The following is a 72,089-nucleotide window of genomic DNA, read 5'->3' as shown; positions in this document are numbered from 1 at the left end:
TTGGAGGAATCTGGCACTTACCTGGAAGTCTCCCTGAGGATAATTATAAGAATTATTGTTATTGCTATTATTATTACTATTATTATTATTAGCATCAAATGTTGCTATGACCTGCCAAGGGAAAAATAGTAATAAACAGTCTCACATGGCTATAACTCATATAATGACCAGCAAGATACCCTCAATGGTGCAGTAGTGGCACTTTCATCTTGCAGGTAACCAATAGCTGTCTAATTGGACTTAAAGCCCACTCATTAAGAGGGAATTCATGGCTGATACTGCAAACCTAGCCAACTACCCGTGGCTAAGGATATCCTAGACCACAGAGAGAAGCATACCATTACTGTGTTCCTAAGCCAAGATATTCTCTGACTATATTGTAAATACTTATTCTTGTACCCACAAATGTGCATATCTCTCATCCCTCATCATTATTGTCACACAAATTTGAAGAGCTGGTTAAACTATATGACAAACACTTAGCGTATTACAAGAGCATGCTGAGTGTGGAGGCTATTGCTCTCACTTGTCAATATTCTTTCTTTTTATTTATTTATTTATTATATGCAAGTATAGTGTAACTGTCCTCAGAAGCACCAGAAGAGGGCATCAGATCTCAGTACAGATGGTTGTGAGCCACCATGTAGTTGCTGGGATTTGAAATCAGGACCTCTGGAAGAGCAGTCAGTGATCCATCTCTCCAGACCTGTCTATATTCTTTCATTGTTAAAAATGGATTTTAGACATTTGCTACTCTCTTCCTGCCATGTGACTTCTGTAATCACTTAAGGATTCCCTTAGCTTCATGAATGCAAGCAACTGGTATACATGTATCTATGGCCACAATCTATTATTAACTGTCCTTAAGTATGTACATGTTCTGCTTCCAGAGCTTTCCACATTTCCAGACATTCATTCAGTCATCCCCTTTGTTTCCCCAAATCCAGTCACTTTATTCTTGCAAGTATTTCTATAATCAGAAGAAAATCTTATAGATCATCACCACCATCCTATAAACCCGTCGTGAGCTGGCTTTAAATCTCCAATAGCTCCTGCTAACTTCTTTAAAGAAAATCATCATCTTTAGTTTATCATGTGTAATGTAGAAACTTTCCTAAAGAAATTACCTAAACACTGGAAACTAGCATTCACAATATAGTCACTGAAACATGCCTTAGTCAGATTGTTTATATTGTGGCCACAGATGCACACTATTAGAAACACAGTACATTTACCTCACTAAAAACAACACAATATTTAACACGCTTAATTGTGAATCAGTATAGCAACATAGTTTTTAAAATACAACTTACACTGACTTTTAATAAGGAAGACTAAATTTATGCATGCATTGTTATTTCAATAGTGAAATACATCATTCAGTAAAAGACAAAGCAAGAAGAGATTATAAAGAATTTACTTGGTTTAACTCTTGCCTGTTGGATTATTGTTGATATCTTCCCCTGTTTGCGAAACTCTCTGTAATGTTATGATGTCATATTTACATCAAAAACCCTTCTTTTTAATAAAGCAGATATTAGTTTTATAAGCTGTAGTATCTCAGTGAGTCTGCCAATGTCTTACAGAATTTCTCACATTTAAAAGAGATGCTGACAGACTCGGTTTCTTTAGTCTCAAGATGGCCAGGGGGTAAATAAGCTCTTTATATTCCAGTTTTTACTGGATAGAGCATATGTTTATTGTGTTTGCAGAACTCACTATTAGTCTTCGGAGTATTCCGCAAGTGAATTAAATTGACTATATATATATATATATATATATATATATATATATATATATATATATATATATATATATTCATTCTTAGTTATGTATTCAGAAAGCAAGTATGTAGCCAAATTCCATTATTAACATATCTAACAAGGTTAATATGGTATCCAAGTTCAAAGTCTTGTATATTGAGATAAAATACAAAGAAACTTTCTGAGAGATCAGGACTTATTTATTCTGCTCTCATTGTCACATAGAGGTTATAACATGTTTATTCATTAATTAGTATCAGAGAAAATTTTAAATAAAAGTAAATTGAATTTATCATTGCAATTAGGTCTTTTTAAAGGTTTATATGTAAAGTTAGAGTTGCAATCTTCTGTTCAATCAAGGACTTAAGAAAGGTCATAACGATAGACCAAGTAGTGCATTGTGCTCATTAAAATTAGTACACACACACAATGCAGCCTCTTGTGACATATACCATTGCTTTGCACTACATAACTTTTCTATATGGTACTTTTTTATACTTTGCATTTTTTCCTCTTATTTAATAAAATTAATTTTCTTCCTGCCCTTTCTTTACTCCAAACCCTCCCATATACCTTTCCATGTTCTTTCTCAAATCCATGGCCTATTTTATTCAGTAATTGTTATATAACTGTTTATATATTATATAAGTATAAGCTGCTCAGTCTACAAAGTGTGATTTGGGTATATGTTCTTAGGAATGACCATCTTGTATGAAGAAACAATGGAAGTATTCTGCCCTGATGAAGAATCCCGCTCTCAGCATTCATTATTTGCCTGTTCCTCAATGTGCAGCATTGAGGTGTACTTTCTCCCTTTACATTGCCATGTCTATTGATGTGGTTCTTGATCAGATCATGTTTAGTCAGTCATGCTGTTGAGAGTTTATGGCTGTAGCTTCTGACATTGCCCTGAGACACGCTCTCACAGCAAACTCCTTGATATTCTGACTCTGACAATCTTCCTATCACTTCTTCTGAAATGTTTCCTGACCCTTAAGTGTGAGAGTACTTTGTAGTTGTGTCCATTGGGACTGGAATCCATAGCTGTGTATTTTGATTGGTTGTGGTTCTCTGTGGGATGTAAAATCATGCCAGGAAGTTTGGGAAGGTAGAGCAGTTTGAGACCCAGAGACTTGGTGGGCATACACATGAGGCTTAGGTTGATGCCCAGCTCTCTGCCAGACTCCTGATTTAGAACAGGTACCAGGCTTCTCACATAAAAGATATATGACATGTGGTCACATAGGCTCAAAACAGAATTCTCCATGAGGTGCATAGAAGCCTTGGGGGTGTAGCCAATAAGCTATCCTTCCTAGACATTCCTCCCTGTGAAAGGAAATGAGAAGTGAGATGTGGTTTTATGCATCTATTTTCCACCATGACAATAAACTGTTTAGAACCATGTACTGCCTCTTTTCATTGAGATCTGCTGTGGGGAGCAATGGTGAAGGCCTTCGCCTACAGAGCCACAGTCTAGTGTTCCATAGAAGGCCTCTCTATACTCCCAGCCACAACTGCCACTAAGCTTGTCCACATCCAGCCAAGGACTGTCACCCCTGCTGAGAGAAACCATAAACCTCCTTTTCCCCTGTCCCTAGCCCATGGGTCCCTGACTCCATTCTCTGCTCTTCTGTGACTCCCAACAGCATGTGGATGTCCAAAAGCCTGAGGAACCACCAGCCCCATCCTTGTCTCAGGCCTGAGGACCCCTTAACCAGCTCTGGCTTTCCCATGTCTCAGACTGAACATTCCCACCCCAGTAGCTGTGCCTCATTGCTTTTGTAAAGCCCAGCACCCATCTGAAGGCAGTGTAAGATAAGCACAGTCAAACTCCCTCAAGCAGCCATGCCCAGTGGCAGAGTGGACATGGGCCCACAACTCAACAGTTCTCTGCACTGTTCTACATCTGTTGCAAAGAGAGGTTTACTTGACAAGATGTAAGACAACACTTATCTGCATGTATAAGGACAACTGTTTAGATTGGTATTAGGGATTACGTTAGTTTAGTAAAATAATAGTTGTTAGTTCTCCAATATCCATCCTTAGCACTCAGCAGTTAGTTGGGTTTTCTGTACGATGCACACATGGTTTACTTCTTTTTTTTTAATTATTTTTTTATTTTTTTTATTACATATTTTCCTCAATTACATTTCCAATGCTATCCCAAAAGTCCCCCATACCCTCCCCCCCACTTCCATTCCCACTCATTCCCATTTTTTTGGCCCTGGCGTTCCCCTGTACTGGGGCATATACAGTTTGCGTGTCCAATGGGCCTCTCTTTCCAGTGATGGCCGCCTAGGCCATCTTTTGATACATACGCAGCTAGAGTCAAGAGCTCCGGGGTACTGGTTAGTTCATAATGTTGTTCCACCTATAGGGTTGCAGATCCCTTTAGCTCCTTGGGTACTTTCTCTAGCTCCTCCATTGGGGGCCCTGTGATCCATCCAATAGCTGACTGTGAGCATCCACTTCTGTGTTTGCTAGGCCCCGGCATAGTCTCACAAGAGACAGCTACATCTGGGTCCTTTCGATAAAATCTTGCTAGTGTATGCAATGGTGTCAGCGTTTGGAAGCTGATTACAGGGTGGATCCCTGGATATGGCAGTCTCTAGATGGTCCATCCTTTCGTCTCAGCTCCAAACTTTGTCTCTGTAACTCTTTCCATGGGTGTTTTGTTCCCAATTCTAAGGAGGGGAATAGTGTCCACACTTCAGTCTTCATTCTTCTTGAGTTTCATGTGTTTCGCAAATTGTATCTTATATCTTGGGTATCCTAGGTTTTGGGCTAATATCCGCTTATCAGTGAGTACATATTGTGTGAGTTCCTTTGTGAATGTGTTACCTCACTCAGGATGATGCCCTCCAGGTCCATCCGTTTGGCTAGGAATTTCATAAATTCATTCTTTTTAATAGCTGAGTAGTACTCCATTGTGTAAATGTACCACATTTTCAGTATCCATTCCTCTGTTGAGGGGCATCTGATTTACTTCTTATTGAATAGATCTTAAATCCAACTTGAGAACCATTGGTTACCACCAAGGTATGTGTGCTCACTATAGCACCATCGGGGTTATCATGCCATTCTGATCATTGATGTGGCCCATAGGCATCATAACATTGACTTATTTTTTTCCCCTCAGAATTTCATTTTATCTATTTTCTAAGAATGATTAGAGTATTGGACAAAGTTCCTTTTAGAGGTTCATGTTCATATAAATATTATTTACTTTTCTATATTTAAATATGAGAAGGAGGGAAGAAACAGAAAGTGCTTACTATTATCAAAATCCTGATACAACTGTAGAATGACTTCTATGGGGATGGGGCTAACCAACCACTCTCTGATTGCATTTGGGATTCATTCCACAGGCAGAAACCCATGGTAAAGTAAGCTCAGCCAAGAGCCTGTGTGTGTGTGTGTGAGGGGGTGTTGTGAGAAAGAGACAGAGACACAGAGAGATAGAGCCACAGAGACAGAGACACAGAGACAGAGACACAGAAAGAGTTTAGAAAAACCATCTACTGTGTATTGTCTCTAACAGGAAAGTAATACTGGGTGGAAAGAAAATAAAAATCTGTTGTAAGGGTGTAAGGGACTTACAAGGTGGAACCTGCTGGGTGTCAGGAAGCCTGTCTTGTCTCTTGAGTTGTATATCTCTATCACAGCAGACTAGATGAAAAAGTTCGAGTGTCCCAAAGGAGACAATTATGCTCTGATCAGCAGCACTCAGACCTCTTTTGTACAAGGATTTGAAGCTTCTGAGGAAACTTCCTGGTTCTTCTAAAACTTCAACCTAGAAACAGATTCTACTACACCCCTCCCAAGCCAACCCTTATATAAAGGCAAATGATATGCATAGGCCGAATAATGTGCCACACTCTGTGTTCTTTTCCAAGCCTTCAGGAATACAAGAAGAGAATCTACACCAATCACAAAAATGCTTAAACATTGCAAAATGCATATGAAATATCCCTGTGACATTTTACCTTCATTTCATTGTTTTTGTAAATTGCTAAATGAAAGACCTGTTTATTGAAAAAGATAAAGGTCCTAAGGAAAAAAAATGTTACAGCCCTTTAAACACATTTGCTTATAAATACACATTTCGTACATTGTATGGAAAGTATACGGAATGCTTTATCCTGATTGTCTGTAAGCCAACTGTAAGATGTGGGCATAGAAATTCTTCCCCTTACTGCCATCATATCAGTTGTTTACATATAAGGATCAGAAAATTGGTCATTTCCCTAATGTCACACACCAGGGCAGAAAATTTGATCCAAGGTGTGGCCAGGTAGATACTTGATATTTCATCACAACTAGTCCTCTCCCAAAGATTTCTGGGTTATCATAACCACGTGTAGAAGAACTTCCAGCCACAAGTTCCATACCGCAGCCACAATGAAAACTTGTTTGAACAGAATGAAGTTAATCAAAAGACAGAAAATCAGAAGAAAGGCAGACAGAAAGGATATCTCAGAGAAGCTGGAAACAGAATATACTGAGGTACTTTCTTTAATGTTATTGAGACAGACAGACAGAGAAATATGATCATATTTATCTCCCTTCTCCAACTCTTCCCAGATCTACCATCAGTTTCTCTAATCTAATTCAAAATCAAAAAGTTATTCCAAATTTCCTCACAGATCAATGATGTTGCTGGATGAGTCTTTTCAATCACTAGTGTCCCGGGTCTTCTACAAAAACATGCAGCATTCAATGGCATCTTTCACAAAAGGAAGTGATCCTGATACAAAAACAATACTGAAATATTTACTATAGTTTGAGACTCTGTGTACCAAGGGGAGCATTAGCATGGGGTGCCTTCACAGCACAGCTGCTGGGTCATTTCAGAAAATATGGGTCTGACAGATGGAGAGAAACTAGAATGAAACCTGCAGGTATTTCTTGTTCTTTCTCAAGTCATGTTTATTTTAATTAAATTAGGGAAAAAGAGAGTCTCATTTCTTAGAGGGGGACAATCTTAAAGGACTTTCATCTCCCTGCCATTTCCCCCTGGAGAATTCTGAATGGGAGCAGGGTGGGGAGAATGCCTCTGGCATTTTGAGATTGGAATGAATAGCTTTCAAAGGGAGTGATATGTTTCTCTTCATAGACATGTTTAATAGATGATGCTCCATAGGCTGTTAAGGTAAGGAGTCCTCAATTTGGATGTGAAACATATAGCCAAATTGGATATCAGACTAATTAGAGTCAGTCAGTTCTCACCAGGAAGGCTTGCATTTGTACCTGGCACATCATAACTGTTACTTTCTAAAGGAAATTTTTTTTTGTAGAAAGATATGCATTTGTAGGCACATTGACCCACTTGTAAAAATGAATATATAAGCACCCACTTCTTCCGATGTCACGAAACTTAATTTCAAGAATCCGAAGTTCATTTAGTGCCTTCTAGTTTTAGCTCCGTTGAAGCTAAGTAAATATGCTAATAATTCAATGTCTCCTTCCATTCTATCCAGGAAGAGTGACTGACAAAGAGTTGCCTGCATTCCCACAGTCTCACGTTTCTTCAACAGTCCTAGCTAATAATCATTTATACAACTGGGTATCAGGAACTACTCAAACTACTTTAAAACTTGTCCATTTTACAAGTTCTAAAAAACTACCAGAGCAGAGAGATTTAGGTAGTATTCCACACCTCACAACAAGGGACAACTTAAATCAGTGTATGGAGAAAAGCCTTTAATTTTCACCATAGCATCCTGTTATTCTCTTATTGTTGTGAGCATCTTCACTGGGTCATTGGTATCCAGACCTGGGACACTTGCACTGAAGCTTCAGCATCGCCCTCTGCTGGTTGGTTTAAATGTTATGGGTAGAGCATGTCAAGTTCCAATTTTCATTTCCTAGATTTCCCCTTCACTAAGCGTTCAAACCATAAGTGTGTCAGTAAATTTATATCTGTTTGGGACCATCATTATTCATTAGCCAATGAATCTGCTGTTGAGGAAAATATAGATTTCTGATTCTTGAGAAGTGGCAGGTAGAAGGATCACGTCTCACTGCATTTTCCTTAGAATATCTGCACCCGGAAGGACATAGAAAGTCTTAGACATAGAGGCAGCCAGTCCTGAAACAGCTTTTTCCAAAAGAGACTCCAAAAATAAAATTGTGTGTGACTATGGCAGTTGCAATTCATCCTAACTTCCATTATCTCCACTCTTGAATGTGAAAGCATGTTTATAAAAATTACACAATTTTAAAAGGGAATTGTGGAGATGTGTCACTTCTACAGGGTGGGAAATAATAAATAATATCACCCGCCCCCCGCCAAGTATTTCCAAGTACTAGCCAACTAGGAATGGATATTTAAGAAGTGCATTGACTTTTTATGTTATGTAGATACTGCTCATTAGTGAGAGTCATGGTTGGGCAAGCTTTGTCTGTGATATCTCCATTTTCCAGGGGAGAAATGCTTCACCAACCCGGAAGTGCTGTTTACACATCCCATCAACACTGGGAAGTTGTTTTGGATTTAGCAGAGTTGGTCTGTTTATCAACACATCTTTACAGTGTGAATTGTCCCCAGTGTGGAAGAGAGTAAAAGAAAAGTCAACTGACAAAAGCAGTATTTGGCCTGAAAGCACAGATGCTAGAATTCTGCTCTCCTGGCAGAGACAGGCAGCTAACTCTTGTAGGATGAGCCCTGTGTCTTTCTGTAGACAGGTGTCTCCGGAAAACTGACACGAAGAGTGTCAAAACAAAACTACAATAACAGGTTTAATCAGGCATACCAAAACACACAGAAAGCAACTTCAGCTTTAAAAAAAGAATAGAGGCTTCAATGCAAACACAAAGTGATGACTTCAGCAAAATGTTTTCAATATTGTCCTTCACGCATCACAGAAATGACAAAATATTTCATAACTCCTAACAGGATGATGCTTTCAACATCTGGGAGCCAAGGAAACATCTTTTGGGGAACAAAATAAGGTATGTAGCATTATTGATGAGAGTATTTCGGTTCTCAAGTATGGTACTGAGCCTGAAAGACCAAAAGAGTATTTTGAATGTGGACAGTGGCTAAAGACCAGTTGAAATTATCTTGAACACTTTGGATCTGAATAAGCAAATGATTTGTGTGGGGAAAAAGAAATTCAATGTAGTTACAATGAAACACTTGGATGGTCTAGGTTTTGCTATGAATGCACAGGTTGATTCAAGCTTGGGAAGAAGGGACAGATTGACCTTCAGGCAGGCAGCCATGCCTAGAACACCAAGAAAGATGAAAGGGACTAGAATTAGCACATTAAATGGGACAAGCTGGTGTGTAGAAGACATTAGATCTAGAGTGGAAGGAATTGAAGGATGCTCCTTTGAACAACACCTCCAGAAAAACAAGGCCAAGCATATGTAGAAGTTAGGTAAAATGTGACCTCAAAGCAACCTTCAGCTAAAACTTAGGAAGTTCTGTCAGAAGCAAGAGGACAGACCTTTGTGTATCCCTCCTTCTTGCCCCTACCTACATCCACACCTAGCACTGGTCCTCAACTTAGACAGATAGGTCAGCTTTCCTCAGTGGGACATGGAACTCTTCCAATCCAAGACATTATAATGGATCTCCCATAAACTGGGCATACAAGCATTCAAGCGTTCCTTGCTTGCTACTCAATATCATAAATAATTGGGGGTTTGGTTTGCCTTTGTAACCAGACCATATTTTTGTTTATAAAACAATATAGGCAAAACAATTCTAAGAATATAAATGAAACATATTATATCTTTGGGTTCTGATTTTTATTTTTGTAGTTTGCTTAAAAAACAATCTATGAAATTTTTTTCTTTATTACTTCCTTCCACAGATGAGAAAATACTAAAATATAGTTTGTGGTCAAACTTTCAGGGTTATACATAAAGTAAAACAAGAAATGTTTTATTTTATTAACCTTGCAGCTTTTTGATGACAACTAATATAAGAACGCTGGTCAGCTTTGACGTCTTGATGGGGAATCAGATAAATCTGAATTTTCCCTGTCTACTTCCAAGGCACATCAAATAAAATCTATGCATCAGCTAAATCTGAAAAATAAAAAATACAGTATTTAAAACAGGACTATTTCCTTTCAGTTCACTGCAGGAGCCTTCCGAAGTCCATTGTAAATATGTTAATCCATTTACATAACTGTTAGTAAAAAGAAAAAATAAATCAATAACATGAATTAACCCAATAATTTTCTTAGCTAATCCAGTACTGGACAGAGTATTGGGGAAACTCTTTGAAATCATGCTGGTTTTGAATTTAAAAAACAATCTCAACTTTCCTTCCCTTCTTTGGTCTCCAAGCTCTAAATATTATGAGACATTCGGCACATGTGGTGTGTACCAAGACGAAGGATTGCGCATTGATGCACCAGGCTGCAGCCAAAAAAGAACAGTGGGACCAGGCAGAGATGACATGTTTTGCTCCAATGGCTTCAATTAAAGTTAGACCATGTGCTCAGAGGCTCAGTGACTTTGCTCCTTGTTAAAATATGTCCTTCTTTTGACATCAGTATTTTATTTCTGTGCAGAAGTAGTGTACTGAGATTTGATGCATCTCATCGGCAACATTCCGTTCCACGGTAAACGTGATGTTAGAAAAGGTTTGCTGTGTGTGGAAGCTGGAAGGCCGCCGCATAGGCCACTCCAGCAGCTTTGCAATTGTGCTGGCACCTCGCCAGTTTCCCTGCTAAATACATAATTAAATCTCACGGTCGACATGGTGTGATTCATTCCCATAAAGTGTGAAAACAAACAACTGTGCATGCGCTGTCCCCAATTTCAAATTCAAAACAAAAATATCCTGGAATCTTCTATTTCCCTGAAGTTCCAAATGTAATTAGATTGGTTTTTAAAGACAAGTAGTCTTCCAGCTTCCATGTGTTAAATCCAATCTGTCAGTTAGGAATGGGGGAGGTGGGGCAAATGACTGTGAAATGTAACATCTTGATTTCCTCTCTTTATAATCAAGTGTTCAAATTGACTTTTTTCCCCTAGAATTATCAAAATGTCATTGCTCTCTCGTGCAGAGCCTTGTATATTTACCACTTTACAGCCAAGAGCAAATGTTCACAGGAAAGTAATCAGACACTCTGAGTGATGTTGACTAATGCAGAGCTACAGCCGGCAACCATGGGTGCAAGGGTGCAGCGGAACAGCCTGGGCTCAACTCCATGGCCTGAAGTCATATGGTGCTTAAACAAGATGCCCAGTGCCTCTGCATAAGCCACTACAGACCTCTTCTGTACGGTAATTCTTCCATCCTTTCAATCTAAAGAGCTTGGCATACAACAATATTCTTCCACCTGCATCCTGGAAGAAAGTCAATATTGAGGGGAAAAAATAACATTTTTCAATATGAAATGAATAAAATATATTTGCCATGTATTTCAACTGGTAAAGTTCAGAATAAAGCAGAAAATGATTCTGGAAGAAAGTCACAATTTTGCAAATTTCCTTTTAATAAATATCATATATCTTATAGTACAAGTCTAGTGCTAATACTCAAAGATACCAAAATATACAGTTTAGCTAATGTGTGAATGTAAACTTATGGAGGTTACATATAGTATGTGCACGGATGTCATAAATAAACGTATGACATATAAACAACTCTCCGTAGTGAGCAATTTTCTGTTGCATTATCTACTACTGTTTACTTACAATTTTATGCTACTGTGTATATTTTCTTGTACAAGTATACCTGTATTACACACCCTCTGCCTCCTCTACACATTAGCCATACTACAGGACATATTTCTCAAACATAGCTCTACATTCTGCCTCCATAATTCTAATTCTGCTCCTTCAGCTGTGAATTCTTTTCCCCAAACTGTCAAAACACCTCCCAGAAATTTCACAGCCCAACTCAAATACCACTGACACCTAAATATTTGTCTCCCCTTAACCTTGCATATTTTGTTTGTTCTACTCTAGTACCATTAATGTAAATTGTGATCTGGAACACTTCCTTATATTTTTTTCCTCTTTCAACCTATGAACTATAAAATTGATTAAAAAGAATAACGCCTTACCTGTTTTTAATAAAATTCAAAGCTAAGAACAGGAATTTTAAAGACAATCCCTGCTCTTACACAATATGTTGATTGGAAGAAGAAATAACTTTTAAAAAAGTTCAGAAGAGGTGCTAGACCTGGTGATGCACATGGGAGCACAAAGCAAGGCAGTTGTGGGTTTGAGATGGACCTGGGCTCCATGAGAGAGAGAGAGAGAGAGAGAGAGAGACAGAGACAGAGACAGAGACACAGACACAGACAGAGACACAGACAGAGAGAGACAGAGAGAGACAGAGACAGAGACAGACAGAGACAGACAGACAGAGAGAGACAGAGAAAGAGAGAGAGACAGAGAAAGAGAGAGAGACAGAGAGAGAAGGAAACAAGAATGTTAAAAACTATCTATGTATCTTCATTACACCTTGTGTAACCAAATAATGTACAGATAATTTGACATGGACAAAGTATACTCTACCATATAATACACTACATTTACACTTGTCTGCATACTGTATACATTACATGATGTCTCATTATGTAAACCTGGATAATTCTTTACTGTTAAATTCTGATTCTCATAAGTTCAACTTTTGGTCTATTCTCTGTTTTATTTATAATTAAATTTGTAGTTTGCTTAATGATCTAAAGTTATTTTCAACCTATTCTACCCTCACATTTATTTTTCTGGTTCAAGTTATTATATTTTCCTGCTCTTTCCATGTTCAGTCAATTAGTCTCTGGATTAATCCTCAAACTTGCTCCTCTTGCCTGTGGCAATGCAGCCACTAATGCCGTAGCTAGTCTGCCCATGACTATTGTTACCTAAATAATAATTGCCTCCCTTACCTTCTGTTGTAATTCACCTGAGTCAAAGCATGTTCCCACCTTATTATCTTTCACATCATCACTGAGCAAATTTCTCAGTAAGGTCTGAAAATCACTTTTCCTATGCTTACCCCACTTTTTTTTTTCTTTCCATTTTTTATTAGGTATTTAGCTCATTTACATTTCCAATGCTATACCAAAAGTCCCCCATACCTACCCACCCCCACTCCCCTACCCGCCCACTCCCCCTTTTTGGCCCTGGCGTTCCCCTGTTCTGGGGCATATAAAGTTTGTGTGTCCAATGGGCCTCTCTTTCCAGTGATGGCCGACTAGGCCATCTTTTGATACATATGCAGCTAGAGTCAAGAGCTCCGGGGTACTGGTTAGTTCATAATGTTGATCCACCTATAGGGTTGCAGATCCCTTTAGCTCCTTGGGTACTTTCTCTAGCTCCTACCCCACTTTTCAATGGATGTGTCACTATCTTGTTATTTAACTCTCCTTGTGTCTCTCTCCCTGAATTGTGCATTATAAATCTCATAAGGGTAAAGATTTGTGTCTGTTTCCTTATGTTGTTGTTTAGTCGATACATAACTGGCATATAACTGGTACTTTAATATATTTGTGGCATACAATGGATGCTGTAATGAATGTACTTTAACTAAATCTCCTACCTTCAAGGTTATTCAGAAGAAATTGCCTTTATTCCAATTTGACTATATGTAATTGTAAGTTACCATAACTGATCAGTTTGGGGTTAGCATTCTATCTCCAAAACAGATGCATCCTTCGCTACCTGGGCTGCTTACTCAGCTCTTGTATCACTAACTTGACCACAAAGACCCTTCTGCTTCTTCTATTCAGCCACATTTGCCCCACACCTATCTAAGTCCGTTGCACTTAAATAATTACCTACCTGCACAGACACTAGTAAGTCAGTACATCATGAATCTGAGAATAAGGTTTTTATCAATCTAAACACCACTGGATATTTTAATAAGACTCACTAAAAGCAAGTCAAGTAAAAAGACTTAAATTTTATAACAAGAAAATATTTAAAAATAAATACAACTTTATTTTCTATAAAATAAAAATGTAACGATTAGGCATATAATACTGATATAATCTTTGTAAAAAATAAGAACTTTTATGGTAAATATACACTAACTAAATTCCCTACATAAGGATGTATATGTATATTTTAAATTTATAAGAAAATATTCAAGTTCCATATGTGTACATAACTTAAATTTAAATTAACTTTATCATTAAATAGATTCATCAACAGAGGTGATATGAGAGATATAAACTTTAAGCTTCTCAATTTTCATATCAATAAAATGAAGAAAATACTAGTTGTGTTACCTACAGAAAATATCTTGTAAGAAGAAAGTAAAGTTTCATATCAGTAAGTTCCCTGAAAAGCTATTACACATGTAAGCTGGTGTCATAATTAAATGGATCTCAGAAGAAGCTGAAAGTAATAAAAGACACCTTTACTCCTTCATTCCCCTTAGACATGTTCTTTTCTGGAATTATCAGGGCATTTTCACGTAAGACTATTCTAAACTTGAAAATTCAAATGCATCAGGCATTCCAAGCAGGACTGGAGCAGATTCAAATGAACATCAGATTTCCATTTAAATCCAATTCTCTCCATATCTCCTTCCTCTCTTTCAAATCTCAGAACACTCATTCCTCTTAAAGCTGAGCTCCTGTCTCAAGAGTCAAGGAGCTCACTCAGGTCAAAGTCCTACCTGGGGCACAAGATATCACCAGAGAGCCCAGCTGTGCCTGCATACTAAGAAAACTCCACCCAGAACCTGAGTGTCTCCTGAGCAGGATCTTCCCGTGCTAGCAGAATGCCACAAAGCGACCTTCAATGACTATGAGAGTGCTGCTCTCAGGAGCCCCAGCGATCCAGCCTTTGCATTCCATCACCTCAGCCTGGGCAAATGGCACCCAGACCCTTGGTTGCTCTCCAGTGGTCAGGCTGTTGTTCTTTTATCCATTTTGTAAGAAGTGTGAAAAAGAGCTGCAAGAGGTGTCAGGTTTAGCTAGGTATGTGCAACTTTGAGATCATACTGGAGGATTCGGTGAGCAGGGCATGAGGTGTGTGTTTAAACTTTACTAATGACCATGTTGTGAATTTGTGCACAATTAAGAAAATTTTAGGGCTTCCGTTCCCTCATTCCAAAATTAAAAAAAATAAAAAATAATATAAAACATAGCTACTTCAGAGGGGAAAGTTCAAAGACTTTTTTTGATAATTAAAAGTAAATAACTTAAAGTACCAATTTGTCAGGACTTACAAAGTTGAAAGATGATGTTATCATTACTATAATTCACCTACATGTAAAAGAAGTCAACACATGCCCTTATTACTAACCCAGTAGCTATGCTCAATTAATGACCACTGAAAAAGGAAAATTTTGTTTTCTCTAGGGAAGTTGCACTTGTATAAACAAACTACTTTTAAGGGTAGGCTGCATGCTCAGCAGCAAATGGCCAACAGAAAACAACAGGTAAAGGTCGATGAACTTGGCATTGCACATTTAGTATGACTACGTTCCGTTTCTTTGTCTTTCAAGTCAGAAGAGCAAGCTGTTCACATCACTTGAGGAACGCCTCTGTGTTTTCCTTAGCCACACTGTCCTATGTTGTAATACATGGTCAGAGCCATTCTAGGCACTACAATGTAAGCACAGTGCAACTGCCATAAAGATGTGTCTATTCTTAATTATCTCCAAATGTCAATACCATGCTGGTAAAATACAGAAAAAAATCATTATTAATGATACTTAGCAGTTATAATAATTATATATACTATCTTTATATATTTTCTGTTTTTTATTATGTTTTTGTTTCACTTTTTAAATTGTAATTATTTTAAAATTTATTTTGATTATGATTTCGCTTCCTTTACTCCTCCCAACTCAGCTCCACATCCCCTCCTATCTGGATCTACCCCCTATTCTGTCTCCCATTAAAAAACAAACAGGAATCTAAGAGATAATAATGAAATAAAAACTAATAAGATTGGGAACAAATCTGAATGGGACAAAACAGACAGAGTTTAAGAGCCCAGCAAGTGGCAAAAGAAACAGATATAGATGTAGAGATCCATTTGTGCACACACGAAAGAATCCCATTAAAACACAAAATCAAAAGCAGTAACAGAGATGCAAAGAACTCATAGGGTAAAGAAAAACTTTTTAAAAAAATCAAAAAAGGTGAGATTTTAAAAAAAACAGGAGAGAGGAAGGGAGGGAAGGAGGAAGAGGAGAGGAGAGGAGAGGAGAGGAGAGAGAGAGAGAGAGAGAGAGAGAGAGAGAGAGAGAGAGAGAGAGAGCAGCTTACCCTTAGGAGAAGCTTGTTTCCACGGTGCAAATTCCTTAGAGAAAACTAAATTTTCATCTAAAAATGAAAACAATGAAGATGCATGAGCAAGTGTCCCTGGAAGGGTGAAAAGTCCTTTCAGTAGATGAGCAAGAGTGATGTAGATGGATCTTGAGGTAGTTCAGTTCCCACTTCCCTGAAAAAAAATCACCATAATTTCCACAGTGGCTACACAAGATTACAGTTACCCCATCAATTAACGAGTGTTCTCCATATATCACATCCTCAGCACCATGAACAGTCATTTGTTTTACTGATCTTAGCCATTCTGATGGTTAAAATATGGAATCTCAAAATATTTGAATTTGCATTTTCATAGTTGCTAAGGATATAGGACATTTCAAGTGTTTCTCAGACATTTGAGTTTCTTTGTTTTTTGAGAATTTTGTATTTATATCTATATCCCACTTTTGATTGGATTATTTGTTTTCTTGATATCCAGTTCTTGAGTTACTCATACATTTTGGATATTAGTCCTCTATCAGATGTGTGGCTGATGACAATCTTTTTCCATTCTGTAGCCTGCCACTTTGTCTGAATTATAGTGTCCTTTGACCTACAGAAGATTTTCAGTTTCATGAGGTACCATTTATTAATTATTGATCGTAGTGCCTGCACTATTGGTGCTCTATTCAGAAAGTAGTCTCCTATATCAATGAGTTCAATGGCATAGGCCACCTTCTGTTCTGTTTGATTCAGTATGTCTGGTTTGTTGGGATCTTTGATCCATTTGTAGTTGAGTTTTGTGCAAGATAAGAATGGATTCATTTGGATTCTTCCACATGCACACTGCTAGATTGACCAGAATCATATGTTAAAGATGATTTCTGTGGGTCTGTGCCTTTTAGTTAATTGATTAACATTAAATAACAAACTCTTTGTATCATTATTTCTTTGAATTTTTTTTTTCTTTTTCATTACTATATAACTAACTTCAGGCCTGAGTTTGATTACTTCTTGTCAACTACTCTTTTTTCATTTGATTTCTTCCTTTGTTCTAGTGCTCTAAAGGATACTGTTAAGTTACTAATAATCTTTTTTTTCTTTTTCTTAAGGTGGTAGTGCTATGAACTTACCTCTTAGAATTCCTTGTGTTCCACACACAATATGGGGGTCTGGTGTCTGCAGATGGGATGGATCCCTAGGTGGGGCGGTCTCTGGATGACCTTTTCTTCAGTCTCTTGTCCATTTTTTGTCCCTGTCTTCCCTTTGGACAGGAACATTTCTGGGCTAAAATTTTTGAGATGGGTGGGTGGCCTCATCCCTCAACTGGGGCCATGCCTATCTACTGGAATTGGTCTGTACAGATTGTATCTCCACTTAGTTGGGTATTTATAGCTAAAGTCATCGACATTGGTTCCTGGGAACCTCTTCCTTCCGTGGGTATGGCACTTTCTAGACACTACCCCCAGTTCCCCATACCCCAATGCTACATGTTTCTATTCAATTTTCCGACCCTCTATACTTTTCTCTTGTCCTTTCCAATACCTAATCCTGTCTCCCTTTCCCCTTCCCCATCCTCTCTCCCTTCCAAGTCACTCCTTCCCTCTACCTCCTGTATTATTTTATTCTCCATTCTATGTTGGATTGAAGCATCTATACTTTGGTCCTCCTTCTTCTTAAGCTCCATATGGTTTGTGGATTGTATTGGGGGTATTCTGAGCTTTTGAGTTATGTCCAATTATCAGTGAACAAATACCATGTATATTCTTTTGTGTCTGGGTTACCTCACTCAGGATGTTATTTTCTAGTTCCATCCATTTGCCTGCAAATTTTATGAAGTCATTGTTTTTACTAGCTGAGTGAGGTAGGGAGTGGATGAGTGGGGGGAGAAGCACCCTCAAAGAGGAAAGGGAGGGAGAATGGGAATGGGATGGGGGGTTGTGGAGGGGTAATCAGGAAGGGGGATATCATTTGAAATGTAAATGAATAAAGTGATTAATAAAAAATTTGTTCCATAGGAGAGATATGTTATGTTTTAATTTTTATTAAAAGTTTTAAAATTTTAAATTTATTTCTTAATTCCTGTATTGACCTAAAATGTAGTAGCGAATTTCTCAGTGTCCCTGAATTTGTAAGGTTTCTATTATTTGTGTTGTTGGTGATGGCCAGCTTTTTATTATTATTGCATTTTTTTCCCTAAAGTCCAGTCATTGCCCCACTCCTGGTCCACCCTTTTACAGTTCTTCCCATTCCTCCTCCTCCCTGTCTTCAAGAGGATGTCCCCTCCCTGCCCCTGCCACCAGACCTCCCCACTCCCTGGGATCTCAAGTCTTCTCCCACTGAAGCCAGACCAGGCAGTCCTCTGCTATATATGTGTCAGGGGCCTTGGACTGGCTCCTGTATGCTCCCTGGTTGATGGCTCAGTGTCTGAGAGATCTCAGGGGTCCAGGTTAGTTGAGATTGCTAGTCTTCCTATGAGGTCACCCTCCTCCTCTTCTAGCCTTTCCCTAATTCAACCACATGGGTCCCAGACTTCAGTCCAGTTGTTGTTGGGTGTAAGTATATGCAACTGTCTCAGTCAGCTGCTTGATGGGCCTCTCAGAGGATAGCCATGCAAAGCTCCTGACTGTAAGCACACTATAGCACCAGTAATAGTGTCAGGTCTCAGACACACTCCTTGAGCTGGATCCCAAGTTGGGCCAGTGACTGGACCATCTTTCTCTTGGTCTCTTCTCCATTTTTGTCCCTGCATTTCTTTTAGACAGGAACAATTCTGGATCTGAGTTTTTAATTGTAGGATTACAATCCAGGTTGCATATTTCTACTCATCTGCTGTCTTTCAGGGCTTTTCTCCTGTCTCCTCCCCCATACCCGATTATGTTTTCCTTTTCCTTCCCCTTTCCCACACAGGTCCCTCCCTCCCTCTGCCTCCTGTGATTGCTTTCTTCTCCCTCTTAAATAGGATTGAGGCATCCTCACTTGGGATCATTTGCTTACGATCCTTCTTTATTTTTGTGTATTGTATCCTGGGTATTATCTACTTATTAGTAAATACATACCATGCATGTCCTTTTGGATCTGAGTTACCTCACTCTAATTCCATCCATTTGTTAGTAAAACTTATAATGTCCTTTTTCTTAATAGCTGAGTAGTATTCCATTGTATAAATGAACCATATTTTCTGTATCCATTCTTCCCTTGTGGGACATCTGGGTTGTTTGCAGCTTTTGGCTATCACAGATAAGGCTTCTATGAACATAGTGGAGCATGTGCCCCTGTGGTATGGTGAGGGCATCTTTGGGGTATGTGCCCAAGATTGATATAGCTGGGTCTTCAGGTAGACCTATTTCCAATTTTCAGAGGAACCTCCACATTGATTTCCAGAATGGTTGTACCAGTTTGCAATCCCATCAGCAATGGAAGAGTGTTCCTCTGTTTCTACAACCTTGCCAACATTTGCTATTACCTAATTTTTTTATCTTAGCCATTGATGCTGTCCTGAAAGGATGCAGAAAGTTACATTAATTTTCTTGTATCTGTTGAGATTTGCTTTGTGTCTAAGCATGTAGACAATTTTTGGGAAAGTTCCATGAGATGCTAGAAGAAGATACATGCTTTTGTGTTTGAATGAAATGTTCTGTTAATATCCATTATGTCCATTTGGTTTATGATAACAGTTAGCTTCAACATTTCTCTGTCTTGTTTTTGTCTGGTTGGTATTTCTAATAGCATGAGTTGGGTACTGAAGTCACTATCAATGTATGAGAGTCAATGTGTGATTTGAACTATAGGAGTATTTCTTTTAGAAACTTGGTTGTCCTTGTGTTTTGTTCATAGACATTAAAAATTACACTGTCATGGTGGGTTTTTTTCTTTGATGAGTATGTAGTGTCCCTCTATCTTTTCTGATTAGTTTTGTTTTAAAGTTATAATGGCTCCACTGGCTTAAGTCTGTGTGGAATATATTTTCCATCCTTTACCCAAAGGCAACATTATCCCTGATGTTAAAATGTGTTTCTAGGAAGATGAATGATTCAGAAATAGGATGGATCTTTTCCCTTCATACATTCTGTCTGTCTGTTTTCTTTTTTCTTCAGGTTGAAGATTTTCTTCTAGTACCTTCTGTAGCATTTGTAGATAGATACTCCTTAAATTTGGTTTTATCATAGGACCACCTACTCTATTTGAGACAGTTATAATCACTGGGTGCTAAAAGCTTATAATCCACCATCATCCCATAATCTACATCATTACAGTGTCAACAGGAACCTTTTATGGGTATCTGTAAAATACAATACTTCTTTCTGAAATACTTGACTGAATTTTGTTATTATCCTCTTGTATGTACTTTATTTTCTCTTTGTATATGTGCATATCCTTACATGATAATTGTACTCTATAAATAAATTGTATATGCATTTTTCTACTTATATCCTTCTATCACCTATTTTTATTAATTTTGTTCTGGGATAATTTAATGTATGCATATAATCTAATCTGATTACTCTCTCTCCTCCCATCTCTGCCAATGCCTAATCTACCAATCCCTTACCAGTTCCTTCCAAAGAATAATGTTTTATGATTCTTTAAGCTTAACCAGGCCCATCTGTGTGACAATTAGAATGGTAATACCAATTAGAGACCAGGGAATCATCAGTGGACACACATGAAGTCAGTGACTCCCATCTCCATGCTGGAAACTACAGCTCTTTGTTTTATTCAGAAATTACATCGTCTCTCTTGTATTCATTTTCACTGCTAACTATTATTAGGTTACCTTAACCTGAATGCAATGATATAGTGACATGTTTCTGAGCACTTAAATGTTGACCTTTTATGTGACAAGCAATGGTTTACTAATCATTCTAACATAGGTGATTGAATCAAGATATTACAAAGATATTTATAAGATTGTCATTGCTAAGTCTCTAGCATGCACCTACTAAATATTTTTAGGATTAGACTTGGGGAAACCACCACGCTGGTCCATTAAATTCAGAAAATTCAAGCAAAACAGAACAGAAATGATATATAGACTTGAACAATATTAAAAAACAAAATAAAAATATGATGCATGGGTCAGACTTTAGCAAAAGCAAGGAGCCATTGTTGGGATGACCTTCAAGCAAAAGGAAAGAAAGCATTTCTGGGGGAACTGAGCAAACATTGATGAGAGAGCTATCTGGTGGCATCCATAGTTTAATGGGAAAAATACTATGAGTAAAAATATGAGGCCCAAGGAATTAATACCATGAATGAATTCTTCCTCCTATCAGACACACTCACAGGAACCCAAAGACAGAGGAGCCCTTTGTGTGAAGTCAGCAACACAGAGCTAGAAAAGTAAGACAAAGAATGAGAGAGTGCTTAAGACTCTTTCTTAAAGGGTAGCTGGAAAGTACTGTGCTCACTGGTAGAGAGAAATGGGTTCATGAGCTTATTCTATTATTTTATCTCATGCCAGTAAGAATATGAAAGCTCTACATCATCTTTGGTGCATAAGGTGCATACCCTTGGTTTTGGACAATCTGATTGCTTTGGCATGGCATTCTATTTAAACATAAGCAAGTCTTGTGATTGTTATAGGTGAACATACATTCTTATATTTTTAATAATATATAAAATTCTTATATAAAATTGGTGATTTTATCTTCTGTGACTTTTTTCCTTATCTTTCCACTATTATATTTTAAATCCGCTATCCTTAGATGTCTTCTTGTTCTCTATGCCAATCTGAATAAACAGTAGTACATTTCTTATTTTGATGCATGTATCTTCTTCACTGTGGTTGTTTCCCTGTGTGGTTTTACAATTTCCATTTATTGTCCTATATTGGTGATATCTATCACACAATGTAAGCACCACACATCAATTAAATTAAATATGATGGATGACACAAAGCATTTCACCCTATGTCCCAAGGCAAGTATAAAAATGTTAGATCCAGAATGTTCTTTTTATCATATCTATATTGCCATGACATGACTTTTTTCTACTAAGGAAATCTAGTCTAGTAAAAGTAAGAAGTGGAAAATGGGGATGGGAAGATGAAGAATATAAAAGGAGAAGCAAGGAACAGAGGGAGGGAAGGGGAGGAGGGATGGAGGGAGGAAGGAAAGAAGGAAAGAAGGAAGGAGGTATGGGTGGAGGGTGGGGAGAGAAGGAGGGATGGAGGGAGGGGCAGAGGAAGGGAAGGGAAGAGGAAGACGTTTATTGACGCAGAAGGCCTGTGTCCTTGACACCAACCTGCCCACCCTATTTACTTTCCTATAGTAAGTGAACAAATAATAAAACTAAAACCACTAATACATAGAAGAGTTAAAGAGTGAAGTGAAAAGGCACAAACAGTAGTACTGTAAATTATTTAGTTGCTTTAATCTTGATCCAGTTCGTCCACCAAATGAGCAATAATCTTAAGAATATTAAGAAACAGCTGTGAAATGTGTAAAGAAAACGTTTAAAGATAAGCTGTCTTACTTATCAATTTGAACCAACTGAAATAAATAACTAAACAGGCTTAAGAAGACATTGATCATAAAGCCTCTGATCCAATATTGACTGACATTAAAAGATAACTGTCCCTAAACTTGTTCTTCTTCAAATACTAAAAATTTTACTAATGGTGAATTAGTCAGTTCACTAAGAAAAATTATAATGGTCCATAAAGTTTATATGTAAGTCGATGACTTGTTATTTTCAAATATGCAGTACTTTTTAATTAGTCTAAAAAGCATGTTCATTTTCTCAAAGTGAAAGCTTTATAACCAGAAAAAAATGTGTCATGTTTCAGTTTTTAAAAGAGCTATTTGCCAAGTCCTTGAAAGTATTGCCACATTATGTATTTAAAATATCCGTGCTATAATTAAAAGTATGTAGTAATATTTCATCAGGAAATCCAGCAAGATAGCTGTGATAAAAACAAAAGACACAAAAATAATACAACAGATGCTGAAATATCCTTAGAAGAAAATTTCAATATTACTGGATTCAGAAAAATATAGAAAGTTAGTGACTTATTCCTATATGTTAATAAATGAGAAATATCAAATCAAATTAAAAATGGGAGAAAACCAAAATAAATATATGGGTCCTCGATAAAGTAAACAAAATGTAGAAATCACTCAACAAAAGTTACCATAAAAAATTTAACATCTATTACACCAAGAATATAAAATAAAGTTTTTAAAGCCAAAATTAAACACAGCGTTACTTCTAGAGAACATTGCAGGCTGTAAGATTGCAACAAGCTTTTCTCATGCTGTGCTCAGAGAGGTGAGAGGTGTAGCATCCTGAACAACGCTGCTCATCCATGCAGAAGCAAAGAGAGTTACATGAGCAGGATAGATCACTGTGGACCACATTCTGACCTAAAGATTTCAAGTAATCTAGGTGATCTCCCTTCGGAAGATGGGAGAGAAGGAAGCACATACCAACATGTTTCCTGAAAACAGAACCTTTCTGATACAAAAGTCAAAAAGATATTAGAAGAGAAAATGATCCCTAAAGAAGATAGGGATAGACCCTAAACTTCTTAAGTAAATACTAGAAAAATCACATTAAAAAGTATAATTTAAATGGAAACAAGAAGTTAATTTTTGGAGATTTGACTTTCTCAAAATTCTTGTTAGTCTTAAACTATAAGACTGGTTTTAAAAGGAGGAGTCGAAGTAATGGCACAGCAGTTAAGTGTGTTTACAGACATATAAGAGCCCAAGGTAGCTTCCCAGTACCCTTGTTGCATAGATCACAATGGCCTGTAACTGCATCTCCAGATGAATCTGACACATCTGTCCTTCACAGCCACACAGATAGATGTGCATACTCACACAAATATGCACACTTAGTTAAAAATAAGATAAAACTTTTCTTAAAATTGAAAACGCTATGCATGATATTTATACATGAAAAGAGGAAAACGTGTAATAAATGTAAAAAAAAATCAGTTGACAAAATTCACATTCCATTTATGATTTTTAAAAAGCAAACTAAAGCATTGGACTGAGGTAGAGGACCTCTATGGAAGAGTTAGGGGAATGACTAAAGGAGTTAAAGGCGATGGCAACCCCATAGGAAGACCAACAATGTCAACTAATCTGGACCCCTGGGAGCTCCCTGAGACTAAGCCACCAACCAGAAAGCATACTTGGACTGCTCTGAGGCCCAGGGCACATAGGTAGCAGAAGATGGCCTCTTGAGAGGATGCACTTAGTCCTGTCCCAGGGAGAAGGATATTCAGGGTGGGGGGAGGGGGAATCCTCTCAGGGGCAAAGGGAAGGGAGATGGGACATAGAACTCTGCAAGGGAGGACTGAGAGGAGGCAACATTTGAGATATAAATAAATAAAATAATTAATTAATAATAATAAATTAAATTTTAAAAAATTAAAAAGCAAACTAAGTAAAGCAAACTAAGCCTAGGAAAGTTCTTCAACTTCATAAAAGTCATCGCCTACATAAAATCTATAGTCAGAGTTGCATTTCCTCATTAAATGTAGGAAGTTTGTTCATGTGATTTGGGATAGCATGGAAGGGCTTTCTCACAACCTCTACTCAGTTATACATGAAGTTAATAGGAAGGAAATGAAATGTATGGTCTAAAAATATACAGAAAGAAGAAAAGTGTCTCTATTTAGAGATAGTGAAAATGTAAAATGTGATAAAGGACCTATTTCCAAACTTCAATAGCTATTAAGTAAACTTAGCAAATTATGATATAAAGTTTATGGTAAGAATTATTTCTACTTCTGTGTATTAGCAACAGTGAATTAGACAATAAGCTACAGTTATAATATTGATAATTGTAGAACAAATATATAATGTTCCAAAGCAAAAGACATGTGGGATTTATGCAATTAAAACTATAACATAGTACTGAGAGAAAACTTTAAAGTGTAACAACATAAAAATATATTCACAGATTGAGAAGGCTCAGTATGTTAGAATGTGAATTGTCACCAAATCTTTCTAAACATTCAGTGGAATCTCGTGCAAAATACCAGCAGAAAACCTTCTGTCGAATTGATCAGCTTACTCTGAAATTCACTGGGAAGTACAAGGATCTAGACCAATCTGTGTCTGACCAATCTTGGAGAGAAGTATGGTATTGGAGTTGTGCCTTCGAGACTTACCCAGTATAAATCAATGGAGTGTGATGTCAGCAAGGTAGCACACATATCCCAGTGAAATGTAAGAAGTCTGATAATAAGCACACATGGGTACTCAGGTGTCTATGAGAGTCCAAAGCATCGCAAAGGGAGTAAAAACATTGAAAAATAAATGTGCTTGACTACCCATTTATCTGTATAGCCACAGCGTCACCACATTATGCACAAAAGTTCACAGCACAACATAGATCTAAATATAAAGCCAAATCTACAGGGTTTCCAAAAAATATATACAGAACGTTTTATTTCTTAGGTATGTAAAGATATCATAACAATAAAAATAGAACACATCTCCCAAATGAAACATTTTTTTCTTTAAAATATTTCTTTTTTAATTTATTAAAAGTTTATGGTAAAGAATTTGAAAACATATAAAATAAAATCACACAATATATAGATTTTAACCAGACACACACACACACACACACACACACACACACACATATATATATATACATATATTATATATATATATAAGCTATTGTGGAACAGTGAAGCTTCATATTGAACTTTATAGTTTCACTATCAAATATATATTTACACACTTATTTACCACCAACACACACACAAATCCATGATAGAGTTTAAACTGAAAAAAAAAATCTTTCTGTCATCCATCAGGGCACAAATTATAAAAAGGTATAAATCATAATATTGAACTTATCAAACCTTGAAGCATTTCTCATTAAAATTAGATATGCTATATATTACTTATATAACATATATTAATTACATATCATATTAGTTTTTAAAATAAGAAATGTGCATTGCCAGCATCCATATAAAACTGTAGTCATTACTTTTCACCTAATCTTATTCGGTTTTCTTTCAATTGCGTTTTTCAAATATGTAAGTAATGCTAAGAAATAAGTTGAAAAATGTCAGAATAAATGACTTCAAAGAATCTTGAAATCAATGTTGAGATATGTCAGACACTGAGACATATAAAGTTATTATAGTTGAGTTACTGAATTGGCTCTGAAGCTCTGGTTGCCTAACTACAATGGAAGAAACAAAATGAATGCTATGATCCCTAATATCTACCTTTAAATCTTCAGGAGAACCACAGGTTTTCTAACATTGAATCTTGCCAGATGAAGGAAAAAAGACAAACACATCAAAGAAAGGAGACCCTTGTGGTTTATAAGCAACTTAGCAGTGAGCTAGTAGAGTCTTGCTCTTAACTTCCAAGACAAGTGAACTCACTAATTTCCCAATGTGGAAAGGACAAAAATCAAGCACAAACTGACTATAAAAAACAACAACAACAAAAACAACAACAACAACAACAAAAAACCAACCAAATAAAAAAAAACAAAACAAAAGAGGAAACAAAGAGTTCCAGGACCACACAGGGAATATGCCACCTCACCTCCTCAAGACTCGGCCCAAGAATACAGCAAAGGAACATATGCATATTCTGGCTCAAGGGCCAAAGTTAAGAGCAAAAGAAATTCTACTTTTGTAGGAACAATACTATAATATAACTATATAACACAAATATGATGTATATAATAATGAATATAAAATTAATGATAAGTTTATAAAATAGTAACTATGTTCAAGAACACAGTTCAGAGAGAAGAGAGTCTCTTTATTTAGACAGGAATCAAGAACATTTGAAAGAAAAATCTCTCAATGTTTGGTATACGTATGTCTGGCAAATAGCCAATGCATACAGGCTTATCTATGGTGCAAAGCAGCGACTGACTATCCACGGCAGGTAGACATCATCAATTATTTCTTTTAATCTTGTAAGAGTTGGCATATCCACATTCTCTAAAGTACTTGTTCTCGTTTAAATTCAGTAAAGATCCAGAATCTGCATTCTTAGCGAGTACTAGATGAATCTCGAATAATAGAAGGTAAGACCACACGTTAGATCAACTTAGGTCAAGGGTCACCTACCACCAATATACTGATGTCTGAATCCAGTCTTACAGCAAACTTAAACTGAACACTAGACTACAGAGGTATTGTAACTTCAGGAATTTATGATTTAAGTAGGTACATGTACTGGCTGGTTTTGTGTGTCAACTTGACAGAGGCTGGCGTTATCACAGAGAAAGGAGCTTCAGTTGAGGAAATGCTAAACTTGAAGAATAATCCAGTGACTTTTAAATTATGGTTTCATATTTTCCAATAAGTGCAAATTTTCTTTTTTTAATTTATTTTTTTACACTCCAGATTTTATGCTTCCTGTCCACCCTCCGACTGCTCCACATCCCTTGCCTCCTCCCCACTCCCACCCATCTTCATAGAGAATGAAGACCCCAAAATATTCACGTTTCTCTTGGAGCTTTCAAATATGTACTTTAAAAAAATCTTCGCTGTTAAAAAGAAAAGAGAAATGACACCTATTTATTTTTATCTCACAGCTTAAATATCCTAACATCTAATTTTAAACAAATGTATCAATGTAGCAATTATTTGGCATGAAATATGACTTATATGCTGGACTTGCATCTATTACTCAACTTGCAGTCATAAGTATTAGGTGATTTGATTAGCAAACATGAAAAATATACTGCAGAGACAGATGATTAAGTGCTCTGGTTTCCATCCTGAATGTATAAAATAATTTGACAATAATGAGCACAATGAGAATAAAACATTTATCAAAAGAAAGGAGTGTGTAATGTGTATTTCACCATTTATGAACATCAAATTATCATTGACAGAAGTTTGGTTATGTTATGTTTTTCTTCTACCACAGAGACTCTATATCTGTGTCCTCTGTCTTATAAATAATAACTGCCAATTTGAAGAAGCTGAGGTTGTTTGTGGTGGGCATTCCCTCAACAATTATAGATTTTTATCATTCCTCTGTTGCTGTTTAAGTCCTAAGTTAACAATCACTAGAAATTATACCTTAGGTAGAAGATAAACCATTTTATTACAAATTGATGTAATAAATTCTTTTTTGGTGTAATTTTTTAATCTGACAATAGATTTATATAAAATTCAAATAATAGATATGAATATTAATAAAAATGTGCTTTCTTTAGATACATTGTGCCAATGATTCATATGTATATCCAGTTATTCTAAAACTATGCTTTAAAGATGCAATTAATTCTAATGAAGACTTTCATCCTACATTGATGCCTAATCCCTATTCAGGGTGGATTAGTCAGTATTTAAATTTATCACAAGATCAAGAGTGATTAGTGGCCTGTCATAGAAAAGAATCTCATGAAATTCATGGATTTTTATCACAGACAATACTGAGGGTGAGTGCAAAGAACTGGGGATGTTATTCTGCAGTGAAAAGTCTCCCATATGATGACTGTTCCTAAGGTGTGCAATCTGGGGCAACTCCGAAGGACCACAACCTACTTGTGGGAAGAGTTCTTCCCTGAGACACATACAACAGCGTTAGAATGATTTGCCAATTTCTGGTTATTTGAATTCTTGTTTGAAGTTCAGCTTCACAAAGTGTGAAGTATGAATACAGCTCTGCCTTGTATACAAGATTTTCCAAAAGGGAAAAAAAAATCTTTTGAAAACAAAAGCTGAAAGACTTGGTGCTAAACTTCAAGTTTCACTGACATGAATACACCAGAGGTATAGTTTAATAAGGAAAATTGCCATTTTCCTATGATTGTGTTTGTGTGCTCTCAGGACAGATCTAAAAATGAATTAGCTTTGAGTGTACATATTGCAAAACTCAGAGATACCAGAATAATTAAAGTAATAATGATATCCTAATGCCTTGCTTGCCTGGAACTCAGCTCTGCTTCTGGGAATATAATTGATAGATGTATTGAAGTAGCTCAGATTTGCTTTGTCAGGCAATGTAATAGAAAGTCAAAGTGACCTCTAAAATATTTGTTTTCTCTTCAGAAACACAAATGGAAAAATCTCACATAGCCTGTCATTACAATATAGTTAAATGCTCAAGGAATTTAAGTTCAAGGAATTTAATTTTTAAGTGCATTTTTCTCTACAAGACACAAAATAACAATATAGCACTTGTATTGAACTATCCACTACTCTGACAAAGTGTTCATGTTCTTTACAAGACATTAACAGTGATGATTTCAAACATAAGAGCTTGCCTAGAAGGCCTCTCATTGGTTCTTTGGAAATAGTGAAGTTCTAAATTGTAGGTTGTCCAAATACCAATCTTCCTCTTTGCAAGTGAATCCTCTAATTTTAGCAGAAAATTATTCCCCTCTCCAGACTATGATTTTATATTTTAACTAATGTACTTGTTCAATATTTTTCTTTTCTCTTGTGCTATATATTTCTACATAAGGATTTTAACATAGCTTACCAGTTTAAAAATATGTATTAGTGATTTCTATTTATATGTTATATGTGCATGGATATGTGAATTAATGTGCACCATGTGTGTGAATGTGCACAGAGTGGTCAAAGGACATCAAGTCCCCTAGGACTGGATTAATAGGCAGTGTGGGCAGCCTGATATGGGTGATAGAAACAAAATTAAAATTCTCTGTAAGAGCAGTGACTGTTCTTGATACATGCTGGGCAGTCTCCCAGATTCTACCTTACCATATTTTTTATTTATTCATTCATTTTATATCCTGGTGACACATCCCCTACCCTCTTCTCCTCCCAGCCCAACTCTAATAAATCCCTTGCCTCATAAACCCCTTTACTTCTCCTCAGAGAAGAGGAACCCCCCTTGCATATTACCCTGTCCTGTTGGGGACATCAAGTCTCAGCAGGACTAAGCACATTCTCTCCCACTGGGGCCCAACTAGGCAGTCCAGAGAGGGAAAGGTTTTCCCATTGTGAGCAACAGAGTCAGAGATAGCCCCTGCTCCAATTGTTAGGAAACCCGTATGAAACCAAGCTTCAGATCTGCTACAAATGTGTAGTGGGCCTAGATCCAGCCTCTGAATGCTCTTTGGTTGGTGGTTCAGTCTCTGTGAGGTCCTGTGAGCCCTTGTTAGTTGACTCTATAGGTCTTGTGGTGTCTTTCACTCCCCCAGCTTGCTCAATTCTATCCCCAAATCTTGCATAGTTCTCCCAGAGCTTAGCCTGATTTTTGGCTGTGGGTCTCTTCATCTGTTTTCATCAATTGCTGGATGAAGCTTCTCGGGAACAGTTAGCCTAGGCTCCTGTCTGCAAGCATAGCAGAGGATCATTAATAGTGTCAGGGATTGGCTCTCTCTCATGGGATGGGTCTCAAGTTGAGCCAGTCAGTGGTTGGTCATTCCCAAGATCTCTGTTCCATCTTTATCTACACAATGCTATGTGTAGATATTGAGCATCTTGTAGGCAAGACAAATTTTGGATTGAAGACTTTGTGAGTGGGTTGATGTGCCCCTCCCTCCACTGGAAATCCTCCCTGGTTATAGGAAGTGACTACTTCAGTCTCCATATTCACAGCTACTAGAAGTCTCAGCTAGGGCCACCCTTGTAGACTCCAAGAAGCTTCCCCTGTCTCAGGTCTCCAGCTAGTCACAGAGATGCCACCTACTGGTTTCCATTCTCTCTCTCAGCCGTCTTCGAACCCTCTTCATATCTGATCCTCATCCCTGGTTCCTCCTCCTCCCATTTTTATGGGAAAGTGGGCAACCTTGAACTTCTACTTTGCAGCCATTTTGAAGCGTAATTACTTCTATGATGTAGAATAAGCCATATATTTTAGATGCGTTTTACATCTCAAACAAGGTGGTTCTTGTCATCTGCATTCATGATTTCAAATGAAGACTGTCCTCTTATGGGGGCTTTCCTTATCTGAGGACAATTACTTCTATTTTTCTTTAGTGTTAATTCTGTAGCAGATGATTCACCCATATAGAGCTTGGGTATTAGCACCATTTTGTACAAGATGATGCTATGTGTAGACATGTACTCTGTAACTTACAGGATATTTAATCACTTAGTTCCCACTGGATTCAAGTGGCATTGACCCAGCTGTGATAATCAAAAATATTTTCAGTCCTTGACAAATGCTGTGGGATAAAGTTATTGCTACCATGGCTTTATGAGGATGCTCCAAAATTTACTCATTTAAAGGAAGTTCTGAAGATCAGTAAGATTAAAAAGTATTAGTCCATATTTAAGATGAAAATATTAATGCTCAAGAGTTTCTGAGGATCTATTAACTAATTTTATAGGCAAAATTCAATAAGGGAATTACTGAGCTGGAACTATTGCAGACAAAAATAAATTAATAATTGGTAGTTTCTAATTCCAATTAAAGAACCAGACAGAAGAATGGGCCAGAACAAGAAAATAGACAAGATCATAGGCCTAGGAGAACTATGAGACATCATCCATGTCTTGCTCCACCATCCAACCGCATGTACTCCTCAAGAATACTTAGAACACTTGTTGAAATGAACCACAAGCTATACTTCAAAACAAATCTAGTGCATTTAAAAAAAGAATAATGAGAGATCATATGACCACAAGGTAGTTAAATTGATATAGAAAATGACAACAGAAAACAAAATTGAGAATGTAATAAATAAATGAAAATTGAATGCTGCACACAAACAGCTATTAAAAGATCATTAAGAGGCCAGGTGGTGGTGGCACACGCCTTTAATCCCAGCACTTGGGAGGCAGAGGCAGGAAGATTTTGAGTTTGAGTCTAGCCTGGTCTACAGAGTGAGTTCCAGGACAGCCAGGGCTATACAGAGAAACCCTCTCTCGAACCCCCTCCCCAAAAAAATGTAGTTGTAGTAGAGGTTAGAAAGAAATCTCTGGATGTGTCTATGTTGAAAAAGGAAACATTGTTCAATTTCTATACCTAAAATAACAGAAGAAACAGATAATAAAAACTGAGAAAAACAATAAGAAAGCTAAAAAAAAACCACACAGCAGGGCTTTTCATAAAATTAAAATTTATCAAACTTTTTGCTAGATTCACACGTATAAATACTTGACAGAAATACATGGAATTTAAATAACTAGAATGGCAGCTAAGTATCATCACAAAGCAAGATATCATTGCTTGTGATGATTTCTGTTGATTTGTTATTTGATTGTTGATGGTTATGTTATTCGCTTGGACTGGACATGTTGAGATCGGTGAGTGAGTCAGACCTCAGAGTGTACCTGTAAGGATGCTTCATGGACTCCAGTAAGTAGCTTCTCTCAGGAATCTGGGCAATGGGATGCAAAGGTTTGCTACCACATTACTCTGATCTTATAGAAATGAAGTGCATGATGAATGAATTACAAAAATATTTGTATGGGAATTAATTACAGAACTTAGACCACACAGAATAACTCTTAGAAAAGAGGAAATTATTAAAAATAATCTATAAAAAATTTGCCTCTGAAAAACTCATGATAAGTAAAGAGAACAGTTTTAATAAGCACAGCAAACACAGGTGATATATTTCAAAAAAACTACTTTGAAAATTAATATAAATTCTTCACAAACTTTCAGACTGCTCTTTTAGAGCACAATGGCACCAAAGGCAAAGTTATGATGAGAAAGTTGAATAGATGAAGAACTCTGAGTGTGCAGGTAAAAATCCTCCATGTAACGTTATCAAACTGAATCCAGAAAAATAGGAATGGAATTATAAATCAGGACAAGGTAATATTGGTCGTTTTTTCTTCAAAGTCATGCTAATATTCAAAAGTTAGTTAATGCTGTAAGTCACACCACTTATAGAAATACTTGACAGAAATACATGGAATTTAAATAACTAGAATGGCAGCTAAGTATCACAAAGCAAGATATCATTGCTTGTGATGATTTCTGTTGATTTGTTATTTGATTGTTGATGGTTATGTTATATCAGGTACTCATATTAGTAGCTGCAAACAGAGCGAAGAGAACCAGCAGATACCATCTCACGGTGAAAATGTTTGGCAAGCTAAGCACAGGAAGAATCACATGAAGAATGAACTTCTTCAAAAATGTGCACCGAGAGCTGTGCTTCATGGGGAAAGACTGTGTGTTTTCCCCTAGGGCTAGAAACAATTCAAAAAATACATTTGGCATTTGTCGAAAAAATGCCCTTAGGAAAGCAGTGCTGTGTGCAGCAAACATACACAAATAAACACACATAAGTACTGAACTTAACATATGAACGATGTGAAATGCTGTTTAAAAAATTAAGTAAGATCTACATGAGCAGGTTATTATCACATACCTTCACATTAGAAGGCAACAATGTTAAGATTTTGGTGTTTTCCAACTGATTTATAAACATACAAGAATCTGTGTCTGAATTCCATATGACAGCTTTATAAGAATCAGCAAGCTAATGTTCAAGGTCATGTAATGGTGATGGATCACATATACCAAAGAAATACTGAAACACTTCCAATTTTACAAAAATTCAGTAAAAAGCAATGATGGTCAAGGTGGTGTACTACTGGTAAACTATGGATGGATGGATGGATAGATAGATAGATAGATAGATAGATAGATAGATAGATAGATAGATAGATAGATAGATGATTTAGATAGATTAGATCGATTGCACATATAAATACACACACAAATATTACACTTTGTTCATCTTCATCAGGATTACATCACAGTGGCTAGGTTAAACATTTTAACCACCATTAATAAAGGTGTTATTTAAAACACACAAACTATTGTATGTAATCTTGGGTCTCTTTACTTCTTTGCCATCTTTCAACAGCCAGATTCTTTTCTGAAAAAAAAGTTTACAGAGAAAAAGAACATGTTGCATGAAATATATTCCTATGTTGAGATAATAGTTTTTTCCATTAATTTATGTATTTATTCATTTAAACATCTCAATTGCAGCCTTCCTCCTCGCTCTCCTCTCTCTTCTCCAGTCCCACCCTCCCATCTCCCTTTGCCCATTCTCCCTTCCCACCCCATCCAGTACCCACCCAACTCATCCTGACATAGTAAGTATCATTCCACTGAGGCTAGACAAGGCAGCCCAGCTAGGGGAATTTGGTCCAAAGGAAGGTAACAGAGCCCAAGTCACTCTGATGAGAGACAACCCCCACTCCATTGCTTAAGTGACTACTAACCATGCTTCTCTTGTGGTGGCTGTGGGAGGTGGTACCTTAGGCAGGGGCCGGAGTTCCAGGAGCATGAGGGAATGCCTACCATGTCATGTAGGTGAATTATGACCATCGGGGTTCAGACCTCAGCTCGACTGGAGACCAGCCTACAATTCCCCACAGACTACCTAGTTGTGAGATTTGCTTAGGCCTATGGTGACTGAAGGACCCATGGTAGAGCAGTACCCAATGGGGGCTTCCCCTTCTCCAAGGAGAAATGGAAGGGGGAATGTGTAGGAGGGACTTGTGGGGTGGAACTGGGAGGATTGGAGGGATGTGGGTAGGGACTATGATCAGGATGTAAAGTGAATTAATTAATTAAAAAAAAAAAAGTAAAAACAAAGTTTTTTTAAAAAAATAGCCTGGAGGATAACAGCATCCCTGGAATCCTTGTGCTCACATATAACATTTATGTAAGCAAGTGTTGTGTCAAGACAAATGAGATTTGTGCCCCATCCTCCAAGGTCCTCACTGCTGATCAAACCCTAGGGGAGAGACTTGTGAATCTTCTAAGTTTCAAGAACTTCTGAAAGCCTTTTAAGAGTTGTTTCTCTCCTTGTGCTGTCAGTTTCCTGAGACTTAAGGATGCCGCCTGAGGATGGAACATTTCAATGTGGAGGAAATATTTGGTTATAAGTGAATTAATTTTCTTTTTCTCAAAAGTGAAAGTTATTTGTCATTTTTGTCTCAATTATGCGAAGATTGTGTGAAGATGAACTGGTATATTTAAATCTTTAAAAAAAATGGATGGACAGACAGATGACAGGGATATAGTATATAGGAAGAAAGGCAGACTCTGTTAGATCTCTGCATCCCTATTCTGCATTTAAATACTTTTGATGACATTTAGACCAACTTTTTACCCAAAACTCTTTTTTTCAGTGCTTCATATTCTGTAATTATTATCTTTATACATTTGTACTTATAAATTAATGAATATGCCCCTCTGGTTTCATTTCATGTTGTATGTATGTATATGCTTAGTGCTGACCACTTAGGAATGAATCTCACCTACCAGAGGATTTTGTCTCTAGAAAACACTGATTCTTCCTCTCCCAGGACCCAAAGTTTGTAGCTCTTCATGAAGGGTGGGTCCTTTGAAGACGAACAGGTCAACTGGTAGTCTCATAATTTTATGGCTTGTTTAGAGAATCATATTGTTGAGAGCTCATGAGTGAAGCTGCTATATCATGCACAGAAGATACAATTTTTCATTAATGTACTAATCCTCAGGTTCATAGAATCTTTCTCCCTCTATCTCACAATGTTTCTGGAGAATTAGGTGTAGAAATTGTGCCACAGATGGATTAAGAAACCCTCATAAGGTCATCGAATTTGCAACCTTAATTCCATTGACAGCAACAATTACCTCTTCGCATGTGAAGTAAAGCCTGCACCGCACCAATTATGGGTAAGTAGAGAGACATTTTCAGAGAATATTTTGCATATCATAGCTGGCAAATGACAAAAGGTCTATATCTGATGGAGGCAAAGAGAATACAGAATAGTGGGAAAAGCATCTAAGAAGTCAATAGTAATCGACTTGTGTTAGTGCTGTAGGAGAGAAAGCAAGAATGAGCATCAATGAGCTTTCTCAGGTCGGTGAAATAGAGGACATTCAAACTGTGTGCAAGTGACAGATTCAGAAGAAATGTGTGTGTGTGTGTGTGTGTGTGTGTGTGTGTGTGTGTGTGTGTGTGTGTACAGATTTCTCAAAGCTTTTCTGTGGGAAAACTGGGGAAATCATCTGAAAAATAGGTAGGTATGATGTCTTTGGGTATTTAGGAAGAATTTTTTAAAAATGGGTAAACGGGACCCTGCATTTTAGACCCTGGAAAGATGATCTTATAATGTCTGTGGCTCACTTAAGCAAATGACAAAGGTGTACTGTCCACTCTCCATGTGCTTTTTGCAATTGTCACAGGCAAAAGGAGGAACCGCTGGAGTGAAGAACATGCACACTCAGTTTGACTGAGGGGTTCAAGCATACGTACTTGCCCAGAGGACGCATCATAATATGTTCATCTTTACATTTCAAAGCTTAACTACAAATTTGACTTAATGAAAATCTTGGTGAAGATACTTTCATGTAAAAATCTGAATCAAAGTCTGAGAACTGTTGGGGATCCTGAAGACAGAGAAGAGATGATGTATACCTGAATGTCAGGCATAGAGAAGCCAATTTCGTTAGGATTCTACAGAGGCTCAATCAGGCAGGCCAGGGTTAAAGCAATCATCTTGCTCCTGGTTTGAGCAAGCAGGCTCCCTTTGCAGAAGCATCCTGTTAGTTTGCATAAATTACTTCAGCCTGGTTATATAGTAACACCTTGGCTCCACAGCTGGCTTTGCTGCTGCTGGAAAATGTTATGGATTAAGCTGTCTTTGACCAGGTATTAATAAAGCTCTCCTCAGTACCCCACAAGTGATTAATGGGGTGAGAAGATAAAATGACCCACCTGCACCAGCAGCTCACAAATGGAATTAATGAGAGAGAGATAGAGACAGAGACAGAGAGACAGAGACTGAGTATTTCCTACAATCCTGCAGCTGCTTTGGTGTACACTTCAAGGCAGATCAGCTCCCTGTTTTGGCTTAGATCTTAATGATGCTATTTGCAAATAAGTTTGTGCCTTCTCATTACTATACCAGCAACAACCAATTTAAAAGAAATTATTTATCCTTGAAATAATTTTCACATACACCAAGAAAATTTACCTGACTGTGGAACTCCAATGTTTAGAGGGATAAAAGCCATATTCTCAGCTACTCCAGAGTTATGCAAAATAAATCCACATCATTGCTTCTTTAAAGGGAGACTCTGGATGCAGAACATAGACGGAGCATACTAGGAGTAGATATTAAGATTTTTGTTTGAATTTTTCATGGATTTTTATTTCCCAAGAAGAGAGTGAGTGCTCATGGCATGAGTCAGAACAGAAGTATAGCTCAAACAGAAATAATGTTCTCATGTTTCATGTTCCACATTATATGGATAAGAAGTCTGTGCACAAGGACAGCACGCATATTCCCTCATATTATATGTTGACTCAGACTGTCTCCCTTTCACTCTAATACACAGACTCCATTCTAATTTTGTTTCTGTTGTGATAAACATCATGACCAAAGTCAACTTGAGAAAAAAATGATATAGTTCATCCTAATAATTTACAGTCCATCACTGATGGACTGCAAGGCAAAGGAAGTCAAGACTGAAGCCATCAGAGAAACATTGATTACTGCTTATTGTGTATTATGGCCTACTTCTGTTCACCTAGCTTTCTTATACAATACAGAACCAGGGGAGGCACTGCCCATACGGGGTAGCTCCTCTTCCTTCAATCACTAATGAGGAAAACGTCCCCTAACACTTACCAACAAATATACATGTAACTATTTTTTCTATATGGTGTGTGTGTTTGTGTGTGTGTGTGTGTGTGTGTGAGAGAGAGAGAGAGAGAGAGAGAGAGAGAAAGTGAGAGAGTGAGAGAGAGAAAAAGAGAGAGAGAGAGAGAGAGAGGACTTTAGAAATATCATAAAATGTACAGATTTCCAAAAGAGAGCTTACTTTATCTGGGTCACCTTGATATACATATCTCCAGATAACCAAGATCTTATTTACATTATTAAAACTTGCATTTTACTATGATTGGGAAAGATTGAAGTCTGTGTTATATTATAATGTTGAAGGGTTAGGGAAAATATTTAGTATGAGCAAAGCATAAAAATTTATTTTGGCCCAATGTGGTTTTCTTCAGTCAATACAAACTTAATAATATTTAAGGTGATGTGACAGAACTCAAGTTAAGATAGATGAATTGTAAATATTTTCTTGAAACCCAACACCTTTGGCAAAGGTTCAACAGAGAACTTTCTCGTAATTGGTTACTTTAAACTTAATAACACAGCCAGCTCAATTTTTATGACTTTTGAAGGGATGTATAAGATTCAAGGAAGCTAAAGCACATATTTTGGATGGATCCTCAGTTATATTTCATTCTAATTTTGTCAGTATATCACATCTTTTCTTTTACTAAACATAGATGGTTCTCTTATACAATACATCTTGACCACAATTTCCCCTCCCTCCACTCTTCCCAGCTATTCCCACAACTGCCCTCTCCTCAGACCCACCCCTTCCGTTTCTTAGTCAGAATTCTGCCCTTTACTGAATGCACATTAGAGAAAACATTTTTTCAAAATACCATTCCTACAAAGTATATTAAATTGCTTCTATCCTAATCCCAAAACAATATTCAAAGTTTTCAATTTAGAAACTGTTATATGTGCTCATGCACATGAATGAGCATATGTATGTGTGTGTGTGTGTGTGTGTGTGTGTGTGTGTGTGTGTGTATGTGTGTGTGTGTGTGTGTGTTTATGTGTGTAAAATGTGGTATTTGACAGGTATTTATCTTTGTGTTAAAAATAACACCTGCAGAGATGTTACTACATGTTTGCTTATATAAACTGATAAACTAAATGTTAAAAAAAATAACTGATATTACCACTGCAAGTTTCCAAAGATCCATGGTGGACTTCTGAAACCATTAGTATTAGTACTACTTACAAACCTACAAGCACAAAGATTTATTTATGAGTCTGTATATGATAAAGATTGATTTCCTTAAGAGATGAATAACAACACCCTGGAGTAGAATAATTGTAACATATGCTATGAAGATGTTATCTAATATTGTATATATTAAAATAGTCAAAACAGATGTTAACATCCTCAAAGCACAGTGGGATTTGGGTAACTGAGTATCACCATGAAAATAAAAAAAAAAAAGAAAGAAAGAAAGAAAAAGAAAGAAGGAAGGAAGGAAGGAAGGAAGGAGAGAAAGAAAGAAAGAAAGAAAGAAAGAAAGAAAGAAAGAAAGAAAGAAAGAAAGAAAGAAAGGAAGGAAGGAAAAGAAAGAAAGAAAAACATGGAAAAGCTGAAAGAAAGAAAGAAAGAAAGAAAGAAAGAAAGAAAGAAAGAAAGAAAGAAAGAAAGAAAAGAAAGAAAGAAAAGAAAGAAAGAAAAACAGAAAACCTGTCTAGTTCCCCACACAAACAAAGAAAATAAAGACTGGTCTACTGTTGCCACTTAAAATGGTAAACATGTATCCCACTCACTTTTTTACCATCTTCTGAAAGAATGAAAGATAATTCTTAAACTTCTAGGGTGGTAGGACAGGATAAACAAGACACTTCATACCCCTGGATATTCAGGCAATCACTATTAGCTCAAGTTAAACTATTGTTTTATTTGTTGCTCTATGAATTTACCAGTGCTCAGGCATACCTTGATATAGCTCAGATGTATTGGAATATTGTACAAAAATGGGATACAAAACTCATGTTAATAGCACTGCTATTGCTATGGAAGAGGAATTACAGGTATATAATTCCCTGTTGTCTTACCTACTTTGTGTGGAAACCCAGAGAAATCACTGCTCATATGAAGAAAGATGTGCCACTAAGCAAATGATGCATATATATATGTGTGTGTGTGTGTGTGTGTCTTTTTTTTTAAAAAAACTGTCTTTTAATATAAAAACATCGTTGCTTTGAATTCAGAACACAGAACTGGATTCTGGACTTTGCAGTCTGTATTTGGTGTTATTTAACCTTTCTTCCACACAATAGTTTTAAAGGAAGAAAGGGAAACATTAGTAACTAAAACAAAAAGTGTTAGCTGAAGAGTGGTGGTGTACATCGTTAATTCCAGCACTAGAGAGGCAGAGGCAGGTGGATATCCGAGTTCAAGGCCATTTGTTCTACAGAGTGAGCTCCAGGACAGCCAGTGTTCCTCAGAGAAACCACTTCTTTAAAAAAAAAAGAAGAAGAAGAAGAAGAAAAAGAAGAAGAAGAAGAAGAAGAAGAAGAAGAAGAAGAAGAAGAAGAAGAAGAAGAAGAAGAAGAAGAAGAAGAGAAGAGAAGAAAAGAAAAGAAAAGAAAAGAAAAGAAAAGAAAAGAAAAGAAAAGAAAAGAAAAGAAAAGAAAAGAAAAGAAAAGGAGGAAAAAAGAAAAGAAGTGTTATATTTCAAATAATCAAACAATGGGGTTATTGAGTTACCTCTTGTGTAGTTGAAGTTACCATGTGCTTGAGGCACAGGAAGTAGAGAAATGAAGCTGGTACTCACTTGGAAGTTTCAGTTCTGTGGGTTACCTTTCATAATTCTGAAAGATTCTGTGCATGCTACAAAAGGAGAAAAAATAATAAGTAACCCTACCCAGCTGAGAAGACTGCGACCCTAATGACTGTGACCCTAATGACTGGCCTGACAAGAATGCCTACAGAAAACTACGGAGGCATGCATGTCATGGGACTGATCAGTGAATTTCTGATTGGATTCAATGCCTATTATACAAGATAAAACCTAATAAATTTATGAAGCCAATGACCTGGAACTAGGCATATCATAGGTTCTAGAGAAGACCCAACTCATGATAGTCTACTAAATAGACATAGTATTAAACTAATTATTAATGACTTGTTATCATGCCCATAGGTTAATGCATCATTTATTCCTCATCAGCTAAGTTTTTATGTGCAGTTTTTATGTTAGGTTTAATATCGCTATCATGAAATGTAACTAAAGTAACTTGAGGAAAAACAGTTTATTTGGTTTATGGTTCCCATATCACTGTTCAAGACAGATACTCAAGCAACATAGGCATCTGCTGAGAGGAGATGATGCAGAGGCCATGAGGGATGCTGCTTACTGACTTATTCAGTCTGCTTTCTTATAAAACCCAGGTCTACCAGCCCAGAGGTTGCTTCACACACGATAGGCTGAGCCCTCTCCCATTAATTACTAATTAGAAAAAGAATCTATACTCACATGAGCAAATACGGAAACAAAAGTGTGGAATGGAGACTGAAGGGAAGGCTATCCAGAGACTGCCACACCTCGGGATCCATCCCATATACAGTCACCAAACCCAGACACTATTGTGGATGCCAAGAAGTGCTTGCTGACAGGAGCCTGATATAGCTGTCTCCTGAGAGGCTCTGCAAGAGCTTGACAAATACAGAGGCAGATGCTTGCAGCCAACAGTTGGACTGAGCACAGGGTCCCCAATGGAGGAGTTAGAGAAAGGACTGAAGGAGCTGAAGGGGTTTGCAATGCCATAGAAAGAACAACAATATCAACCAACTAGACCACTGCCCTGCCTCCCTGCCCAGAGCTCCCAGGGACTAAACCACCAACCAAAGAGTACACATGGAGGGACCCATGGATCCAGACACATATGTAGCAGAGGATGGCCTTGTAGTTTATCAATAGGAGGAGAGTCCCTTTGTTCTGTGAAGGCTCAATGCCCAGTGTAGGGGAATATGAGGGCAGGGAGGCAGGAGGGGGTGGATGGCTGGGGAACACCCTCATAGAAGCAGGAGGAGGGGGATAACATTTGAAATGTAAATAAAGAAAATATTAAATTAAAATTATTCAAACTGAAAAAGAAAAAGTTCTACAACTGGATCTTACAGAGGCATTTTTTTTTCTCTCAATTGAAGTTCCCTACTTTGAGATAACTAATTTGTGTCCAATTGATATAAAATTAGCTAGAATACAAGAGACAATGAATATTACACAGACCCATAACTAGCCAAGGTAGAGAGAACAAGAGACTACGGAATGTTCAACCCTATATTGGAAACCTTTATTATACTCCATCTGGGATAGGGAGAGTCAGTTTACTTCAGAGATGTGGCCCTGAAAGGCAACCTATGTTCTGATCCATAGATAGTTCTACACCAGTGCACAACTGTGCCCAGTGGATTTAAATAAAGCAAAGAACACATAAGATTGAAAGGGAAGAGTGTTAGGGAAAATAAGAGAAACATTGGAAGAGAAGGAATGGCGGGGAGATTTGACCAAAGTGCATATTATGAATGTATAAAATTCTTCATATATATATATATATATATATATATATATATATATATATATATATATATGTGTGTGTGTGTGTGTGTGTGTGTGTGTGTGTGTGTGTGTGTGTGTGTGTGTGTGTACTCATGCAAGCATTTCTACTGGTTTTATTTAGTAATTTAAAAAACTATCAGTATATAAAATTATCTTTATCTCATCATGTCAATAATATTGATAGGTTATGAAAATAGGAGAAGCAATTAGTGAAACAAGTAAACTCTGCTAATACTCTGAAAAATAGAGCTATTATCATAACCCATCTTTGTTGCCCTCATCTCCCATTTTCTGAGTTATACATTTTAGAGGTTTCATGCTCACACTTTGAGAATCTTCTCAAGTGAAAACACCAAAGCTATGATGAGAAACTAAATTCAATAAATAAGAGAAAGCACACAGGGTGTTCTTGTGTTCATTCCTCCCATTCACCTCTTCGTCCTGATCCATGATGGGGTTGCTTTAGCAAGCTTAGCAGCACTAACTTCAGAGCTGACAATTATTCTACAAGCACTGCCTTTGCAATGGTTGCAGAAAGCAAACATTCGCATTCTAAGAGAAAGCTATCACTTCCCTAAAACTTAATCCAACCAATAATTTCTCTATCGAGGTTTCTCCTGAGAACTCAAGAGATGAAGGGAAAGTATGAGCTTTCTTCTATCAAGCCACCCCTGCAGTTCTACACAGCTAGAGATCCTCACACTTCCATTCACTTATCTGATGAGAGGAATAAACCAGAGGTAGACATTCACAATATGCCTTGAACTTTTCCTTATAAAGCCAAACATCTTGAAGAGTCAACGAGTTTGTCTTATAGAAGGCATTAACCTTGAAATATGATAATGAATGTTTCTTTCTTAAGGAAGGATATAAAAAAGAATAGTTGACACGAAGAAACATTGAAGGTTTCTTTCCAAAAGATTACAAAGCTTAGTGTTCTTTGTGTATCTCTCTACAGAATTGCAGAATGAATCTGAAGGACCAAGCAGAGATTTGAAATACTCATAGTATAGATGAGAGAGCAAGACTAACAAGTACATGATACAAAGTATCAAACTTTTCCAGCCCATGATTTTAATTTTTTCCAATGTAAGATTATAAATTTACATGATTGGAATTCTCTAGTACTACTGCAAAAGAATAACCACAACTAGCTGATTCAAGTTGATCTAGGATCAAGTTGTCAAGGAGAATAAAGAATGTGGCAAAGTGGGAAGATGTTGTATAGTTAACAGAACTGAGTCTCAGACTGTAAGGAATAAGTGCCCGCAAGGGATGCTTTTATAGGCATACACACAGTGGAAATTTTGCAATGTGAAACAATTTTACTAATGGTCCAACTGAGTGTCACTGTTTATAAAAATTATAGTTTATCTTGTGCAGCAGATTCAACAACTCTTATTCTAGTAGAAAGGCTCAAGGGTAAATCATAGGTGCTGAGGACCAAAAAAAAGGCTAGGCTTAAGAGGATTGGCTGTGTTTTCCTCCACTCTTGCTGCTCTACCATTTCCATTAAACCACACACCCAGAAGCCTGAGTGTAACCGCTCTAAGGCCCCATTGGCAGTCGAATTCCTGATGGATTTGGACAATGAAAAGTCAGAGGGGGAAACCTGAAGTTTAGTTAAAGAAAGAAAATACTTTTTAATTTTTAATCAATTTGTTTTATGTGTATGGGCATTTTGCCAGCGTGTATATCTCTGGGCTATACTACATGTATGCCTGGTACATGAGGAGGCCAGAAGAGGGTGTCAGGCTTCCTGGCATTGAAGTTATAGACAGTTGTGAGCTGTCATATGGGTGCTGAGCATTGAACTTCGGGAAGAACAGCCAGTTCTCGTAAGCACTGAGCCTTCTCATCAGCCCTGTTTTAGTCAGTGTTCATTGGTAGTAAATAAATGGTGACTAAAAACCAATAATTTTAACAATAATTTTGGCCTCAAACTACCAGTAGCCATCTCACTAGTTCTGGGGTCTAATCTCTGGCACCAGTCCAAGCTACTGTGGCAACATCCTAGGGAAATGGGAAGTTTCTAGATTTTAAAAAGAAAACAAAAATTGCTTTTTAGCGCTCCCCTGTTCCCTCTATACATTGCTTTTAAGATATTGTAAAAATCTTCAAATAATGCCAGAATTTAAAAGATGTATTTTTGAGAGTGAGTGTAGAGTGTTAGCCCCGATGGGACATCTGTATCATTTCCCTCTCCTTCTATGCTGAGATATAGGTGATGGCAAACAGACTGAAAGACTCTGAGGTTGGGAACAATTAGTGGGGAACAATGTCTTCTGGGTTCTCTTGAACCCATAGTTGCTCTGCTTACCTATATACTAGATCAAGTTTGTCAACATTATACAATGGATGAGGGAGAAACACTCAAGACCCTATTCCCAGCTGAAGAATTATTGGCATATGATGACAACTTAGTGAGGAAGAGTCATTTTCTTCAGGAGTATGCCTCTGTTAGGTTGTCCATGCTGCAGTGGGTGACCCCACACACATGTGCATATAGCCAGCACTAACTACATACAATAAATCATACACTTTTAAGAAGAGGAGGAGGAGAAGGTGAAGTTGAGAAGAAAATATGTTGGGGAGGGGAATTCAGAAAGAGTAGGGGGTGGCAAAATATGGGTCAGATGTCATCAAAATATTTATGTAGTTCTCAACAAAATACATAGAAAATAATATATCAAGAATTTTCTCTGCTTAAAATATTTTTAAACACTCTGATTTTCTAGTTACACACTTACTGAAAATAAAAATAAATGTTTACTCAGTAAAGTGCTTGATGTCTGAGTATAAAGAGCTGACTGAAGCCCCAGAACCCATATAAATGCTGAACATGATAGTGTACACTTGCAATCCCAGCACTGGGAAGCAGAGGCCAGAGGATTCTTGGATCCCAATGTACAGTTAAATCATCCCTCCAAGTCAGTGAGACACAGACCCAAGAAGCAAGGTAGATAGCATCTAAGAAATGACACCCAAGCTTGACCTCAGACTACTATATGCTTGGCCCCTTACACACTTCAGGGAATTATGGTGACCTGGAGGAAGGATGAATGGAAATTGTGACCTTTTCATGCAAATGCAAGATGTACATAGTATTCAGAGAAAGAAGAATTCATGTATAACATATTTGAGAACCAATAGGAATATATATGAATGTTTAAACCCTCTGATTTCTTAGTTACACACTTCCTGAAAATAAAAATAAATATGATATACATATAAGGTGTAGAACCCCAATATATATATTATATACACACACACATATATACATATATATGTTTTATATATATATATATATGTAACATGTATATATTATATTTGTGTGTCCATGAATTTACAAAGACAGGTATGCATTCTTCTGTAACTATTAGATAATTTTAAAATTTCCTGAGATCTTGCAAATTATAAATTTAATGAAAAAATGAGAGACATTCAAAATATTATACTTCTTGATTTTCAAATCACATCGATGAATCAAATCCTGAAATAATAAATCATGCAAAATGTGTAAGTAATAAAACTGTTTAACTTCACTCCATTCAAACATATCTTATTCTGTATTATATTAGTCTGTAAGTTTAGTTTTATCTAGTTCTTCTTCCGTCTTTGTTCCTGTTCTTATAACACCTAGTAGCATCCCGTTTAACACCCCTTGGAACAAGCATTCTGCAGAATGCACTTTGGGAAACTCTACTGGGAGGGAAGCTGCCCATCTGGTCCATCTATTCTGGACTTTCAAATCTCAACTGCAGTTGGCAGAGCAGCACACTTTGACCAGATAGCTATATATAAAAATGTTCTGGAAACTTTGACGGCAACAAAAAGATTAGTGGGACTGATTAAATCAACACCGAAACAAATGATCTCTATTTTAATAGTTAATTAACGTCTACAAATGCATGTGTGTGCATACATACGTTAGTTCACACTCTATTTCGTGTTCATTTACTGGTTTTCACCCCATAAATTTCTAAGTGTGCTCTTATTCTGTACCAACAAGGTCAAGATTGATGTTGGACATATAAAGACAAATATGACAGGTCCACTGCCATTAAAGAGTTCAGCTCAGGAAATGGAACACAAAACAGTAAGAGAGGGAGTGAAGGTACTTCAACAATTACAATGGCAACAGCAATACAGAACCAGATGTCTAACACAGCCTGGCATGTGTGTATCCAGGGGTGGAAAGTAAAGAGCAGCAGAAGAAAAGGAAATGAGAAATTTGAAGACTGTTTGGGGTCAGGCAAAAGATAAATCAAGATACAGGGGAAAAAATCACCTCGAGTAGCTGTTGTGTTAGTCATGTCAGGACAGGGATGCAACAAAGCAGTCAGAACACTATAGAGGAGAGACAGTGAGATGTGGGGAGGGGGCATTCTGTACTCATCCTGTACCTTTAATGGAGGAAACAGCCCAACTCAGATAAAAGCTCTATGCAAGAACTTCAGGTCTTAGAAACAGGTGCTCACAACCTGTAGACTCCTGGTGCAACATACACCAGGAGGGATCTGACATTCTTCTGGAGTTTTCAGCTGAACAAAACAGATAGACTCACTGTCTCCAACTCAAACGAATAAATAAATAAATAAATAAATAAATAAATAAATAAATAAATAAATAATCCTTCAAAAGCTGAGGGGTTTGTGAGAAAGAAGAAAGACCTTTAACAATAAATCTCTAGAGTGTGATTGTTCTCTTGTATTGGCTTCCTATCATTTTTATCACATAGGACCCAGGTGTTTTTGATGGCAGTCAAGGGCCCCTACCATGCCTTATACAAGCAAAGGGAAAACTTCCTATTATACTTAGAGAAGCAGTGGTGGAAATTTGAAGGTCATCAAAATTGAGTTTTGTGAAAATCTAATGATGATTTTCAGTTTAAATGTGGTGATACGTAGACACTAACACCACCTTCCTTTGCTGAATAGGCTTACTGAGTCCTAACTCTCTTTTAGAATTGAATCTTTATAAGCTAACTTGTTTCTCAAACACTAGGAATAAGCACCTAAAATATTTGCTTGGTATGCTCAATTTCTAATAGAGAAAATTATTCACTGGTATAATAAATAAATAGATCTTATAAAATCAACTTGACAAATTCTTTGTGATTTGCACTATTATAAGAGGAATACTCAAAGTTACAAAGACTACTCAAGTCTTAGGATTGAAGGAGCTAGAGAAAGTACCCAAGGAGCTGAAGGACCTTGCAGCCCCATAGGAGGAACAACAATATGAACTAACCAGTACTCCCAGAGCTCCCTGGGGCTAAACCACCAATCAAAGAAAACACATGGAGGGACTCATGGCTCTAGCTGCATATGTAGCAGAGAATGGCCTAGTCAGTCATCAAGGGAGGAGAGGCCCTTGGTCCTGTGAAGGCTCTATGCCCCAGTATAGGGGACTGTCAGGGCCAGGAAGAGGGAGTGGGTGGGTTGGTGAGCAGGGGGAGGGGGGAAGGGATAGGGGGTTTTCGGAGGGCATACTAGGAAAGGGGATAACATTTGAAATATAAATAAAGAAAATATCGAATAAAAAATTTTTTTAAATGAAAAGTGATTGGCTTTAATATGGTAGTAATTGAATCTGAGTATCAGCTGTAATTCATAGTGTGTGAACTACAAATGCAAAATACTGTGTGAATTCTGGAAGGAGCTCTAGAGACTACTGAAATCAAGGTTTTTATTAGTCATAAGCACTGCTGAATGCCGCAGAGCTGAGTCTTCTACTCAGGGTCATGGACAGTACACATTAAAACTGTTTCAGTTCCACTGTGGACTCTAACAGGCTGCCTTGTATGCTCTCCAGAGATGTCATACTGTTGAGCGACAGTTCATTTCTCAGTACAAAGCAATCAGACTTCCTAATCCCACTCCTCTTTTGCACAGATATTACCATTTCAATGTGTGGCTTTCCATTTTTCTGAGGGTTTTTTCCCCTCTTTTTCACCCACCCCCTTTCTTAAATCAGGCAAAGAGACAAGTAACTGACTTCAGTTTTCAAAAATGTAACCCGCAAGTGCATAATTCTTCCTGTCAGATTTCCTTTTCTGTAAGCTGGTGAGTTTATTGTGGTAGCGCTCAAAAGGCTGAGCCTGAAAAGTCCTACAACATATGGCATACATTTAACATGGCTTGTGAATTAAAAATAACAGCCTGCCATCTGCCTCTGCAAGTTGATTTTATCAAAGTCTAAATGAGAAGCTCAAAGACGTGAGTGTTGTCAATTAAAATAAGAAATACTCAAGTTCAATGCAGTGACCAATCCACGCATGTTTTTTTTTTTTGCATTGGACTACTTATCCACTCCCCTTCACTCCCACAAATTAAAAGAGATGCCCACATTTCGATCTACAGAGCCATTGTGTAATCCTTACTTCTCATCCTTCCCCATCTCCCGACAACAACAACAACCTCACAGTTAGCTCTCCAAGTTACCTTTCTTCAGGAACATATTGTACATATTTCTTTGTGAAACTATTGTAGATTCTGGAAGCACCGATTACAGCACACAGAACCTTCTCTCAGTGTCAATTTTTAAATTTATTTTCTTTTAATCTTAAGAATCAATCAACTAACTGATGTTGGGAGAAAAGGTTTGATGACTTGCTGGCACTACACATTTTATATCCTTTAAATGTTTTGAGAAACTTTCTAATATGCTACAGTCTGTCTCACATTTCCACATGTCAGTACAGTTGGATTAGCATGTATTGAGCAATTATATCACAACTATCCTCCCAGAGGTAATGGTCAGATGAAATATTTAGAAATATTTAAAATGAAACTTTTAGAAAATGTGTTTCACAGATAAGAAAATAAGATTTTATCTAAGAAATTATTTAATGTGATGCCTGTCTGTGTATATCTAACTAGTCACATCATCCTACTGACAATAGATGCATTAAGCATTATAAAAGACAGCATTCTCCTGTGAATTTTTGATAGCTAATGTCAAGAGGCTTCACTGATATATATTTCATATTTTAGTATTATATAATTGTAAGTATTTCAATTTTTCATATTTTGGTATTGTGTAAGTATTTCGGGTACATAATAGCCAAAACCATGATGATGTACTAAGTATAAAGAAAATAAACCAACACAGACCATATAAATTGAATACACAGTAATAGAAGTGAAATTCCCAAATTTTAACTCTAAATTGATTAAAATATAACATGGAGATATTTATATAGATTTTACAGCTTCTTAATTTAAATTTATAAAACAGGTAAATCAAAAGACAGTGAGGAGATTCCATTAGTCAGTTATATTGGATACTGATATTGGTGGGGAAATAAAAAGGTACAGTGGGTGTTTTCAAAACAAGAAGAGAAAGACTACCTGGCAGAGGCATCTCTAGGGCATAAGGCACAATTTTAGGGCCAAGTAGCTCTTCATGAGAACTCCAATATGAGCACTGTGTCACTTTCAGTTGCTACAATAAATTACCCCAAACCAGGTAGTTCACTACTTCAGAATGTATTTCTGGACTGTTCTGGATACTAGGAAGTAACCCCCCTGAATGTGCTGGTAGAACCACAGTTCTGGTGAAAGCTCTGAGACAATTCACACTGGCCAGTCTTTGCCAACCCTGCCATTCACACCAGACCTCCTGCAAGCATGAATAAAAGCTGGCCTCTATTGGTACAAGGATTATATACATTTTTATCAATTTCCTATTTCCCTTGAGAAACACTCTGAAATGCTGTATTGTGAGTCACCTGAAATCCAGAACTATTGTATTTCTAACTCTTTATTTTAATAAAATTTAATTTAATTTATTGGTGAGGAGAGCACACAACATAATTTTTCATAGGTACAAAGAATTGTCTGCTCTAGAATTATAAGTTCTAGAAATCTGTACTGCATAGTAGAAATTTTATTTTCCAAAAGATTTTTATCTAGAATTTTAAAGAAAAATACTAAACCGATACAAATTTCTTTCTGCATCAAACCACATATATATATATATATATATATATATATATATATATATATATATACACACATATATATATATATATATACATAAAACTATGATGATATGTATGTAACTATGTATGATACATGACATATGATATATTTGAGATACACAGATATATACATATATGCAGATATATGCATATATGTAAATCAGAATGTTGAGTATGAAAGGACTCATTACTTAAAAGACAGTCTAGACTGATGATTGAAAAGAAGCTTCAAAGTGCCACACAGACTATGGAAAATACCAGTGTGATCTTGCTCTATTTTTCTTAGTATTAAAACTTAAAGAGCCCTCTGATTATAAATCTGCTCCCAACATTAACAGTAGGGAAATCAAAATGAATTGATATTCACTGATACCAAGTAAAAGAGACATTTTAATGATAAGACTAGCAATGCACCTAACACACTGTACCCACACCCAGAAAAGCATTCAAAACTCATACCTTGTTTCAGGAAAGCTAATAGGTTCTATTATCCCTAATAAGGAAAAAGCCTTTGGAAAAATACTTGCTCCAAATCCCATTACTGCAATGCAAGAGAAGGGCCTAATCGATGAACCATGTACATTTTAAAAGTGAAAACTCACACCACAGGAATGCCCACATATCAAATAAAATCAATGAATGAAGTCAATCTTCTTAATGATAGCCTGTAGTTATCAAGTGTAAATGCTACTCTGAAATCTCCCAATTACAAGCTAACACCCTGATTCTGGACATAAACAATCCACTGGAGTTACACACAAATCAACCTTGATTGCAGAGCTAAATGGAAACATAATTGAAGTTGGTTAAACATTTAGGTTCCCCATTTATCTTTCAAAAACTGGAAGCAAGCTAAAGGGATTTTTCTACCCATATTTAGCTCCCTTTTCTCTAAAAACTATCAATAGCTGTTTTTAGCTATATACCACTTTCCATTCAAATGATTGCACCTAAGTGAAAACACAAAGTGGAATGTAAATAAATTAATAGTTTTGAGGTCATAGCAAGAGACCAAATTTGAGTCCAAATTGTAAGTCGTCCAAATCAGTTAAGAGGAAGCAAGATTGTCCTTAACATAACCTGTGTCTTCTGGGAGCTCAAATGGGACATATTTGCGACTCTGTAATAGACTTAGGGCAGGGTTCTCTATTTCTCGGAGCCACAAGTCACACTTGGGATCACTATGAAATAGATATCTGTACTGAATTTGGGTTGAGGTTTTGTCACCAGTGCATCCTCTTTCATGACTTTCTTTTCTTATTTTTTCTTGGCAATATTTCCTGTATAACGCAGTGACATCAATACTTTACTTCTTGTTGCAGAGTCATAGCTGAGATTTTTCTTTGTTGCCAATGTTCTCAACATAAAGAGATATGCTCATAGCATTCTTATAGGTTCAATATCTTAGACAGAAGACTAAACAAATTGGACAAAAAAAATTTAAATCCAGACAGCATAGTACTCTCTCTTCACAGCTTTATAGTGGATTATCTATCAGACCATGAGGCACTGCATGATGGTTTGACTGTGAAGATTCTCCCATAGGTTTATATGTTTGAGAAACTTGTCTCCAGCTGCTGCCACTGTTTGGGAAAGCTAAGTGACCTTAAGTATGTGAAAATTCAATCAAAGAAATCCTGCATCCTTATTCTCCTTGCCTGTGATGTCTTCCTCACCATAATGAACTGTATTAGTCTGAAACTATTAGTTATAATAACATTTATTCCATTAAGGTGATTTACCCCTATATTTTATAACTTTAATGAGAAAGTGACTAAGATATTGTGTTAATAAAAGGATTCGTTGATAAAACCATTGTATTTTAAGCCAGTTAATGTAGTGTTATTTTACCTAATAAAAACTTCCTTATTAAAAATATATTTCCTAATCCCATAATCAGCCTCCAAACGATGACACCATTGCATACACTAGCAAGAGTTTTCTGAAAGGACCCTGATATAGCTGTCTCTTGTGAGACTAGGCCGGGGCCTAGCAAACACATAAGTGGATACTCACAGTCAGCTATTGGATGGATCACAGGGCCCCCAATAGAGGAGCTAGAGAAAGTATCCAAGGAGCTAAAGAGATCTGCAACTCTGTAGGTGCAACAACATTATGAACTAACCATTACCCCGGAGCTCTTGACTCTAGCTGCATATGTATCAAAAGATGGCCTAGTCGGCCATCACTGGAAAGAGAGGCCCATTGGACATGCAAACTTTATATGCCCCAGTACAGGGGAATGCCAGGGCCAAAACGTGGGAATGAGTGGGTAGGGGAGTGGGGGAGGAGGGTATGGGGGACTTTTTGGATAGCTTTGGAAATGTAATTGAGGAAAATACCTAATAAAAATATTATATATATATATGTATATATATATATATATATATATAATATTTCTTTTTTCTAATGTTGAGTTGTGTATTTACACAGGTACTCCTGACTACCAATTGACAGCAGCCTTCATGACCTGAAGACAGCCTTACACATCACAAATAACCTTACCTACCCACCAAGACCAGCCATGTGAAAACTGTGCAGAGACACACACACCCAACACAGACAGTTCCACAATGCCAATGACACCCAGGCCATGTAATCTTAGTACATTTCTGAGCCATGAATTTCCCGCAGGTAGCACAGACATACATCAGGCCCCAGCCTGACAATCCAAGTATTATGAAACTCCAAAAACCCCCAGTCCCATGACTACAAAACAATGTCCCTGAGGTCCCCCATACCCAAACTTGGTGTAGAGTTTACTTAAGGCAGAAAAGAACTAACCTTCAAGTTAGTGCGTATGAGAATATTGTAGGGTAAAAGTAACTTTTATTTTCTAGATGTCATTTTCATCTCAGAAACTTACTGTGAAATAAGCTCACCCTTTCTGAACTCTGACTAGCTGCTTCAACTGAGCTGTTCTGACTCAAACACCTCTCCAAGCTGACTAACTCAATGTGGCTTCTCTCAGCTTCTTCCTGAATTGCTCTGCTTGGCCTCACTAACTTTGGCAATTTGTTCGAATCTTCTGGCTGTTTCTTATTCTCTAGCTTCAACTGCTTCTGCTGAACTACACTGAACTGCATGAAATAAAAAACAAACTCAACTCAACTGCTCTGCACTCACTGCACTGATTCTAAACTCACTGACTCAAGTCCCAACTGACTGATTTAACTTACTGTTCTGCTGTGCTCCCATTAAATAGCTGTTCTTCTGAGAGTTGGACATATTCTATCTCTGAGTCCTTCTGTCAAGTCTTTCTCGGATTTATCACTTTGTGTGTGCCTCAGTTAGACACCATTGTTTAGGGCTGTACTGAAGGAATCCAGACAGAGTGATTGGAATTAAAGATGTGTACTAAGAGAAAGTCTGCATTCCATGCAGCTCCCATAGAAGTAAAAGTTCTTTGGATGTGATCAGAGCAGCCATGTTGCATTTTCAATAAAATCTTCAAGGAAAATTTCTCAAACCAGAGAAAGAAATACCCATCTGCGTACTAGAGGATTAGAGAACACGAAACACAGAGGGCCATAAAATATACAACTATCAACTTACTATAGCTAATATATAAAAGCATTGAATCAATAAAGGCTATTAATAACTGCATGACATAAAGTTCAGTCATCTATAAAGCCAAGATCCTCAGAACAACACCTGGAGTGTTAGCAGAAACTTTTCAAGCCAGAAAGGTCTGGAAAGATATATTCTAAATTCTGAAAGACTGTAAATAGCAACCTCTATTATTATACCCAACAAAACTAGCCATTAAATTTGAGGAGAAATAAATCTTTCCTTGATAAAAATATATTAAGGGAACTCAGAAAATACAAAAGAATCTATTAGTGATAGGGTAAGGATAAAGATACCTAAGATGTTACAGGGACTAAACAAACAATGCCAGGACAGTTGATTCTAAAATATCTTTAAAACAAAACAAAACAAAACAAAACAAAGCAACAGAAGTTAGTGAATGGTTTTTAATAATAACTATTAATGTTTTAAATTACCAATGTCTTCCAAAAATACAAAGACTAGGAGATTAGATAAGAAAACAGTTTCCATCCTTCTTGGTACTACCAGTTGTGGATAGCCCTGGGCTAATTATATTTGATGTTAATTCCATTCTCCTGTGAGGAATTGTGAACACTCAGGTCATTTCCTGTAACCCTTCATCCCACCTTAATGTATAAAATAAAGGCGAGAGCCAGAGATTGGACAGAGAAAGAAGAGAAGTTGGAGCTGAAGGTTTGGGAAGAGAAAGGGAAAGAGGACAATGGAAGAAAGAGAAGGAGGTAAAAGGAAAGCAGAAGCACATGTCCTGGAGAAACCACAAATTATAAGGGGTCTCATAGATGGGGAAGATGGTAGTGTAGTGGTATATCTGCCCAATCAAGAATATGAATACAAGGTGCACAGCTTGTATTCATATTAAATGAATTGTGTTTTCATTGCCGGGCATATTTGAGTTGGAGATTTACTGCAACAACTATCTAGGGACACCCTTTTTTTTTTTTTTTTTTACTATTCAAGAAGAGAAGGATAATTTATTCAACTTGAATATTTGGTTTCTCATAAATTATAAATACATACCAAATAAATATCCTACAAGAGACATGGTTTGACCAAAATATAATAAAATTTAAAATCCATATTACGTACACTCATGCGCACATGCACACGCACGCACACACACATACAAACACACACAATCTGTACAAGTTCAAACCAGACAGAAACAGACACAAAGTCCTACACCTAACTAGAATTACTTAGAATTGACTGTGGAAAATCAGTTTTCTTCAGTGGAGAATCTCTGGATAGATATATCAACCACACTCCAGGGCAGGCCCCAGGACTCTGAGTAGTTGGTCAACACAAAGTGTATGTGTGTGTGTGCCTGTGTGCCTGTGTGTGTGTGTGTGTGTATGTGTGTGTGTGTGTGTGTGTGTGTGTGTGTGTTTTGGCCTTCATTTTATTAACTTATTTTGTTGCTTAGTTGGTTGGTTGGTTGGTTGGTTGGTTCATTTGTTTTACACTTTGAGTTTTTTTTTTTTTTGAGAGAAACAGATTGTGCATTGTATGGGTAGATAGGTGGGGAATATTTTAAAAGGGATTGGGGTAGAAAAATGAATATGATCAAAATAAATTGTATGAAAAAAAACAGTAACATGAATACCAATTTCAAAAGGGAAAGAATAGATAGATAGATAGATAGATAGATAGATAGATGATAGATTTTTTTCCTTTTCCATTTTTTATTAGGTATTTAGCTCATTTACATTTCCAATGCTATACCAAAAGTCCCCCATACCCACCCACTCCCACTCCCCTACCCACCCACTCCCCCTTTTTGGCCCTGGCCTTCCCCTGTACTGGGGCATATAAAGTTTGCGGAGACACACTTCTTTATCAATGATAGATACTACCTTAGGATAAGGAAATAGAAAAAGGTATTCCAAGAAAATGGAACTAAGAAACAGCAGGCATATAAACTGGCAAATACAATGTCTGAAAAAGTTGACTTCAAACAAGTTAAAAGAAGTAAAGAAGACCATCATGTACTCATTAATGGAATAATGTATAAAAAGGATACTAAAATTATAAACATAAATTCATCAAAAACAGATGCACCCATTATTATTAGATAGAAAACCATAGATAGACTCCATCACTTTAACAACCCAACTCATTCATGAAAAAAAAATCATCCAGATGAAAACAAAACCGAGAAATATTAGAGTTAAATTATGCCATTAATCTAACTGATCTCACAGACATCTCAAGTCTTAATACATATTACAAAGCTGCTGTAATAAAAACGACAAGATGCTGGGGAAAGTAAAACAAATTAAAAAAAAAAACAAGCAAATAAAAAACCAGACACATTGATGAATGGGAGAGAATTTAGGAATTTGTGGTCTTTAAAGTATAAGTTCAACTCCTAACTCCATTATTTTTCACAAATAGGCTAGATATGCATATATTGAAGATAAAACAGGAACTTAAACAAATAGTTTTAAGACAGGTAGGTACATGTAAAAGAATGAAGCTAGTCCTTCTTTCTCACTCTGCACAAAATAAGAAATGGATCAAGAATTTCAACTAAAGACCTAATACCTTTACGATACTTAAAACCAAAATTGAATAATGAGACCTGATGAAATTTTAAAGCTTCTATACAGAAAAAATACAGCATATATTAAAGGATAAGGCAGCCTACATAAACAGAAAAAAATCTTTACCAGTTATACATCTGACAAAGAATCTCTAGAAAAATAAAAACAAAAAATAATACTAATTACATAAACAACTTATTTTTTAATTGGAACATGAATCTTGATAGAAAGTTCTCAAAAGAAGAAAAACAAATGTCTAAAATTTTTTTTCAAGGATTAACATCTTTATCCATCAAGGAAAAACAAATTAAAACTACTTAGAAAATTTTTTCATGTGCCAGTCAGAATGGTCAAGATTAAAAATAAAATGACAATAAATGTTAGCATGTATAGAGTATGAGGTAAACACACATTCATTATTGGGGATGCTTACGATTTCAGTAGTTGAGTCCAGTATCATCTAAATGGGAGCATGGCAGTCTTCAGGAAGACTTGGCACAGGACGTGCTGAGAGTTCTACATCTTCATCCAAAGGAAGTCAGGAAGCAGACTGACTCACACATGGCTAGGAGGAGGATATCAAAGCCCACTCCCAGAGTGACATGTCCTCCAAGAGGGCCACACCTACTCCAACAAGGCTACACATCCTAATAGTGCCACTCCCTAGGCCAAGCATTTACAAACTATCACATTTCATTCTCTGGCCCCCATAGGCTGGTTCAAACACAAGGCTGTATAGGGGCCATACCTAGCCATAGCAAAAAAAAAAAAAAAAAAAAAAAAAAAAAAGTACATTTAATCCAAAGTCCCCATAGGCTTTAGCTGTCTCAACAGTGTTAAAAGTCCAAAGTTCAAAGTCCCTTCTGAGACTCATGCAATCACTTAATTGTAATCCCCAAAAGAAGTCAGGAAACCAGCTAGACAGACTTCGAATCCTGCATTTCCATGTCTAATGTTAAAACAGTCTTCAGACCTCCAACTCCATTTTCATTTTTGTTGACAACAAACTTCTTTCTTCTGGGCTGGTCCCATTCCCTGTTAGCAGCTTTCCTCAGCACATATTCCATGGCTCTGGCATCTTGAACATCTTGGGGTCTCCAAGACAACTTCAACTTTATAGCTTCTTATTCCAATGTCATGGATCCATACATGGTCTTCTGAGCTCCTCCAAAGGCCTTGAGTCAGAGCCTCCAGCTCTGCCCTCTATAGCACTATAGGTCCTAGTTGACTCCACTCCACTGCTGCTGCTGTTCTTGGTGATCATCCCATGGTACTGGTATATCCAATATACTGGAGTTTTCTGATGCAACTAGGCTTCACCAATAGCCTCTCATAGGCTCTCTTCATGGTGCCAAGCCTCAACTTCTTCGCATGACCCCTTCAGTCCTAGACCATTAACTGCAGCTGAGGCTGCACCTTTACCACTGACCTTCCCTAGCCTCTGACAGTGCCAAGCCTCAGCTGCTCTCCATGACCCTTTCATACCTTCAAAACCAGTACCACCTGGTGCCTCTTACACATAACCAAGTAGAGATGAAGCACAAGGTACAACCTTGGCTATCTCTTAAACACAGTTTCTTTGAGCTTCCCAGAAGATTTCACCTCATTGATGCTGGTTTCTTCTTCTCCTTCCTCTTCCTCTTCCTCTTCTTCTTCTCCTTCTTCTCCTTCTCCTTCTCCTTCTCCTCCTCCTCCTTCTTCCTTCTTCTTCCTTCTTCTTCTTCCTTCTTCTTCTTCTTCTTCTTCTTCTTCTTCTTCTTCTTCTTCTTCTTCTTCTTCTTCTTCTTCTTCTTCTTTCTTCTTCTTCTTCTTCTTTCTTCTTCCTCCTCCTCCTCCTTCTTCTTTTTCTTCTTTTTTGAGACAGGGTTTATCTCTGTAGCTCTGGCTGTCCTGTTACTCACTCTGTAGACCAGGCTGGCCTCAAACTCAGAAATTCACCTGCCTCTGCCTTCCAAGTGCTGGGATTAAAGGCATGTGCTACCACTGCCCAGCTGCTGGTTTCTTCTTAATCACTACGAATTTCTTAGATCTATTTAATGACTGTTCCTAAGATTTTCAAGGTCATTGTTCCTCAAGATCTGAATCAAAACCCCATGCCTTCCAGCCTCAAGATCTGGATCACAAGCATGTCTTCCATTTTTGGATTGTATCTGGGTAGGATCTTCCCCTGAGATCACCACTCCCTTAATATTTTTATCTCCTGGAACATAGGGTTCATCTCCACTTTATTTCCTGGTGTCCCTTTAATATTACTTTAACCATACACCTTATATTTTTTCCTTTCTCGGCTTGCTATACTTGTTTAAAATGTTCTTCATGAGACGTAACCAAAGGACAAATTCTATTATGGGTATTTCTGAGACTTCCTTTGTCAATGCAATTAATCTGAGTCTCTTTATCTTTGTCTCAGGCAGTTTCTTCAGACAAGGGCAAAAGGCAGTCACATTCTTTACCAAAATACCACAAAAACAGTCTCTAACCCACATACTGAAAATTTTCACTGAAACCTCTCGAGCTGGATCCTCACATTCAAATCCCTCTCAGTAACAAAGTCTTCCATATCTCTACTACTATAGCCCATTAATCCTGATTTAAAGTATTCCTTTGCTTTCCAAATCAAAAGCCCCCAAATCCACATTCTTCCAAACAAAAGCATTGCCAGGTCTATCACAGCAATACCCCAGTCCCTGGTACCAACTTCTGTTTTAGTTATAGGGTTTTATTGCTGTAAACAGACACTATGACCAAAACAACTCTTATTAAAACAACATTGATTTGGGACTGGCTTACAGGTTGAGAAGTTCAGTCCATTATCAAGGCAGCATCCAGACAGGCAAGGTACAAGCAGTGCTGAGAGTTCTACACCTTCTCCTGCAGGCGGCTAGAATAATACTGGCCTCCAGGCAGTTAGTACAAGGGTCTTAAGCCCACACCCACAGTGACATATCTACTCCAAAAAGGCCTCACCTCCTATTAGTGCCACTCCCTGGGCCAAGCATTTACAAACCATCACAGGGGTGGACTACATCCTGATGAAGTAGACTTCAGTTTCAGTGTACTTTTATATACAAATATAACAAAGAAAGCAATGATCCAAGGAAGGTTGCTTGAGTTCAGAAAAACATGATCAAAAAACATGTACCTAAAGAGCAAGAATTACACATTAAATATTAACAGAGGATCCCCTTCCCAGAACTTTTTCTGGACAGACCAATTTAAACAAAACTTCCTGGCACATACTCTAGGTTATATCTGAGCAAGCATGAAGGCAAGGCAGGAGGTAATATACAGATTCAGGATATATTGACCAGGTTGGGATTTATAGCTATAATATGACATCCAACAAGAATAAACATATCTTATAAATTGAATGTAAATGTTTGTCACAGGAGGCATGAAATCATGTCTAAGAACAATCCAGGAAACAAAACGCCCTTGTGGTAAAAGGCACTCTGTCTTTTGTTCTATAGCCTCTTTAACAGTCCTCAAGGCATTGCTCATTATTGGTCATTGTTCTGACTGTGTTCTCACAAACTACTACTGAAAAGGCCAAATATAAACCTATTACTTTAGAAGCGTCCTAAAATATTGATAGATATAAAGCATTTAAACAGCTCCACAACAATGAGACAATTCCTCTTTGAGGCACCATAGGTTACCGGATTAAAATATCAGTGACAGGAATGGATTGCCTACTTTTGCCAATGGTGTCCCAAAGAACCCCAAACATCATAAGCTGTTGACATTTACTCTTGGTTATAATCCAGAACTCAGTGGTAAGACCCTATTGCCAAAGACACAAAATTACTGAGTAAAAGAACATAAGAAACCAACCATGATTCTGTACCTGGAGGTATCATGGATAGCTTTCACAGTAGTGGAATATACTGGGAGAACAGTAGTCATCAGTCTTACTCAGCTGTGAATCGTATGTGCTACAGTAATGACCTGCTTGATTCAGAAAGATATGGTCACTGAAGCAATAGTGGCATGAGTGTTATAGGAATAACCACCTAGTTTCTGATTGGATTTAAGGCCTACTCCCCCAAGTAGAACTCATGTCTTTCACTGTTGACAGGGTCAAGGGCCTGAGTCTGGGGTATATAGTAGGCCTTAGGAAAGGGCTTACTATTATTGTTCTTCTAAGAACATGTAGTATTAACAAACTCCTGGTGACATATTATTATATCCAGAGACAAGTGCATCTCCAGCCCCTCAGAGAAGATTCTGTTTGCAAGGTGATAAATAATACAGAATCTCATAACTGGACAAGATACAGAGAATATGAGACTGGAGTGTTAAGGACTAAATGGCCTAAGTGGGATGCATATATAACATCCATCCTCCAAGGGTGAGTAGATAAATACAGAAAGTAAGAAAGATTTTAAGAGACAAAGGCAGCAGAATGTTCTATTGGCAACTAGAGCAAGTTTCGCATATTAGCCCATACAAGTTGTGACAGCATGCACAAGTTCTGCAGAAGATCAAGCAGAGAAGATCCTAGAATGAAAGTGGGCAGAAGACATGAAGCCCTACCCTACTGGTAACATAGCGATTTGGAAAGAGAGATGGAATTCTCTTCCAGAATATTGTGCCTGGGAGGCTATCCATGCTCCAGAAGATGGTCCTACATCCATACATATACTGTAAGCACAAGCAATTCAGTAGGTTTAAAAGAATTATGAAGAGAATTGTGAAACTGGGAAGAAATAATGGTGAGTGGTATAGGGGAGGACCTTGTGGGAGGTAATACAGGGTAGACGAAATCAAAATGTTATACATTGTGGACATAATTCTCCAAAAGTATTTTTGAAAAGAAAATTAATTTCTTCCCTTTGGTTTTAAGTACCCAGAAATTTATTCATTCATAAATTTTTATATCATTTAAGGACATTTATGTGGGTATAAAACATGGATTGAACCATAATAAGAATTCATACTATACCTTCTCATGGGTCCCATTGACTTCTCAATATAAAACTGAGATTTGGCTGGGCAGTGGTGGCGCACACCTTTAATCCCAGAACTTGGGAGGCAGAGATAGGCAGATTTCTGAGTTTGAGGCCATCCTGGTCTACTGAGTGAGTTCCAGGACAGCCAGTGCTACAGAGAGAAACCTTGTGTTGAAAACAAAATAAAACAAAACAAAACAAAAACACCCTGAGATATGAAGGGAAAATATGTAACAACAAGAATAGATGTATTTCAGAAAAGTTCTCTTTCTTGAGAAATAAAAGCTGACAAATACATAAAGACTGTAGCTAGCTGTTTTGAGCCCAGTGATTCCCAAGAATCCGCTGCTTGGCCCTTGACCTTCTCTTTCCAAAGGGAAGATCCTTGAGAAGTAAGTGCATCACAGGGCACCTCCAGCTGCGAACATATTTGCTCCCCCTATGGTGTCTCCTGCCTCCAAAATTGGCAAATTTGAAAATGCTTCTTTTTGACAGTGGTTATCTAGTCAGATCAAATTTTTGCCCAGGATAAGAAAAGATATTAAAAAAAGGACAAGAATTTCACATGGGAGATAGAAAATCATGCCAGAGTCCAAGAGCAAATAAAGCTTGGATTACAGTCAGCATGGCCAACAGCAAGAATGGAAGGCTGATCTCAGAGAAGCAGAACCAGCAATGACAACAGATCTAAAAGAGTCAGAAAACATGGCTGTAAGCCTGAGGAAGCTTGCAATTTTCTACCAGCAGAGCTAATAAGTAAAGGAATAAACCTCTAACTCAATGACAAAACTAGGAAAAAGGGTATTTCCAAAGTATTTCTATAAATTAACATTTTAATGAATAGGTTTAAAGTTGTAGGCCACATAAGAAATACTGTTTTAACTTGTGTGTTGTTGCGAATATTATACAGTGTTTTTAAACATATTTTAAACATATACTTAAAACATATGTGTGTATGTTTTAAGAAAACTTTATTTATAAAAACACATTAAGAGACATATTATTGCCCACCTAACAATAATTTCCTACTACCCCAACTAAAATAATAATTTACTTTTTAAAATGTATATCCAGAAATTTTCTATACTAATTTCAAAGGTCAGTTTCCTGTTTCTTAAAAAATTGTAAGCATTGCCATGTACAAAGCTTAATGTTATCTTTTATTATTTAATAAATTCAATGTATATAATATATAGTATTTAAATACAGCAATCACTGCATCAGCTAAAACATAACTTTCATTCAAAATTTGGTTTTCATATATGTCATATACAACCACAATTTTCCCATCAGGAAAATATAAATATTTTAACTTTTATTAACTATATTCATTGAATCCAAGATTTTGTACAAAATATTAATTTTAAAGTCCTGACTCCAGATAAAGTACTTCAGCTTTTGGCGAAACAATACAACCAAGAAATCTGTTTTTACAATCTGAAGTAAAAAAAAAAAAGAAAAAAAAAAGAAAAATCCTGCTTGTGATCATCAGAAGCATGCTCAGGAGAGCAGCAGTTACAGCAAAGATTAAGAGGAGATGAACTAGCACAGAGGTGAGTGGAAATGTCCCAGGAGCTACTCTCATGCTCAGGGCATGTCTATATTTTTGGAAGAGGTGAAAGTCTGAGAGTCTGAGAAACAGAACATTGCTAAGAGGCAGAAAGCCCAGAAGAGCAATTGAAATTCTCACAGGGCTGAGCAGGTGGCATTACTTCAGGGCTTTCACTGGAGTTAGGATGTGGATACATAAAAGATTCAAAAGGGAAGCGAGGAATGAGAAAGGAAGCTCACAGTGTGCATTGTTTCACTGGAGTATCCCCTGATTCTTTAACTGCTTAAAGAAGGAAGTTTAGAAGCCAAACAGGCAAGATTTGGAAACCCAAAGATAAGTTTTAACTGTTTCAGAGTGATGGAAGGAGGCAGGGGGGAAGCAGATAAAATTACATTCAAGAATAAAGGTCACTTCAACATACTACCATGTATTGAGGGCTCAAAAGGACCACTTTTATAGAGTGGAACATGCCAGAGCTAAAGCCAAATTGTAAAAGCTACAGTTTAGCCTCTACTCTGCTGAAATCCTACATATAGGTTGTTCCTACTCCAGCTTCCAGTGACAGGACAGAGCTTCTTCAATGAGAGATTTCACCATCCTTAGCTGGTATAATTCCCACAAACTGTTGATTAATAAGAAATCAGAGTGCAGTGCAAGGTGAAAAAGAAGAAAACAACAATAGGAAATCTAGTCAGTTCAAGTATCTTAGTTATGGAAAATGGAACTTAAGTATGATTGACACATTTAAGGACATAAACAATATTTAAATAATCACCAGAACTATATGCTATGAAAGCAAATCAGAGGGCAGGTTCATTGTTAGCTTTTTGAGGGTGCTCCCCTCTGATTTGTAGAGTAGATAGTGCTATATGCAATGCCACCAATGGGGAATGGGACTTCACTTCTTCCCACATCCTCCCCAGCAGTTGATGTTCTAAACATCCTATACTTTAGACACTTGTTCAGCAATGTTCACTGCTGTTCTACTCACAACAGCTATAAAATGGAAACAACCTAAATGTGCTTGAAGTATCAAATAGCTAGTGAAAAACGTTGGACATATACATTAAATACTGTTCAGGTATTTAAAAAAAAAAGATGACATCATGAACTTTGCAAATTAATGGGTGGAACTATAGAGCATAATACTGAGAGAAGTAACCACGACACAGAAAGACGAATCTTGCATTATTTTCATCCATATTTCCTAGCTCCAATTTTTTTAGACATGAATATCTAACATGGAATAAATGCAGAACCAGGAGTGTAAAATGGGACCATAGAATATAGCAGGCGAAATAAAAAATAGAACACCAGGGAACAAGTCACTTAAGGAGGTGAAAGGGAAAATGGAAGGGTGAGTGATAAATAAAGCAGAAGGGAGAAGGGTAAAGTAACACAAGGATGTCTGAAAGTCATAAATGTTAAAATTATTATCTATTTACCTAAAGATACTTTGAATACATGTAAGTCTACATACATATATAATTTTATTGATTTCTCTTCCCAACTGGGCTGACAATGCTTCTCCCAAGAGTGAGAGAATAACAAAAACCCCAACACCAAGCATGAAAAGTCAGTCGCCTTTTGAATTCTTTTCTTGGCCATGCAAAAGTCTTATGAAATATTATAGAATACAAGTCCTGGCCTTGATTGCCTCCCAGAAGTTAAAGGGATGAGTAAATCTCTATTGCTGAAGGCCATGTGCCTAGAACATAGGGCCAAGGAGATATGAGATTGTTATTATTGTTATTATTATAGTGAAGTCTCCTCTCTGAGAATTAACTTATGGTACAAAAAGATACTATACATGCTCCTAAAGGAGAGTCCTTAGAGTCTATAGTCCTACACAGTTATTATCAATCAAAACTCAAAGAACAAATGACCATATTGTTCTGGGTCCCAATTGATGCATCTACAGCATAACTACTGCACTTAAGACTGAATCATAGCAAAAAATAAACTCACAACCACCACAACAAAAACAGGCAGAAAGGTTATAAGAGCTAAAGGAACAGGAAGTTTGTTATGAGATTACATGTTCTAGAAGTATCAGAGAAGCTCTACCCATGAAGCCTTATCTACATGGATGCCTAAACAAGACCTGAACAAGGATGACACCAACTGAAATGCTAGCATGAATGGATAAAATCTTGTTAGTCCTCAACCCTCAACTGAAAAAAAAAAAGTGCAGGTAACTAAGAAATGTTGAAAGTGGAAGTAATAGTCTTCCCAAGGAATAGTCTCAAATTGGCTGCCAAATATCAAATGAACAGTCCTAAAATCATATATATGTATATACACAAGTAAACTGAGCAGATTGAATTTGTATATTTAGAAAGATATATACATGTGTGTTTGACAATGTTTAAAGAAAAAGAAGCCATGAATCTGAGAGAGAGCAAGAGATTGTGCATGGAAAGTCTGAAGTGAGAAAAACAAAGAGGAAAATGATGTAATTATCTATTAATTTAAACAAATAGAATATATTTTATATAATAACAAAACCTAACAAACTCAAAGATACAATGCTATAATCTAGACACAATATTGGAAAATACTATTTTAAAAGTATAAAGCTGAGTTGATGGCATATTTCTGGAATCCCAGCACTTGGAGGCTGAGGCAGGGAAATTGTGAGTATAAAACCAGTCTGATCTACATAATCAGCTTGTTCATCAAAAGTCAGGGAATGAATAGAACACATAAAATAGAATAAAATGGTCTCAAATGAAGTAATTGGAAGCATGAAAAATAGTGAGAAAGAATAAAAGCAGAAGCAATGTTTGAAGAAATAACAAACCAGAATAGATTAAATGATTAGGAACTGAGGCCCAGATTCAACAAACAGAATTTAAAGCAGAGTATGTGGCAACTCATATCCAGAAGCAATATAGTAAAACTGAAAACCATGTACATGGGAAAGCATTGTCCAACATAAAAGGACACACTGTGTGGTTGTTTAAATAGGCTTGGTTCCCATAGCCTCATGTGTTTGAATACTTGGGCTATTGTGAATGGCACTATTAGGAGATATGTCCTTGTTGGAGTAGATTAAGCCTTGTTAAAGGAAGTATGTCACTGTGTAGGTGGGCTTTGAAGTCTCCTATGCTCAGGCTTTACCCAGTGCAGGTGCTAGTCTCCTCCTTGCTGTCGGTAGAACACAGTCTCTGTCTTCTGACTGTGAATCTAGCACTATGTCTACCTGCACACTGCCTGATTTCCTGCCATGATAATTGACTGAACCTCTAAAACTCTAAGCCAGACTCCATTTAAATGTCTTCCTTTATAAGAGGTGCCTGGGTCATGTTGTCTCTTTGCATCGATAAAACTTTAACTCAGACACATTGCCTTGTGGAAACAAGAAAATCTGAGTGCTGAAACTATGGAAGTAAATACAGCTGAAGATCTTTTCGATATGGATAGAAAATAGGAGTAAGCCTGGAGATCTATACTATAACACACACACACACACACACACACACACACACACACACACACCATAAAGGATGTTAGATATGTAAATTTGTTTGGCTCTAATAAGTGCACATTGTAAAGCATAACACCATTTTATATATCTGAAATAAGAACTAAAACATAAAATTTTAATTGGTAAACTTGTAGCACACCAAAATAAATGTACAAATTAAAGTTACAAATTTGACATAGAAAAGGGGGAAATATATGTATTAACCAAGACATCAAACTGGCCTAAGTCAATTAGTACACAGAACATAAAAATTTTTGTCTTAGTTAAAGTTTCTACTGCTGCAATGAAACACATGAACAAAAACCAAGTTGGGGGGAAACAGGATTTGTTTGACTAATGCTTTTCATATTACTATTCATCAAAGGAAGTCAGGACAGGAACTCAAACAGGGAAGGAAACGGGAGGCAGAAGCTTATGCAGAAGGAATGGAGGGAGTCCTGCTTACTTGCTTGCTTTCCCCTAGAGCCCAGGGATGGAACCACTGAAAAGGGCTGTACCTTTCCCCATCCATCATTAACTAAGAAAATGTTCTATAGCCTGTTCATAGAGAAGCATTTTCTCAATTGAGGTTCACTCCTTCCAGATAACTAGCTTGTGTCGATATAAAACTAACCAGCACAATCAGCACAAATTGACCTACTTGGCACTGTACTAAATGCTTCATTCACCTAACGTCTTATTTTTATGAACCAGATATTACTATATTTGAACCATAAAAGAAGTAAAAGCAATCTATAAAGGAACAAAATCACATATACTGACTTAAGAACTTTCTCAGCAGTTAAAAGCACATAGTGCCCATACAAAGGACCTGAGTTCAGTTCCCAGCACTCAAAACAGAGAGCTCACAGTTACCTAGAACTTTAGCTCCAAGGAATTTTCTGCCCTCGTCTAGCCTCCACAGACACAGACATTCAAGGCAGACATACATAGGAACACATGAAAATACACAATTAAAAATAAGCCCTTCTGGTCAGCACCAGCACCGGGTCACCTTGGGCACGGAATCGGCAGACACCCCCAAGGTCCCATAAAGGACTCTCCATGCAATCTTAGGACCACTGGTGAGTGGAACACAACTTCTGTCCCAATCCAATCACGCAGAAACTGAGACAGCATTAGGACAGCTAAGAGGGTGAAACTTATAGAGGAGAAATTGGGGAAAAGCCTCGAAGATATGGGCACAGGGGAAAAATTCCTGAATAAAACAACAATGGCTTGTAAGATCAAGAATCAACAAATGGGACCTCAAAAATTGCAAAGCTTCTCTAAGGCAAAAGACTCCGTCAATAAGACAAAAAGGCCACCAACACATTGGGAAAGGATCTTTACCTATCCTAAATCAGATAGGGGACTAATATCCAATATATTCAAAGAGCTCAAGAAGCTGTACCCCAGAAAATCAAATAACCCCATTAAAAATGGGACTCAGAGCTAAACAAAGAATTCTCACATGAGGAATACCGAATGGCTGAGAAGCACCTGAAAAAATGTTCAGCATCCTTAATCATCAGGGAAATGCAAATCAAAGCAACCCTGAGATTTCACCTCACACCAGTCAGAATGGCTAAGATCAAAAACTCAGGTGACAGCAGATGCTGACGAGGATGTGGAGAAAGAGGGACACTCCTCCATTATTGGTGGGATTGCAAGCTTGTACAACCACTTTGGAAATCAGTCTGGCGGTTCCTCGGAAAATTGGACATAGTACTACCAGAGGATCCAGCAATACCTCTCCTGGGCATATATCCAGAAGATATTCCAACTGGTAAGAAGGACACATGCTCTACTATGTTCATAGCAGCCTTATTTATAATAGCCAGAAGCTGGAAAGAACCCAGATGCCCCTCAACAGAGGAATGGATACAGAAAATGTGGTACATTTACACAATGGAGTACTACTCAGCTATTAAAAAGAATGAATTTATGAAATTCCTAGGCAAATGGATGGACCTGGAGGCCATCATCCTGAGAGAGGTAACCCAATCACAAAAGAACTCACATGATATGCACTCACTGATAAGTGGATATTAGCCCAGAAACTTAGAATACCCAAGATACAAGATACATTCTGCAAAACACATGAAACTCAAGAAGAACGAAGACCAAAATGCGGACACTTTGCCCTTTCTTAGAATTGGGAATAAAACACCCATGGAAGGAGTTACAGAGACAAAGTTTGGAGCTGAGACGAAAGGATGGACCATCTAGAGACTGCGATACCCAGGGATCCACCCCATAATCAGCCTCCAAACGCTGACACCATGGCATACACTAGCAAGATTTTGCTGAAAGGACCATGATATAGCTGTCTCTTGTGAGACTATGCCGGGGCCTAGCGAACACAGAAGTGGATGCTCACAGTCAGCTATTGGATGGATCACAGAGCCCCAATGGCGAAGCTAGAGAAAGTACCCAAGGAGCTGACAGGGTCTGCAACCCTATAGGTAGAGCAACAATATGAACTAACCAGTACCCCTGGAGCTTGTGTCTCTAACTGCATATGTATCAGAAGATGGCCTAGTCTGCCATCATTGGAAAGAGAGGCCCATTCGTCTTGCAAACCTTATATGCCTCAGTACAGTGAGAGTGGGGGGGAAGGGGAGTGGGGGGGAGGGTTTGGGGGGACTTTTGGTATAGCATTGAAAATGTAAATGAAGAAAATACCTAATTTTAAAAAGTTTACTTAAAATTAAAAAAAAACTAATCTTATAAAAATATTACATGTGATGTATGTAAACGAGAACTAGGCTTCAAATTATGAGAAAAATAAATAGAAAATATTCACATACTTAAAACGAAAGCAGTATATCAAAGAGAATATGAGAACAAAAATTAGAACCTATTTTGAATGGTAATGAAAATACAATGTTCATAATTTACTGTACGTAATGGTAGAATAGATGAGAATGTGGTTAATAGGACTAAGCATTAGGAAGGAAAAGGAGTAAAACTTAATTAGACAAGTTTCAATTACCAAAGTCAGCCGAGTAATTGTAAATGAAACCTAAAGTTCTGTAAATGTAACTTTTATTTCCCCCAAGTGGAGCGATGAGATCAGAGCCATAACCCAGGTGTGTTATTCCACCTTGGTCTGTGCCAAGAGCACTTCTTTTTCTGTTCTGCCAATCTCTAGTTGAGATCTGGATGCTCCTAGCCTCCATTCATTCTAATCTTTCAAGCTTCCTGATTAAACTGCCTTCTAATCTTCTGGCTCCTTCTTATTCTCTGTGAAGTTCTGCCTTCACTTGTGACCTGTCTCTGTTAAACTGTCTCAGGAAAACTGCCTCTTCTCTCATTCTGCACTGCTTTCTTAAATTGCCCTTCTTTCCTGTCTGTTCTCATGATAGTTGGATGTATGCTATCCTGACTGATTCTGTCAAATCTCACTCTGATTCATCACTTTGCCTGCCTCTCAATTAGATATCATTTTCAATCATGGCTGCTTCCTTCTACAAAATAAGCTTACCTTCACTATTCAGAATTATTATGGATGCCAACAAGTGCTTGCTGACAGGGGCCTGATATAGCTGTCCCCTGAGAGGCTCTGCCATTGCCTGACAAATACAGAAGTAGATGCTCAAAGCCATCCGTTGGACGGAGCACAGGGTCCCCAGTGGAGGAGCTAGAAAAGGACCCAAGGAGCTGAAGGACCTTGCAGCCCCATAGGAGGAACAACAATATGAACCAACCAGTACCCCCAGAACTCCTAGGGACTAAACCACCAATCAAAGAGTACACATGGACATCAATGGGAGGAGATGCCCTTGGTCCTGAGAAGGCTCCATGACCCAGTGTAGGGGCTGCCAGGACAGGAAAGCAGGAGTGAGTGGGTTGTTGAGCAGGAGAAGGGGGGATTGGATAGGGGGCTTTCGGGGGGAAACCAGGAAAGTGGATAACATTTGAAATGTAAATAAAAAATATCTAATAAAAACATATGATGTAAATTAAAATAAATGTTTTTCACATGATATAATTGATTTAACTATCTGATTGATTAAACTAGTGAAATTTTTTAAAAAAGGTGTATACTAAGTATATACCTGTATCCCAGTCAGATCATACTATATGGAATCCAGGGCATGTTTGCATTCTGGTCAGATCATACAGAACTAGAAAATTTTTGGATGTGATCATTTGAAAGAGCAGCCATGTTGCAGGATTCAAATTCATCTACAAAATAAGAATAATGAAACAGTAAAAGTCTATAACAAAAATAGAATGCAACAAAGCTAAAATTTTGTTTTCTGAATAAAGAAATCCAAAATCTGAATAAAGAAATCCAAGGTTGCCATTATCAGAATCAAAGTGTCTACAAATACTCCTAAGTGTAATTGGCACACATGACAGCAAGCTTACAAAATTCTAGCAAGGAAAAAGAAGTGACCACTTCTCAGGTCATTCCATGAAGACATTAAAATTAAAAATTTGAAATAGAAGCAATAAAGGAAACACAAACTGAGGGAATCCTTGTGTTGAAAAACTTAGTTAAAAGAGCAGGCGCCATTTGTCAATTCTCAATCTTACAGCACAAGCCATTGCTGTTCTGTTCAGGAATTTTTCCCCTGTGCCCATATCTTCAAGGCTTTTCCCCACTTTCTCCTCTATAAGTTTCAGTGTCTCTGGTTTTATGTGAAGTTCCTTGATCCACTTAGATTTGACCTTAGTACAAGGAGATAAGTATGGATCGATTCGCATTCTTCTACATGATAACAACCAGTTGTGCCAGCACCAATTGTTGAAAATGCTGTCTTTCTTCCACTGGATGGTTTTAGCTCCCTTGTCGAAGATCAAGTGACCATAGGTGTGTGGGTTCATTTCTGGGTCTTCAATTCTATTCCATTGGTCTACTTGTCTGTCTCTATACCAGTACCATGCAGTTTTTATCACAATTGCTCTGTAGTAAAGCTTTAGGTCTGGCATGGTGATTCCGCCAGAAGTTCTTTTATCCTTGAGAAGACTTTTTGCTATCCTAGGTTTTTTGTTATTCCAGACAAATTTGCAAATTGCTCCTTCCAATTCGTTGAAGAATTGAGTTGGAATTTTGATGGGGATTGCATTGAATCTGTAGATTGCTTTTGGCAAGATAGCCATTTTTACAATGTTGATCCTGCCAATCCATGAGCATGGGAGATCTTTCCATCTTCTGAGATCTTCCTTAATTTCTTTCTTCAGAGATTTGAAGTTTTTATCATACAGATCTTTCACTTCCTTAGTTAGAGTCACGCCAAGATATTTTATATTATTTGTGACTATTGAGAAGGGTGTTGTTTCCCTAATTTCTTTCTCAGCCTGTTTATTCTTTGTATAGAGAAAGGCCATTGACTTGTTTGAGTTTATTTTATATCCAGCTACTTCACCGAAGCTGTTTATCAGGTTTAGGAGTTCTCTGGTAGAATTTTTAGGGTCACTTATATATACTATCATATAATCTGCAAAAAGTGATATTTTGACTTCCTCTTTTCCAATTTGTATCCCCTTGATCTCCTTTTGTTGTCGAATTGCTCTGGCTAATACTTCAAGTACTATGTTGAAAAGGTAGGGAGAAAGTGGGCAGCCTTGTCTAGTCCCTGATTTTAGTGGGATTGCTTCCAGCTTCTCTCCATTTACTTTGATGTTGGCTACTGGTTTGCTGTAGATTGCTTTTATCATGTTTAGGTATGGGCCTTGAATTCCTGATCTTTCCAACACTTTTATCATGATTGGGTGTTGGATCTTGTCAAATGCTTTTTTGGGACCTAATGAAACTCCAAAGTTTCTGCAAGGCAAAAGACACCGTCAATAAGACAAAAAGACCACCAACAGATTGGGAAAGGATCTTTACCTATCCTAAATCAGATAGGGAACTAATATCCAACATATATAAAGAACTCAAGAAGGTGGACTTCAGAAAATCAAATAACCCCATTAAAAATGGGGCTCAGAACTGAACAAAGAATTCTCACCTGAGGAATACCGAATGGCAGAGAAGCA

At 37.3% G+C, this 72,089-nt stretch overlaps 1 long non-coding RNA gene across 1 annotated transcript; it reads right to left on the bottom strand.

The window, feature by feature from the left end:
- Positions 1–35,139: 35,139 nt before the first annotated feature.
- Gm41815 lies at positions 35,140–70,242 on the bottom strand. Its single transcript, XR_877746.1, has 3 exons — positions 70,160–70,242; positions 40,165–40,287; positions 35,140–35,286 (listed from the first exon to the last, which is right to left on the bottom strand). It is a non-coding gene; the product is annotated as a predicted gene, 41815 (long non-coding RNA).
- Between the last annotated feature and the right edge of the window lie 1,847 nt (positions 70,243–72,089).

This window comes from Mus musculus, chromosome 19, assembly GCF_000001635.26.
Source record: "Mus musculus strain C57BL/6J chromosome 19, GRCm38.p6 C57BL/6J".
In the NCBI taxonomy this organism is placed as follows: domain Eukaryota; kingdom Metazoa; phylum Chordata; class Mammalia; order Rodentia; family Muridae; genus Mus; species Mus musculus.
This window is presented reverse-complemented; position numbering and strand designations above follow the sequence as displayed.